A 61,916-nucleotide genomic window follows, 5' to 3' on the forward strand; every position below is an offset into this window, starting at 1 on the left:
CGATGTAAAACAGAAGACACTAAAACTGGCTGCAGGTTGACCTCTTGAATCCCTCGCCGGAAATCATGCGAGATGCCATCACCCCAGACATGTGTGTTGAAAGATACTGCTTGGATGCTGGATCATGAAATGTAGGAGACCTGGTCCTTCACTTCCTCTAACTGCTCCTGTTCACCAGGGCTGGCCAAGACCTTTTGCTGCTGGAAGAGGAGCAGTAAATGGCATGATGATGATGATGATGATGATGATGATGATGATGATACTTAGCTGCCTCTCCCTCTGGATCGAGGCGGGGTACAACACAAATACAAAACACCATAAAATACATATAACTGATTAAAAACTTATAAAACTAATAGATTATTAAAAGGCAGCACATCATTAAAAGGCATCTTAAAATTCAACAGTGTAGGCCTGCTAGAAGAGTTCAGTCTTTATTATTATGGCTTTCTTAAATGCTAAAAGACTGTTAAGTTGACAAATCTCTCCCAGCAGGCCATTCCACAGTCTGGGAGTGGCAGAAGAGAAGGTCCTCTGGGTAATGGTTGTCAGCCTAGTTTTTGCTAACTGGAATAAATTCTTCCCAGAGGACCTGAGTGTGCAGGGCGGATTGTACCAGAGAAGGTGATCCCACAGGTAACTTGGACCCAAACCATGTAGGGCTTTAAAGGTAATAACCAACACTTTATACTTCACCCAGAAACTAATTGGCAGCCAATGTAGAGATTTTAAAGCTGGTGGAATATGGTCACCCCTGGATGACCAACCTGGCTGCCATATTTTGCACTAGTTGAAGCTTCCGGACTAGGCACAAAGGTAGCCCCGATGTAGAGCATGTTGCAGAAGTTGAGCCTTGAAGTTACCAGCACGTGCACGACCATCTTTCGGTCTTCCGACTCTAGGAAGGGACGTAGCTGGCGTATCAATCGAAGCTGATAACAGGCACTCCTGGCCGTCGCATCTATCTGGGCTGTCATTTGGAGCGATGGATCCAGGAGCACCCCCAAGCTGCGAACGCAGACTTTCAGAGGGAGTGTAGCCCCATCCAGAACTGGTTGACACACCTCCAAACCCAGGTTGGGGGCTTTGACAGTAAGCACCTCCATACACACACACACACACACAGAGATTCCCCAAGTCAAGGTGCACGGTAGCCAAGGCGCAGGGCCAGCATCAAGGTTAGGCATGGTTGGGTGCTGGTCAATGGCCCACAGCTAAGCAGGGGCTCACAGATGAGAGTACTCTGGAGTTGCTCCGGCTCATTGCAACCTGCTTGTTCACCTGCCTTTCGCTCTGGCCAGGACAACAGAGTGGGTCAGGAGGAGGAGGAGCAGATGCCACAACCTACATGCTCCCTGGCTTTCTGTCGGCCAAGCCAGCAAGCAGGAGCAATGGTGAGGAAGAGGAGGGGGGCAGTAGCATCTGGAGATAATGGCAGTGAGAAGGTAGATTTGCAGAAGGTGGGGGCCCATTTAGTGGGGCCTTCCTCAAGGACCCACAAAAAAAAAAAAACCAGGAGCGGACACTGCCAGGGCTAATCACGCTATTTTGATACCCGAGGCAGAAAATCCCACAAATGCCTCTCGCCCTCCCTGACAGTAAAAAAAATACAACTGAAAAGAAATTAAGTAACTAACAACTTACTGCCCTATTATGAAACCAGTGGAGACTGGTAACTCCACTTTCAGAGGAGCAAAGATTCCATGGATTTTAGTTAGAAACAGCCAGAGGTCTTAAAGGTGCTGGCCAAGGTGCTGAACCCATTTTGGGCTCTAGGTTGCAGCACCTTAGATAGAAGTTGTAGAGAACTGGCTGGTTCTAACTAAAACCCACAATGGAATCACCACCCGTCTGAAACTGGAGCCACCGGCCTCCTCTGCATGAAACTGAAAAACAGGTGCAGGGGGCAGCTGCCCCACTCTGCCTAATGTTAGGGCTGGCACTGATGTTCACAGTTCCAACCAGCCATCATGGCTTCCTCCAGAATACTATATGCTACAGGGAGCTTGAGTGAATCATTCTACTCCCCCAACCACAGTTTTCTATTTTCCAACTGGGATTCTGTGCATACTGAGCACTTAAAGTCCTCATTGGGTTGGGTTTAGTTGCACTCGGAGGAGGAGGAGGAGGAGGAGACGAAGACGAGAATGGGGCTTTTTTTGTACTTCTGCAACCCTCATGATTAGCCGAAGCATGCTGGAACCATCCTCTTCTTTCTTGGCCAGCCATTGGGGTTCCATTTCCGTCGGCCCCCTAGGTTTGCTACTAGCAGGACTAAGAACTCAGTCCAATTGCACTTTCATTATACAAGGGGAGGATTTCCACACACCTGCATTGCAGGCTGACACCGGACTCTAAGATCTAGTTCTTTCAGAGGAGGTATTTTGCACTTTCTTTCTTTTTTAAAAGTACTTTTAATGTGTTTTTATTTTATTTTATCCACCACTCCAAAATACTGAATGGGGAGCGATATATAAATACTGTAAATAAATAAACTGCTTTAATTTTAATACTGTCTTCCTTTTGCTCTTATTTTTGCACTTGGTCTGTTGTACAGTAGTAATCAATGTTTATGTTGGCAAGGGAGGGAAGGAGGGAGAAACTTTTCAAAAGAATTTTAATTGCAGAGGTGACAACACAATTCTGGCCCCGGATGTCCCTGCTTTGGCTGGAGCAGGCTTTAGATGCAATGGAGTGAAGTTATACAGAGGTGATTTAAGTTCAGGCAGAGGTCAGAGCACAGTCAGACAAACAGATCAGGCAACAACAAGAGTGGTCACAATTACAGGCAAGAGGTCAAACATTGTAAAACAATCAGGTACGTTACACAGTCCAGAGGTAGTCATTAGGCAGTCCAGAAGACCAGGAACCAGGGCATCAGGCAGAAGCACAGTTTGGATGAGAAGATACAAGGCAGGATGCATCCAGTTGTTCCAATGCTGGCTGATTTCTAATGCAGGCTTTTGAGCCCAAAGCCTGCTTGGCCCCACCCAGAGCTCAGCTGCAGTCATCAGAGCTCTCCTTTCGCAGCCCTACTCCTAAGCAGTCTTTTCTCCTGAGTAGACCTTCTCTGCAGTTGAATACTCCATCGCACAGGAGCCCTACTCGCCTGTTGCCTACTCGCCTGTCGCTTGAGGCAACGCTGCTCCCAGGTTTCAGGAGACTGCTCAGCCTCTGCCTCAGAGCAGAGTCCGTTTCTCCTGACAACGATGCCCCTACAACCACTTCCCCCAAGGGCTCAGGCGCCTGTGGGTCAGATGTCGGAACCTGGTCTGGGGAGCCCTCAGCTTCTGGGGCCTCCAGCTCCTCCTCTGATTATTCAAGTAGGGGCCTGACACTGGACCACTTTGTACCACAGTTGGGGGCTAACATGACTAGGGTGACCATATGAAAAGGAGGACAGGGCTCCTGTATCCTTAACAGTTGCATAGAAAAGGAAATTTCAGCAGGTGTCATTGGTATATATGGATAACCTGGTGAAATTCCCTCTTCATCACAACAGTTAAAGCTGCAGGAGCTATACTGCAGCTATACTGTGACCAGATTTAAAAGAGGGCAGGGCACCTGCAGCTTTAACTGTTGTGATAAAGAGGAAATTTCACCAAGTCCCCCATATATACAATTGACATTTACTTTTCAGTACAACTGTTAAAGATACAGGAGCCCTGTCCTCCGTTCTATATGGTCACCCTAAACATGACCAAATCTTCAACTACACAGGCAGGGTTTATGCCTTTTATTAGAATTAGGGTACAGTGCCCGGCTGTTGATGCCCTTTAAAAATTATTATCAGTATCACCATTCAGCTTAATGACTCCGTTTGCTTCCATAACTGACAGATTATGTTCAGAAAATGCTAGAATCCTTTTAAATTTTGTTTTCTGCCACAAGATGGCAACCTTTCCTTTCTTGTTGCTTTTAATCCCCTCAAACTAGAAGCTTTGGAGAGAGGAGCTGTCTGTGTGAACAGAGGACCTCAGTTTTGGAGACCTTGCTTTGTCCCTAGAATAACCCCCATGGTCTGCTGAATTAAAGTAAGAGTGCATACTCAAAACCTCATAACCATTAAGGCCTAGCTTTTCTGTGTTCAGTGGTCCTGAGTCTGCACTCTTGTTTAGAAATGTCCCTGTCTGGATCAGAGGAAGGGACCACTTAGTACAGCATCAGTGGACGTTGGTCGCTCCTGTTTCGGTGGGGCTGTGACTTCGCTCTGGATTTCAATCAGAACCAGTCCGAATTCTAAAGAAGCTGAACCTGATCCCCAAAATGGGTTCAGCGCCTTGGATAGCTCCATTCGAGTTCTGACTGAAACGCAGAGTGGGTTCACAGCCCTACCGAAATAGGTGCCACAACTGTCCATTACTCAAATAACTTTTTGGCCCCACTGATAGAACTTCAACGCAATATTTTCTCTTTGGATATTATTCAGGTCCACTTGACAATTGCTTTTTTAAGCCACTTACCCAGAATTCATTGTGAGCCTGTATTTTCTCTTTAATACACTTGCACGTTGCTTCTTAATTGTTTTTTCCCTGGTTTTTTGATCCATTCAAAGGAATTTGAAAGTTCTCATTTGCTCCTAGTGATCCTTTCTTCATTGAGCTCTATTTTTATGAAAGTTATCCAGAATTCATTGTGAACTTGCTTGTGAACCTGTATTTTCTCTTTAATACAACTCCAACTTTTTACTTATTTTATTTATTTATTTATTTATTTAAAACATTTATTTGTTGTTTATTCGTTCAGTCGCTTCCGACTCTTCGTGACTTCATGGACCAGCCCACGCCAGAGCTTTCTGTTGGCTGACGCCACCCCTAGCTCCCCCAAGGTCAAGTCTGTCACCTCCAGAATATCATCCATCCATCTTGCCCTTGGTCGGCCCCTCTTCCTTTTGCCTTCCACTTTCCCTAGCATCAGTCTCTTCTCCAGGGTGTCCTGTCTTCTCATTATGTGGCCAAAGTACTTCAGTTTTGCCTTTAATACCATTCCCTCAAGTGAGCAGTCTGGCTTTATTTCCTGGAGTATGGACTGGTTTGATCTTCTTGCAGTCCAAGGCACTCTCAGAATTTTCCTCCAACACCACAGTTCAAAAGCATCTATCTTCCTTCGCTCAGCTTTCCTTATGGTCCAGCTCTCGCAACCATAGGTTACTACGGGGAATACCATTGCTTTAACTATGCGGACCTTTATTGTCAGTGTCCCGCCCTATATCAATAAGTTCTCAGGGCGGCGTACAGATAAAAGCATACAGTATAAAACAATAAATAAACACAGTTAAAAACAAGTTAAACCATAAACCAAGTTAAAACGATATATAATTTAAAAGCAGTAAAACTATTAAAACAGTTAAAACAATGTGCCTAGTGAATTCAACCATTAAAAGCTTTGTTACAAAGCCATGTTTTCACTTGGCGCCAGAATAAAATGAGCGTTGGCGCCAACCATTACACTTTCAAATTCTTAATTATTCATCATTAATATTTAGCATTTGTATTTTATTATAAGACATTTTATATTGTTTTAGGACGGGTGGAGGCATTTTTTCAAGAGTCTTCCCAGCTAGTCCAATAAAGCAAAATCTGCTATTTCCTAAGATCCAGGACACCCTGCCCTAATGGGAATGGCTTTTGGAAACTCTTATCTTTTTGTCCTGAATTAATATTTACGTTTAGTACATTTTTCCCCCCAAGAATCATCTATCACTTGTTTTGATATTATGAGGATGAGGATGTGCAATTCCAACAAAACGAAATCAGCTATTTCCTAAAATCCAGGGCACAGTCTCCTGAAGGGAATCGTTAATGGAAAGTCTTGTATTTTTATCTTGAATTAATATTTATGTTTAGTACAGTTTTTTCCCCAACAATCGTCTGTCACTTGTTGTTCTTTTTTGATGCACAAGTCCAATAAAATAAAATCAGCGATTTCCTAAAATCCAGGACAAGCTCCCATCAGCCTTTGTCAGCATAGCTAATGGTGAGGGGCGCTGGGAATTGTAGGCCAAAACATCTGGAGGGCTACGAGTCGCCCACCCCACGCTTCTCTCCACCTTTCCCCCCATCACGCCCTCGAACAGCGGCAGTCGAGTGAGTGCCGGAAGTGACTGATGTACCAAAGCGTCTTATCTTCGTAGTCTCTCTGACGTCATCCCGCAAGGCGTGAGTCCGCGGAGCGGAGCGGAGCGGAGCGGGGCGGGGCCAACCGAGCTCTGGGTTCTACCATAGAGTCTGAGAGGGGGGGGGACGAAAGAGCGGAAGCGGATCCGGTTCCTTTGCCTAGAGAAGGGGAGGTCGGTGAAACCTGGCGCCGGCTCTGTCGGAGCGACTTGTTGTCAACACCCACCCAGGTGAGTCAGGGCCCAGCTAGGTGGGTTCCCCTTCTCTGCTGCAGGACCCCTTTTAAAAGATCCCCACGCCTCATTTCAGCGCCCCCCCCCCGGATGTTCGCTGATTGGCTGGACCTCACACCCTTAGCCCCAGTCTCCTGTTTCCAACAGTGGACAGCCGGTTGCTTCTGGAAACCTCCCACCAAGTGTGGCACTTAAGCATGAATCTTGGGTCCTCTTTACTCTCCTCGGTTAATCTGATTAGGAAATCGCACTAGATTTGCTTCCCAAGGCAGTTCTGGATTAAGGTGGCTGCAGAATCTAATAGAAGACGTCTGGCCTCTCAAACGTACCTCCAGTCCAGATTATCGTGTAAAATTAGGGTGACCATATGAAAAGGAGGACAGGGCTCCTTTATCTTTAAGAGTTGTATTGAAAAAGGGAATTTCAGCAGGTGTCCTTTGTATACATGCAGCATGTGGTGAGATTCCCTCTTCATCACAACAGTTAAAGCTGCAGGAGCTATACTAGAGTGACCAAGTACAAAAGAGGGCAGGGCTCCTGCAGCTTTAACTGTTGTGATGAAGAGGGAGTTTCACCAGGTGCTGCATGCATACAAAGGACACCTGCTGAAATCCCCTTTTCAATACAACTCTTAAAGATAAAGGAGCCCTGTCCTCCTTTTCATATGGTCACCCTAGTAAAGTTAGATTCCAAACCATGGTTTCTATCAGTGGTGTGTGTTTCTCCGTGGAACCTTTGGGTTCCATGAACTGAGCATCCCTGTCCAATTTTACAACCATCACTGCATCTCCTCTTGCACGAGCTGGTCGCCTCCCCTCTGAGAGTGAGGCATGGCCTGGACTAGTTTTATGACACATTGTGCAGCGTTCAGGCTTTCAGGGCTGAGCAGTGGTGCAATGGAAGAGGCATGATAACGGTCTTACAGTTAGGTTGTGAAATGCGACGGCTAACCTTAATATTAAGCACAATGGTGGGGTGGGAAGTAAGTGAGTAAGTCTAGGAGGTTTACAGGACATCATGATATGCTTCAGGGGTTCCTCAATAATTACAGATATCAGCACTTTTTTCTAATTAGCATGATTGTTATATTGTATAGCAACTTCACCTATCCCAGAATTTTCTTTCATCAAGCCAGGTAAAGAAGGCGAGGAAATACTAGGCTTGTAGTATTTCTTCACCTTCTTTAGCTTTCCCCTTCCTTTTACCTATGGATGCTAGACACCTATAGAGTTAAAAAACAAACAAACACGTACTTCATAATATGTGTTGTGTTCCTTATTACCACTGGTTAAATTAGGGTGACCCTATGAAAAGGAGAACAGGGCTCCTGTATCTTTAACAGTTGTATTGAAAAGGGAATTTCAGCAGGTGTCATTTGTATATATGGAGAACCTGGTGAAATTCCCTCTTCATCACCACAGTTACAGCTACAGGTGCCCTGCCCTCTTTTAAATCTGGTCACTCTAGTATAGCTCCTGTAGCTTTAACTGTGGTGATGAAGAGGAAATTTCACCAGGTGTGACATGCATACAAATGACACCTGCTGAAATTCCTTTTTCAATACAACTGTTAAAGATACAGGAGCCCTGTCCTCCTCTTCATAGGGTCACCCTAGTTAAGTATTAAGCTCTTTCATTTAAGCACTTGGAAACAGCTGTCTTCCTAAGAGAGTAACAATTTCCAGAGGGATAGCTCTGTGGCCGGATCTACACTACTGCTTTAAAGTGCTTTATAACAGTTTTATAGTGCTTTAAAGCAGTTAAAGCACTTTATAACTGTTATAAAGCGCTTTAAAGCAGTAGTGTAGATCCGGCCCGTTAGTCTGTTGCAGCAAAAAACACAAAGAGTCATGTGGGACCTTACAGGCTAACACATTTATTCTTACATAAGCTTTTGTGGATATCTGATAAAGTGGACAGCATCCATGAAAGCTTATGGCAGAATAAATGTGTTCGTCGTTACGGTACCACAAGACTAGTTGTTTTCGTAAAATAGAAACAGAAGCTAAAACTGTTACCAGGTGCTATTTAGATTCCTTCCTGCTTTTGTAATAGGAACATGAGTCCTATTTCTCTTCTCGAAAAGTGCTTCAAAGCCACAAGGAGTCCAGCTACCTGTCTGCCCTCCATTGCAGTGGGTGAAGTGAAGTAATTCAAAGCCACAACACATAAACAAGATGCACACTGCAATCCTGCAAGGCTTGATGGTTGTGTGCTATCTCCAGTATTCGAGGCAGTAAGCCTGTGTGCACAACTTGCTGGGGAACATGGGTGGGATGGTGATGTTGCACCATGTCCTGCTTGTTCATCCCTGGCCGATGGCTGGTTGGCCACTGTGTGACCAGCGTGCTGGACCAGATGGACCCTTGGCCTGATCCAGCATGGCACTTACGTTGAGAACTAAAAGCAATCTGTCAGACTTTCCAGCCCACTATTCTAACTGGCAGCAGCTTTTCAGGGTTTAAAACACAGGTCTGTTGCACCACTTGATACCTGATCAGTTTTTATTGGAGCAGTGGAAGGCAGGACTGGAAATTCTAGAAATGGATCAAATGGACCTTGTGTACACAACATGCAAGGCATTGCAGCCATAGTTGGTTATAAATTCAAACTTGTTTTTCCAGGTATTTCTTGTACATTACCTTAATCAACATCTGAAGCTCTCTTCCATGTGCCTCTAGTGAGAGAGGTTCAGAGGATGACAAGGGAGGGGGCCTTCTCTGAGGTGCTCCCAATTGTGGAATGCTCTCCTCACCAGGAGGTCCACCGGGTGCCAAAATTTGTTAGCTTTTCAGCACCAGATTAAAACTTTCCTCTACTCCCAGACATTTGATGGGGCTTTATGATGTTTTTTTAGCAGATCCACATAGTTCTGTTAGTTGTTTTGACTGTTTCAAACTGTTGTACATTCCCGTACGTGAGAGGTTTTATTTTGTTTCATCATGCTGTGAACCACCCCGGAGAGCTCTGGCTATTGGGCAGTTTAGAAATATAGGAAATGAATAAAACTGAAGGAATTTAACGAACTGCAAGTGTTTAATGAACTCCACCAACCCACCCTTCCATGTCTCATTAGCAGGTCTCTTCTCAGAATCATGATTTCTGAAAGTGGCTCCTTCGTGAAGGGCATGTTGCTCGGAGGAATATTCTGCGTCTTGGTGACTCTTCTAGGACATATTAAGGTGGGTCACAGCACCAAATCTCACGAACACCGTCACCTCCAGGCTCCCAAAAAGGAGGACATCTTAAATCTCTCCAACGACGAGCGCCTGGAACTGAGTCATAGCATTCGTGTCTATTGCATCATCCTTGTCAAACCAAAAGACCTGGCGCACTGGGCAGCTGTAAAAGAGACATGGAGCAAGCACTGTGACAAGGCCGAATTCTACAGCTCCGAGAAAGTCAGAGTTTTTGACTCTCTCGTCCTCAACACCGACGACATGTGGACAATGATGAGGAAAGCGTACAAATTCGCCTATGAAAACTACAAAGACGACTACAACTGGTTCTTTCTGGCCCATCCCACCACGTTCGCCATTATCGAGAATCTGAAATATTTCTTGCTGAGACAAGACTCGTCCCAGCCGTTCTACACGGGCCGTACGGAGACATCTGGAGACCTGCAGTACGTGAACGGGGACGGAGGGATCGTCCTGAGCATTGAGTCGCTACGGCGGCTTTACAAAGTTTTTGAGGATCCAGATAAGTGTCCCGAACAGGGAGGCATGATTTGGAAACTCTCTGAAGACAAACAGCTGGCTGTCTGCTTGAAGTATAGCGGGGTGCATGCAGAAAACGCAGAGGATTCTGAAAAAAAGGACATTTTCAACACCAAGCCGGTGGGCTCCCTCATTAAAGAGGCCATGTTGAGCCATCCCCAGGAGGTGGTAGAAGGTTGTTGTTCAGATATGGCCATTACCTTCAGTGGGTTGGCTCCGAATCACATGCATGTCATGATGTATGGTGTTTACAGGCTGAGAGCGTATGGGCACAGCTTTAACGACGCCTTGGTTTTCCTACCTCCTCCTGGCTCCAATAACGACTGAAGATTGTCACACAGCAGCTTGTATGTAAAGCGTGTAGTCTTAATGTATAGAGTGCCCTTCAGCAAAACAGCATGTACACACGCTGGTACAATTATTATTTTTTGTATTTGATGGTCTTGATGTAATGACTTTTTTGCACAACCTGCTTTTGTAATCTTTACAAGTGGTGACGGGGGTCCTCTTTTTTAAAAAACAAACAATCCCTTTTTTTAATGAATTTTGAGCATCATCTGAAAAACTGTTCAAGGCTCCATTGTCAACAAAAATGTGTAGCGGGTATGTAAATATTTAAAATCAAAGATTATCCTTAATCTACTGTAAATTAAATCTATTTTTGCAGTTTTGGGGTGGTCTTGTGTGTTCCATTTATTTATTTTTTGCAATTTTGGGGTGGTTGTGTTCCATCCTTTAATTGCTATAGCTCTTCCAAGTAGTTCTGTGAAGATAGAAAATGCAAGTGTGCTATTAAACTCGCATTGTTTCCTTCTACCTAACATAAGCTCAATCTAGTTTTAAACATCCCTGTTCTTGTAACTTGTGCTCCACCATATATCTACACAATTACTAAACACAGACACAAGTACTACCCAACCATGTGTCTTCCCAGTCAAACAGCGGTTCTAGAGAAAACAGATTTCAGCTATATCATCTTGCTTCTGTTTCCCTACAACAACCTAAGGGCCAAGTTTTATGTTCAACGGAATGAAATGTTATTTCAGAAGGGCTGTAACACTTTAAAATGTAGGCATAGGAACAAATGGCTCACTGCAGTTGGAAAGCTAGCCAACAGCCACAATGGCACATGAATATTTTCTATGAACAGTGACTTACTGACATGAGGAAAGAGTATTGTGATCACAGAGCTCTAGAGTGGAGCAGGCAAGACAGCAAGTCATAGGGTTAGGTGTGATCCATGGTGGTGCAGACAAGTCTTTTTAGGCACAAGTCCCTCTTTGCTAGATTAGAGAGAGAAACTGGTACTATTGTAAAACTTTTGCTCCCTTATAACACATGATCAATAAAAGTCATCTCATCATCCTGGTTCGCATGTAGCAACAATCCTGAATATGGGTTGTCATTACATGTGAACCCTACACTATGGTTTAACTATGAGTTATTAACCACACAAAAAACCAGAAAGTGAACCCATGGTTTGTTGTTAGTTTGTGAACTCTGGGTTGTTTGTTAAACTATAGTGCAGGGTTTGCACATAACACACAATTCAATGACACCTGATACTCAACCTGAACTCAGGGTTGTTTTTAAAACATACAGTGTGGACGTCTACAACCCCAATTCTTCCGCGTTCACTTGATTTATTTAGTATAGCCACAGAACAAAATAAGTTTGTACATTCAGTCACACATTAAAACAGAAGAATTACAAAGTAGTCCACGTTGATAGGAAGTGCATTCCCTTGGGTGTTGCACACTTTGCTGCTTCACTTATACGTCTTCATGTGCCAGAGACCATCATTTAAATAGTGGATATTTTCAATGCCAATCCCTTTGTTGACTTTCTCTCTGTGGAGGGAATCAGGAAGGAGAGAAGAGAACAGCAAAAAGGTCAGTTTCCAGACCTTCAATGAAGGTGTTTAGAACGTGGCTGGGCAGGACAAGCCTCCAAATTAACCTGAAGCCAGAGATTCTTCCAATGATATTAACTACCCTCCTCAAAACTAAGATCTTATGCAGCACTACCTGATTTAATTCCAATAGGGCAGAGCAATTAACTTGGGAACACTTCTGACCTGGGCTGTCTTTCCTACAAAACTTTAATAATCAAAGCTATATATCTGACTCATAACTCCCTCCTTCCAGCATTATCAGTTCTGTCTTAAAAGAAATCTTATTCTTTTGTTTATAGTTTCAGTGTTTTTTTTTCCATTTTCAAATACACGTAACAGGTTTCAGGGATGGCTGGGGCAAAGGAAAGGAGGAAGGCAGTTTAACCCTTAGAGATTAAATTGTGTAACTTGTGTAACATTGAGGCTGCCTTATACCAAATCAGGTACATCTAGCCCACTATTTTCTACACAGAATGGCAGAGGTGCTCCACAGTGTCAAGCAGAGATTCTCTCCCAGGCCTACTTGTTGAGAACCATTTAACTAGAGAGCCCAAAGAGGCACTGAACCACTAAGCTGTGGGCCTTCCACAGAAGTCTTAGTCCTAAGTACTACCACTTTATGAAACTAATTGGAAAATATGACTTTCTGGAGTATCTATGGTGCTGGTCAGCAATTAGTTTTGCCACAGCACCACTCCTGAGGATGGATGGTGATCCAAGTCCCCCATTAATCCTCCCTCAAGTCACAATACCACACATGCTGCTCTATATATCTCTTGGTTGTTAGTGAGAGGGGAGGGGCAGTTTTGGCCCAGAGGCCACCAGTTGCAGAGATCAGACTACAACTGGGGAGCTGGACAACTTGTGACTTTCCAGATGTTTGGCAACATGTGGCTTTCCAGATGTTTGGCCTACAACTCCCATCAACACTAGCCAGTATAGCCATGATGAGGGTTGAAAGTTGTAGGCTAAAACATCTAGAGGGCCATAAATCACCCACCCCTGCCTTCTAGTTCCCTGGACTCCTAGCCAGCCTTCACAGATCTTTCAGACTTCATATTTGTAAAAGGATTTGGAAAACACTGGGAGTAGAATGCATTAGAGCATACACCTTTAAATCCTGTCTGAGAATACCTGCAGAACCATTTAATTTCTATGGGAAAGTTGGAAGCTCATAATTAATGCACCACTCCACATCAAGGTTTAAATTTTGAATAGGTGCATCTTTTAGGAAATATATATCTGAAATTAAGAACTGCATTCCATTATTCAGTTTCCACTAAAAAAAGTAAAGGGAAAGAAAGTAGAAGCAATGAAGAGTTACAACTAATGAAGAGTGAAAAGCTAATTGGTTTTCCAATATTATTCTAAGGAGAGGAACCTGAACACTCCCTTATTTAGGCAGGGGTGGGGGTACGACAAACACTTTCAAATTTAAATGGGAAATGGGTTGAAGCAGTCACGTTTCTAATACACAACGAAATTATATCCACAAGGAATCATTTCGTTTGTGTTGGGAAATGCAGCAAGCTGACAACTGGCCTTTTCCCCCACAGTTGGGGGAAAATGGGGCTATGGAATCGCACATTGGTACTGGAGAAATATTATTGGCTATGAGATTCCAATGAAAGGCAGTGGTTTTCTTCAAGCACTTGAAAACCCTTGTCAAAGCTAAACGATGTGCTAACTACAGTGGCAAAATATTGGAGATCAGACAATATTAGCTCTTATTTGATTTATGCATATGGACTAATGAATAATGGTGAATGGCATGGTACTCTACACATTCTATGGAAAGTAATACACTTAGACATGTGGCAGCTTTAAGCCTGGCTGTCACCAGGTTGCTAAAAGAAGATGCAGAGGACAGATGCAAGGTAACATAGGGAAAGCAGTGTGGGATTTCTGTATCACTAGGGCACCCCCGCCCCCATGGGTGACTATTGAATGAACTGGTGGATCCAACTTAGAATAAGTCTGAAGCAGCTAGCTTTGCAATGCTTCATGTTGGCCTGGGCAATTCCACCCTAAAATGGAGAATGAGAGTAAAGAGGCGTATTGTTTTCCTTTGAAAATCAAGACTCACATATCATCTGCCGACATCTTCATGACTCCAACACACAGTGCATGTTGCTTTCCTTCTGCCATTATTGCCTACAACAGTCAGCTAAGGAAAACATCTCTTGTGTGGGATTTAAAAGAGAAACACAGAGCAGCAGCAGACAGATGTAACAGGAAAGCACTATTGCGAAATGACCACTAGACAGAAATCATAAGCTTTATATACACATGCACCACTCTTTTTACTGAGCTTCCAGTGGTCTTTCACCCAAGGTATCATTCATGGTCCAGCCATATCTGCTTAGCTTTTGCAATGCTGCAGCTCCCTATCCATTCCCTAGACCTTCTACAAGAAGTTATCTAACGGGTCACTGTCTGTTTCCCCCCTCTCCCAGAAGAAAATGTTAACAGTTTACCCTTCCTGGAGGAAAAGACCACCACACTGAACTATAAATCCTAAACATCCATTTCAACATCTACACAGCATAATTCTAAGAAACATACAAGCCACAGCAGATTACCACGGTCATGAGTTTGTTTCCATTATGACCTACAATGATCAGTTGATGTCTAACCAAAAGTCCCGCACCAACAGTAAAAGAGGAGCCCAGAAGCCACAGAACAGGAGCTGCCAAATGTTCCCATCCCAGAAAAAGTGGGATTTATTTATTTATTAACAATATGTAAGCATCACACCTTATTTGAAAAAGAGCCCGAAATGGTTTACAAAAGAGTAAAAGCAAACAAACAAAAAATACCATACAAACACACGGTGGTACAAAGATTGCTCATGACAGAGAGAAAGCCAAATCAAACAGATGTTTTCAATGAACTCCTAAAACAGCATTGAGGCCTGACATACCCCAGAGGGAAGACCGTTCCACAGGACTGGCGCCACTGCAGAGAAGGCCCATCTCCGTGTCATTGCCAAACAGAAATCCATAGCCACGGACAACAGCCCCCCTCCCCCCGAAGATCGCAGTGGCTTAGGGAAGTTGGTAGAGGGGGAGATGTTCCTTGAGGTAACCTAGTCCCAAATTGTATAGGGCTTTGTATACTAACACCAACATCTTAAACCTAGCTCAGTAACCAAGTGTCAGCCAACGCAGATCCTTTAGCACAAGGTGAATGTGTCTGCAGTTATTAACATCACTGCTGCATTCTGCACTGGCTGCAGCTTCTAAATTAGCCTTAAGGGTACCCCACATAGAGCACATTGCAGTAATCCAATCTCAAGGTTACCTTCATGTGGATCACAGCACCCAGGCTATCCCTGAGTCAGGAATGGGTGCACTTGGCATACCATCCTAAGCTTGTAGCAGGCGCTCCTAGCCAAGATCACTTAAACCTCCAATGAGAGGAATGGATCCAGGAGCACCCTCAAGTTTCAGTGGGGAGTACAGCCCCATCCAATTCTCAGACCCACTCACCCAGTGTACGCTTATTCAACTTTGACATATTGGCCCTCATGCAGCCCACCACTGTGTTCAAGCACAGATCTAGGTTGTGAACAGCCTCTCCCGATTCAGATGTAATGGAGAAATAGAGCTGGGTGTCATCAGCACACAGATCAAGGACTGGAAATTGAAACATTCATGAAAGAGAACATACAAGCATTATCTTTTTAAAAAGCACATGCTTTAGCAACTAATTAAAGAGAAACACATCTACATTACAAGATAGTCCTTTGATTGCATATTCTCAGGCCCGTAACTCATCAGATTAATGAACCAAAAACAGAATCAAAAACTAAAGTCTGTTTAAATGCAAGTCTCGCTTCTCTTAAAAAAAAATAGTAAGCCCTATCATATGCAACAGTGAAAAAGGAAACCTCAACCAACAGACAGCAATAATCCAAGGATACCACGATCGTATCAGCAGCAGCAGGATAAAGTTTAGCTCCTGGAGACGTCAGCCCAGGACACATTATATTTGCTCCACTAAGTACAAATTTAATGGCTCCTTTATCAACTTGTTGATGTGGTAGAATGAATGGATCTAGGAAGGGAAAAAGTGTTAGCAGAGATATGACACTGATTGGGCTTAGTAGCATCTCTGGAGAATACATCGAATTCACTGGTCATTTAGCTTAACTGAGCAAGTATGTACTTCATAGGTACAAGAAGTGGAACAAGAAGAAAAATTATGTTCTTAACATGATTATCTAGACAATCCTTCAGGCCCTCAAAGTGCAATATTCCACCACTTCCCTACACGGTTCACTCTCTGACCAAAGTGTTCTTACAGGAAGTAGGTTTTAAACCTACTTAAAATCTCAATCCACGCTGAAGAAACTTAAATCCATGTACGCTGCCTTTCAGTTAAATGTTTTCAAAGAATGTTACAGAATTATCAATGAAATCATATAAGCCAATTACAAAGTGAACTACAGAACTGCAAAAAATAAAATAAACTGCCATAAATTTCATGAGCAGAAATGGAAGAGCACAATCTGAACAGCATACACAAATAACTCGAGGGAGAGTATTTCAAAGCAGGGTGCCACAGCATCATCATCATCATCATTATTATTATTATTTATATAGCACCATCAATGTACATGGTGCTGTACAGAGTAAAACAGTAAATAGCAAGACCCTGCCGCATAGGCTTACATTCTAATAAAATCATAATAAAACAATAAGGAGGGGAAGAGAATGCAAACAGGCACAGGGTAGGGTAAACAGGCACTGGGTAGGGTAAAACTAACAGTATAAAGACAGAACAAAATCAAGTTTTAAAAGCTTTAGGAAAAAGAAAAGTTTTTAGCTGAGCTTTAAAAACTGTGGTTGAACTTGTAGTTCGCAAATGTTCTGGAAGAGCGTTCCAGGCATAAGGGGCAGCAGAAGAAAATGGACGAAGCCGAGCAAGGGAAGTAGAGACCCTTGGGCAGGCGAGAAACATGGCATCAGAGGAGCGAAGAGCACGAGCGGGGCAATAGTGTGAGATGAGAGAGGAGAGATAGGAAGGAGCTAGACAGTGAAAAGCTTTGTAGGTCAACAGGAGAAGTTTATATTGGATTCTGAAGTGAATTGGAAGCCAATGAAGAGATTTCAGAAGTGGATTTACATGGTCACAGCGGCGAGCCAAGAAGATGATCTTAGCAGCAGAGTGGTGAACAGAAACCAACAGACTGATGTGAGAAGAAGGAAGGGAAGAAAAACAGCAAAGAAAAACTGATCCACAGCTGCCACCCTCATAATCTCCCCAGCCAAGTGCACCCAGAAAAGGGCCCTTGCAGATGATCTCAGTGAATAGGTTGTTATGGGTGCAAACAGTCTTCAAAACGCCCTTGTCTTAAGCAATTGTCCTATGGTTTCTTTGTCCAGCTCTGAATTCCTTTATTCTCTGTCCACTAGTTGTAGATGTCTTGCAGAATCCCTGTGCTTAGTAGATGCGTAATGTGATGATCTCATTGAGGATCTACAACGATATTTTGTGGTACTCAGAGAATACGGGCACTTTTTGAGTTCCCCATCTACTGAATACAAGCAATGAAAGGCATACAGAAAAAAGGAGGGGAAGAGAAGAAACAGGTCTAGGACGGTAACACTACACACACACAAAAACACGTTTCGCTGGCTCCAGCTTTTCCAGAACAGAATGGTTTTACAATGGGGGTGGGGGAGAACTAAAGAGACAACTTTAATAACTGGAATCAAAAAGCAAGCCTCACAACCAGCAACATACAGGTTGGAGCCAAGCAAAGGGTAAGATGTGTAAGTATGAAATGGAATAAACAGGAATAAAGTGTTGCATATCAAACAAAATAAGGACATAAGCAGAAGAGCACAACGTTTTCTAAATAATGAGACACAATTTATGTTAAAAAGAAATCAGAAAAACATCCCAGTGCAAAATGGAAATAGCAACACTACATGACACAGTAGCTGAAAATACTGGACAGAATGACCCAGTTTGCATGCAGTTCCTTGTCCTGGGATATCATGATGTCCAAGCCCAGAACTCTGGGTTGTTTAGGGGTCAAACAACCCAGACTTAACCCAACAATCACCCAAAAATTAGCAGTTACGTGTCAACCAGGTCAGTATGCAGTTTAGTGCAGATACAGAGCAGCAAGCTGGCACACCTTTTCAAAAGTTACTTGTAGATAAATTACTAAAAACAAGAAGTTCAACATTTTTGGCAAATCCCTTCAACTTCTCTCCCATTTGTCTTTTCAAACACTTACATTTATGAAGTAATCTCAGCGTGGGATAAAAAGGGCCTTCCCTTTGCCTGAAGAACAGCAATTCTCCATTTACTGTGAGGATTTCTATATGTTCATGACTGGAATATACAAAGTGAATTAATGCTTTATTGTTTGTTGTGTGTGTGCATTTTTTTAAAATGGGGAGCAGAAAGATTTGCCTACTCTTAAAGGAGTATAACATTTCTTGCATGCCTATAGTATTTTATATGTTTCACAAAACAGAGAAATTTACATCTCCCAATATTTACATCCAGCTATCTAGACAAAAATCATGAAGGACAGAGGAATATTCCAGGATAATAATTCACAGTAAACATGAAGAGCCAGATTTTAGTTCTATTTTTTCAAATATCTTTGGAAATATTTAGAAAGCTTTTTAAGTTTGACCACGAAAAATAACCTTTTTGATATCCTAGCAATACCCGAGAAGCTCAGGAAAATTAACGGTAGAGAACTATAAAAGCAACTTAAAAAACAGCATGTAAGGAAATACTTACCATCGTACTATCTTAACGGGATCTTTCTTTGGCATAATTTGGTTTAGCCATGGTTCAATACCAGGAAATTGATCTATCAGTTGATTTTTAATGCCTTTAATAACAGATGTTTTCAGCTGGATGCAGTTGGATACATTCTCCTTTTCATCAAACCTGCCAATAAAATTTCAGAAGTGACCTCCTGGTCTATGATTCCTTCATCCATTTACAGCATGACCCTGTAAATGTCTATTCAGAAGTAAGTCACATAGTTTTCAATGAGGCCTACTTCCAGGTGAGTGTGGATATGACTTTAGCCTTAGGGAACAATCTCAAACATGTTTGGAAAGATTTTTAAAAAAACTTACAACTACCAGCATTCCCCAGCGAGATGGATGGCTGAGGAATGCTGGGGGTTGTAGAATGGTTTTTCTGTCTAAACAGGCACAGGATTGCACCCTTAATTGCAATTCAGCCACTTACCTTAGGGAGGCATGCTCTGAGCTGGGGTGGGGGGAACTCAGCTACCTAATAATTTGTTGCTTGCACCTTAAAACATTTTTCAGGCATCTAGATATTTGAAATGTTCTCCAGCACAGGTTTTAACATTATTATATTTTTCTCTTTTATGAGGAATGGGCAACCTGTGTCCTTCCAGATGTTGATGGACTGCAACTAGCCAGCGTAGCCAATGGTGAGGGATAATGGGACTTGCAGGCCAGCAACATCTGGACGGCCACTAGTCGCCCACCTTGCTTTCATGAAAGCACACACTTACATTGTACATGCATATTATTTTTTGAGGCACCAGGAAGGGGAAGGTAACGGTAACCCGGCACCCTCCAACTATTTGGGGTTACAACTGCCATAGGCACTTGCCATTGGCCATGTGGGCTGGAGGTGATGGAAGTTTATTTTATTTTTTATTATTACATTTATAACCAACCAGTGAACCTGGGATGCCCAGGTGGTCTCCCATCCCAGCACTGACCAACCTAGACCTGCTTCACATCAGTAAGATGGCTTCAGATCATGCCTGAGTTGTATCTGTAGTCCAAAACATCTAGAGGGAATTAGGCTGCCTACCCCCTATTTATTTATTTATGTGAAGTATCTTTTTATGCCACTCCTCAGCCAAAAGGTCTCCCTGAACTGCTTTCTTGTAATCAATTAAAGAAGACAGTTCTTGCCTGCAGGCTTACAATCTAAAAATACACAAGACAAAGAAAATAGAATGAGGTGGGAAAGGGGGAGGGAATTTTCAGCAGGGCTGGCAGAATGTCCTCGCTTCCCCCTCTCAACAACTTGGACTACAACATCCATCATTCCCAGCTAGCCTGGCCAGTGGTAATGCTGGCAGGCACGAAAGGAGTTGTAGGACTTGGCAGCGAAAGGACCGGGGTTCATTTCCCCACTTGAACACAGAGCTCACTGTGTGCCCTTGGGACAGTAACACTCTCCCATCCTAACTTACCTCCCCCGTAGGATATGAGAACAACCTGGAACCGGGTGGGGAGACAAAAGCCAGAAGTGACCACCCTGAATCCCTTGGAGAATTAGCAGCCAGCTATAGGTGTAGTAAACAGAATTAATAATTTAAAAGTATGGCCTATATAGCTCCTGAGGAAGATTACTTCTAGTCGAAACAGTAAAACAATTTTGTTGGACTGCTATGGTTGTTATATGTTTGATATAATGTATAGGCATTGGAATTGATTTCTATGTGTGATGTGACATATACACATCGGAAATATTTACTTCCTCTTTATTTTTCTGCAGATTATCAATTGCACCTTATTTGTTTATACACATATTTTATATACTTCTATAAATCCACTTCTTTATTATAACATATTGATCCAGTGCAGTTCCGTAAGGTCCCTTGCGCCTTATATGCTTTTGCTGAGTTGGCACTGGGGAGCCTATCTTTTCCGTTCTGTAGGAAACAGACTACACACATATTTTATGCACTTTTAGGATTCATGCCACACCCTTCCACGACTTCCCAGGGTGGCTTACCAAGAACCAAGAGAGAAATAAAAAGCCATTTAAAAGGCGCATACCTTCCAGTTCTAATTAATTAAAAAGAATGATTTTGGATTTAAACGGATTAAGGTGTGCGGCTTCTCCCAGACCAGCCACCACGTAACATACGAGGAGGAGCCCTGCTGGATCAGGCCAAGGGTCCATCTAGTCCAGCATTCTGCTCACGCAATAGCCAACCTGCTGTCGACCAGGAACCCACCAGCGGGACACGAGTGAAACAACACCCTCCCACCCATGTTCCCCAGCAACTGGGGCATACCGGCTTCCTGCCTCGGATACTGGAGGTGGCACATCGCCATCAGCACCAGCAGCCATTGGCAGCCGCCTCCGGGAATTCCTCCAACCCCGCCCTTTTAAAGGCATCCAAATTGGAAGCGAATTCCACAGGCGAACTATGGGCCGCGCTGCCCATCTTCAAGGCCTGCACGGCTCCCAGCAATCCAGATGGGAGCGAAGGCCTACCTCAGTCCAGCCAGAGAAGCCCCAGGCCAAGCGGCCTTCTGAGGGTCAGGATTCGGCCCCACAGCGCCCCTCCCATCGCCCCCTCAGCCCCCACTCACTTCTTGAACATCCTGGGGGGCGCTGGGTCCCCGCGAGACCGGGCGGAGTCAGGGCCTGGGAGGGTGGGGCTGGACACCCACGGGCCCCCGAGTCGTCCCCTCCTCGCAGTTACACGGACACCACGCACGAGGCCTCGCAGGCCCTCCCTTCTCGTCTGCACCAGCCGGAAAGGAGAGCCGCGTCGCTTTACGGCCCCGGGCGTCGCGAAGCGCTGCGATTCCTGCCGCGCCTTTTCCGAGTGATCGCAGTATCCACCCAGCCCCCTTGAGGCAGTTGCGGGAAGCAAGGGGGGGGGAGTTGAGGGGAGACTACGACTCCCAGCAGCCCATGCGAAGGGAAAGTCGAGGTTTCTCTTAAGCGGAGCCAGCGTTCTCCGGTTGCCAGGCTCGGCGCAGCCGTTGCTATGGAGACCCCCATCATCCGTTTATGTTGGGCCTCAGGCTGAATCCAGGCGCGAAACGTTCAATTTAATTAATGTGTGCCCATGAAAATTGAAAAAAATACAGCTGTCCTAAACACCCCCAAATACACATTTATTTTGTACTGCACAAAACATGCAAGATTTGTTCAAGATTTTTTTTTTTTTACTAAGACTGTCATCCTATGTCCACTTAAATTGGAGAAAGTCTCACTGAACTCATGACAAAACCTAAAACATATCGGGCCTGTTCAGACAATACACTAAGCCATATTTAGACCGTTAAACCTTTATTTATTTATTACATTTTTATACCGCCCAATAGCCGAAGCAATCTGGGCGGTTCACAAAAATTAAAACCATCATAAAACAACCAACAGGTTAAAAGCACAAATACAAAATACAGTATAAAAAGCACAACCAGGATAAAACCACGCAGCAAAATTGATATAAGATTAAAATACAGAGTTAAAATAGTAAAATTTAAATTTAAGTTAAAATTAAGTGTTAAAATACTGAGTGAATAAAAAGGTCTTCAGCTGGCGACGAAAGGAGCACAGTGTAGGCGCCAGGCGGACCTCTCTGGGGAGCTCATTCCACAACCGGGGTGCCACAGCGGAGAAAGCCCTCCTCCTAGTAGCCACCTGCCTCACTTCCTTTAGCAGGGGCTCACGGTGAAGGGCTTTTGCAGCAAATGATGAGTGAGCGTATTTAAATCGTGGTTACATAGCCACCACGATTAGGGAAGGTTCACACGCCACTCTAAGCAAACATGTTTATCTAAAAATGCTTAACCACCTGGCTTAGCATGTTGTCTAAGCAGCCTGGAAGAGATACTTTTAAGGCCCATTTGAAAACTTGCGCTGAGGGAAAGGAAGTTCCAAAGGTGAGACCACCAAAAGATGGTCTTTCTCTTGTGTCCTGTAAATCTTACCAACAGGCACATGAGCAGGACCTTCTAAAGCTGATCGTAATGTATTGATGGGTCATATGGATGAAGGGTTTTCACTAGATCAGTGGTCTTCAACTGGTCCAGACCGAAGTCCCACCTCAAATTCCCAACCTACAGCATGGGACCCACTTCCACAATTGCCCAACATGGCAATAGCTTTGCCGTGACCCATCTGGACTGATATCACAACCCGCCAGCTGAAGTCCACTACACAAGATAACTTTTAAGGCCTTGAATGGCTTGATGCCAGATTAACAACATCACTGTGAATTGGGCCCAAAAATTCTTGTCAGCCAGTGCAATACCGTCATAAAATGTTCTATTTTCTAGGCCCTGCCCATATCTAAGCAGCTACAATTTGCATCAATTGATGCTTTTGAACCCGCTTCAAAGGCAGTACTGCACAAAACATGCAAGAAACAATTATAGACTAAGGCTGTAATCCTATTTAATTTTAATCCCGCCCTTCAAGACAGTCAGGACTGTATGGTTCCCCATGTCTCTTTATCCTCTCTTTATCTTAATAACAATCCTGTGGGGTAGGTTAGGCTGCAAGTGTGACTAGCCCTTGATCATCTAGTAAGCTTCATGGCTGATTTGAGAATTTGAACCTGTTACTAACTGTAGCCCTCAACTAGTATACCACATTCTGTGTTTGCTTCCAAGTAAATACACAGTTGCAAACCTATACAAAAAGAGATTCTTGAGGGCATCTTAGAGACTAGGTTTCAATTCTAAATACAATTACATGAGAATAAGCTTCATTGACACATATTTATTATTTGATTTATAACACACCTAGATACAAAGTATTCTAGGCAGAATTAAAAAGTTTAACAAATAAAAAACCTACAATAAAAACAATACAGCCCAGAAGTAGTATATAACTATCAGCAAAGAAAAATCATAATCTTTTCCCCAGAATTTGTTTCCCCCCTCCAGATTTGCTTTTCCCCTATATGTCTTTTTTCCTCCTCCAGATTGTTTCCCCTTAATCTTTCCCCCCTCGATTTCCCCCCTTAATCTGACTTTTTCTGCTCTTGATTTTTCCCTCAACCTGTCTTTCCCCCCCCCCGCTCCAGATTACTTTTTTCCTTGATCTGGTTTGTTTTTTCCAGATTTTCCCCCCCTAACCTGGTTTGTTTTCTCCAGATTTCTTTTTTCCCCTAACTTGGTTTGTTCTCAGCAATTTGTTTCCCCACCACCACCCAATCTGGTTTTTCTCCAGTTTTCCATACTTTATATAAGGAACACATAAAACGAACTTAGGCCGGGCCTGAGCCGTGCTGAAACGGCTGCTGCCGCTCCCGAAATGCAAAACGAAAGGACGGCGGCCGAGGGGAGGGCGGGGACCAAAGCCATCCCCTCCCCGTTTCCTTCAACCCATTCCTCACCAGGAAAGAAAGAAAAGGAAGGGGGAAGAGAAGAAGGGGGACACGCCTCTTCACCCTGCCGCCTGAAAGGAGAGAAAGAGGCGCTGCGCTCGGGAGATTCCGCCTCTCTCTTTCGTCCCCCCGCCGCTTCCTTCTGCTTTTCAACACGTGAGGCAGAGCCCCCGAGCTAAGGAAGCCGGCGGGGCTCAATCCGATGGGGGTCAAACCCCCAACGCGGGCCACGGCGGGGGGAAAGAGGCAGAGGAAGGGCCGCCAGCACCACCGCGGCTACGGGAACCGGCGAGGCTCACAACTCCTCCCGACCACCTTTCGCGGAGACGAAGCGCCGCCGCCGCCGCGGCCCCGCCTCTTCCCATAAAAAGCGTCCGGAGCGCGAGGCCTCCAACCAACGGACCCCGTCCTCCTCCTCCTCCTCTCTCTGTCTCTCTCTTCCCCCCCCCCCCATGGCTGGGCGCGCGAGGGATCCTCCGCCGCCTCAGCAGCCGCCCGGCAACATGATCACTTCCGGTAGGTCAGAGGGCAGAGGAAAAGTGGGTGCCAGGTAGCGCGATGAAGGGGAGGGAGAGAGAAAAGGGATGGGGCCCGCCTGTGCGGGAGGGTGACAAGGCCAGCGGGCGGGAGGCCTTCCCCCACACGCCGCTTCCCCGGCCGCCCCCGTGAGAGCGAGGCTGCGGGCAAAGCCCTGAAGCCCTCCTCCCCCCGTGTCGCCCGGCAACGCTTCCGGGCGGGGAGGCCTCCCGGCATGCCGCGCAACCGGATGTGCCGCCATCTGCTTTTTGTGCTGTAGTATTGACAATAATAAGCTCCGATCCCCGCGCGGCTGCCTTCTTCCCCCCCTCCGCCAGCTACAGAAGAGGCGGCGGGGAAGTGCGAGAGAGGGGAGAGCAAGGGAGCTCGACTCCCCTCTCCTCCTCCTTAGGGGAGAGAGAGAGGCGGCCCTCGGGCGAGGGGGCGAGAGAGGCGGATCGGAGCCTGCCCGTGGCTGGGGACCGAGAAGGGGGCAGCCTCGTTGAGGGAGGCTTGCGGGATTCGGGCTGTGGGGGTGGGGCAGGGAGAGCCGCCTGCCCGCCCACCCGTCCCTTTGGGAGCAGCCAGAAGACTTGGAGAAAGAGGGAGAGGATCCTACCGAGAGGGCGAAGCGCTTCCCTCTTGAGAGGGAAGGAAGGGGAGGGTGGAGGACCCGGCTGGCGAGGAGGCGGCGGCGGCGGCGGCTTCCCCCTGGGAAGCGAGGCAGAGACTTTCCGTGACCATCTCCGCGTCCCTCCCTTTCTGCGTGTCTGCCACACCAGAAGGATTTGATGCCCTTCAGCCTGCTCACCTCTGTGGTGTTCATGTTTCCCACAGGTTTCTCTTCCCCCAACCCCCCAGCAGCAGCGGCAGCTCAGGAGGTCAGACCTGCCACTGATGGTAGCAGCAGCAGCAGCAGCTCCTCCTCGTCCTCCAAAAAAAGAAAGCTAAATAGTAATAGCAACAGTAGTGAGCGAGAAGAGGCGGAATCCATCTCCTCCTGCTCCTCTCTCCTTTCCAGAAACAACAACTCTTCATCCTCTGTCATTACCACCACCTCCACTGCCTCCTGTTCCTCCTCAGGGGTTGCCTCTTCCAACCATCATCTGCAGAAGAAGTTGCGCTTTGAGGACTCCTTGGATTTTATTGGACTTGATGTGAAGATGGCAGAAGAGTCTTCCTCTTCGTCCTCTTCATCACCTGCTGCCTCCTCTCAGCAGCAGCACCAGCAGCTCAAAAACAAAAGCCTCTTAATTTCCTCAGTAGCTGTGGGTCACCACGCAAATGGCCTGACCAAAGCTGCCTCTTCCACTGTGTCCAGTTTTGCCAACAGTAAACCTGGGTCAGCCAAGAAGTTAGTGATCAAGAACTTTAAAGGTAACACGATACTGTCCTTTATCACTGGCATTTGAATGTATGTGGAGGGATGGCCCATATATTGCATAAACCTCAGGATGAGGCACATTCAACCCCATCCCTGGCACCCCCTTGTCAGGGGATGACCAGCTGTCCATGCTGCCTGGGCCTGGTGGGAGTTGAAATCCAAAACATCGGGAAGGTTGGGGAAGGCTGCTTTAATGTTTGGCTGAGGCCTGAGTGAGGGGCTTCGATTTGTTTTTGGCATGAGCAAAGATGATCTTATACAGCTTTGGACAGTCAGTAAAAAGGCAGAGAACAAGGTAATTGGAGTAGATACTTGAAGAAGTGATGAGGTGGTGGGTGTTCATATCTTCGATGGGGAAGTTAAGAGTCTATTAGACAGCCTGAGCCTTTGAATGGGACCCTGGCAAATAAAAGCCTTGTGAACTTCTATTCTTGGTGAATTCCTGAGAAGGGTAGAGAGGTGAGACACTAAGGATAATACATGTGCAAACCTCTGTCCTGAGTTTGCAGCTGTTATCAGAATTGAAGAGTGCTGACATCTGAGGTGGGGATATTTATTTATTTATTTATTGCATTTTTATACTGCCCAATAGCCAGAGCTCTCTGGGTGGTTCACAAAAATTAAAAACATTCAAAGTATAAAACAACAGTATAAAAACCATAATATAAAATACAATATAAAAGCTCAACCAGATAAAAACAGCAGCAATGCAAAATTACAAATTTAAAACACCAGTTAAAAATTATTTATAGACTGTTAAAATGCTGGGAGAATAAAAAGGTCTTCACCTGGCGTCTAAAGGCATATAATGTAGATGCCAAGCGAACCTCCTTAGGGAGGTTCATTCCACAGCCGGGGTGCCACAGCAGAGAAGGCCCTCCTCCTGGTAGCCACCTGCCTCACTTCCTTTGGCAGGGACTCACGGAGAAGAACCCCTGAGGATGACCTTAGGGTCCGGGCAGGTATTTCTTGGACAAAACGGGACTATATAGCTTTACATCAAAATATAATAATAAATTTATTTGTTACTCGCCTCTCCGTCTGGATCGAGGCGGGGTACAACACAAAATATCACCTGATATGACAAGTTCAGGTCACATGGGGAACATAAGTAGTATCTCCAAGAGCTGCATTTTATTTATCATTGTGCCAATGCTAGTGGAGCCAGTATATCTAAACTTTTAACCCTGCTTGTCTACAGAGGCTCAGGGTGAGCACCTACTTTGTAAAAACTATCAGTAGTCACAAATTACTACTAAAGGTGGTATTGCTTATCTCTGCCTGCTAAACGATTTGCCCTTATGTTTATGTTAGAATGATGCTTAGTCACAGTCAATGAGAATGCCTCCCTTGTATTCTTTGGTGGTTCTAGTGTTGCATAGATCATATGCTTAAGAGGGCATTTTTAAATTGACTCAAGAGACTGGTGAGACATAAGGAAGGAATTAACCTCCAAGTGGGTGAAACCCGTATTTAGGACTTTGTAGATCAAAAGCTAGCACCTTGGATCTAGCACCTTGAATCATACCCAGAAGGCTTGTAGTACTCATGTAATGTGCTCCTAATGATGCATCTTTGCCATGAGACACTCAGGCTACTGCATTGTCCATCAGCTGAGTTTTCTGAATTGTCATCAAGGGCAGCTTTAAATACAGCACATTAAAGTAGTCCTATTTTGGAGACTAATGCTTTTGAATCTGAAAGAAAAATTATCAGCCAAAGGCAGTCTGGTGTTCTACGTGCCAACCAGGTAATTAACAAAGATGTCAAATTTAATGGGAAAGTCCCTCAGGATCCTCCAATCTTGTTGGTTCAATGGTTCTTTAGTGCACCCCAATCTAACTGTTTCCACCATTCTGGTGATATCATAGTTTGGCAGAGTTCTATGTCTTTTAAGAGGTAATTTTGTTTGGCATTAGTTTATTTACCTGTAAGTCACTACTCTAGGAAAATAAACCACAACGCTGAAATAAGGGGCAAACTAGTATAATTAAGTCACTCCTACAAACTTGGCTTATTTGCATGTGGTCATAAATATAAATTCTTCCTAGGTCAGGAGTTTTGCTAAACTAAATCTTGGATCACTGTTAAAAGCTCACTAGGGTGGGATTTGGTTTGATCTAGCAATGCTGTTCTTGTGTTCTCAGATTGTGTGTGTTTACTGCAAGGTATCGTAACATTTTGAAATCTTTCAGATAAACCCAAACTGCCTGAAAACTACACAGATGAAACCTGGCAAAAACTGAAAGAAGCTGTAGAAGCTATTCAGAACAGTACTTCAATAAAGTACAACTTAGAAGAGCTCTATCAGGTAAGCATTAAAACCTGTAGTCTTCAGGATCATAGGTAAAGCCAGGTTTACTTTTTCTTCCAATAACCCAGTAAGAATTTTCTGATTCTAATTTGAGCAGTTGATGACTTTGGTTACACTCACTATGAAACATCAAGATAAATCTTGGTGCAGAACCTATAGTAGCTCATTAACTGTGTAGAAATTGTGGCCAGTCTTTGCAACACAATGAAGTGTCCTGCAGTTCAAGGGTGAGGGGGCAGACTACATTTCAAAGCACAACTCAAAGGGTACAATGCTGGCATGCCCCAAGATCCTCTGGATCAGTTTTCCCCAGCCAGGTGCCCTCTGAATGTTTTAGACTACAACTCCTAGCATTCTTTATCATTAGCTATGTTGGCTGGGACTGATACAAGTTGAAGTCCAAAACATATGAAGGGCACCAGATTAGGGAAGGGTGCTCTGGATGGATACACAGAGATACTAGTTAAGGAAGCAAGGACTCTTGTTGTTGCTGGTGTGGTCACTGCCATCTCGGATTGCCTCAAGATCTTTGTGTGCTGAGACTGACCTTTTGGGAAGGTGAATCATCCCAGTAGAGGCTTACAGGAGTTCTCTGAAGTAGTCGCTGATGGGTTGCCCTCTCTTTCTCTTCGTGTTTCTGCAGGTGCTTACTTGTTTATTTGATTTACAACATTTGTATACTGCTCCACATCCAGATAGATAAAATAACAGAGCCGGTTAAGGAAGGCTTCCTGAAATAAAGACTTTTCCAGGAGGCACTGGGAACAGCACAATGTTGGCTCCTGCCTGATCTCCAAAGGCAGGGAATTGAATAGGAAGGGGGCCACCACGCTGAAGGCTCTTTTCCGGGTGGGCTCCAGTCAGGCCATAGGTCCATGTGGAACCACCAGGAGCATGTTTTCTGATGACTTTGGTGACCAGGGCAGGTTGGTAAGGGAGAAGGCACTCTCTCGGGTATCCTTGTTTGCGGCTATGCTACTGGGTGGTGGCAGTGATAAGTCTTATTTTGATTCTTACTTTGTCTGCCTAAAAAGCGGCAGTTATCCCTTATCTTAAAGGGGCCTTATTTACATACAGGCTAAACATTTGTATCATCCTAGATCTGTTATGTGCATTTGTAATAGTGTCATTCTCTCTACCTGATTGTTTGTTCTATCAGCCCTTCTTCCCATGTGCCAGTTCTGCTGATAATGTTTGGCCTGAAGCCTTGAACCACTGCTGTGTACTAACTTGTAGTTATATAACATGGCAGTGTGGTGCTATAAAATGCAATAATTTGACTGAATGTGCATCTTTTCACTTCAGTCATGCTTGTTAAATGTTGAGTCTTAGTGCATCTGTAGATTATTGTACTGGTACAGAAATCCTTACTGAGTCATGATTCATTCAGGTTTTCCATAGGAAAAGCCTTCTGTAGAACCCCCTCTGGAGTCTTCAAGGAGAAAGCTGGACAGTCTTCTTTTGGGGATTCTCTAGCTCCGGATTTTCTTCCTCGAGCAAGGAGTTGGCATAAAAACTCTCCTCCAACTCTATGATTTAAATAGGCAGAAGTAACTAGAAACGGAAGGGAAGATACCCCACACAAAAGATCTTGTCACCATTGCCCACGACTCTCCTCATCTTAAAAACCTATTGTAGGAGGTGTCTCGGGTTACTGTGTTATGTTTGCTCACACAGTGCAATTACTGTGGATTAATTATTGAAACATTCTGTTTACCTAAAGGTTGTGTGGTAGTTATTTGGGCAAACGGCATTGGTTCAACTCTTAGGGAGTAAGCCATCGTAGTGTACTTTTATTTGACTGTTCTGTGGAAATCTGTCAGGTCCTTGAGGTCAAGGACTTAGCTGACCCACTTATCTAGTATGTGTCTAAAGCAACCTCTGTGCCAGTACCAGAGTTTGAGGAAGCAAAGCAGCTAGTATTTTCTGACGGCACTATTTGTTTGGATCTATTTTTAATCCTTAGGTTAAAAATAGTCATATAAATTGCTGGTGAAGTGAATACTAAATGAAACAGTTCTGCTCAAGAACAGCTGCTTGGTAAATAGATCCCGTTCTGAATATGCGTTTTCAGGCACCATTATCTAAACCTCAACAGTTCCTTTTCTCCCACACACCTCGAAAGCATTTTTTTCATGTCTTCTTTTGATCAGCCCAAAGCTTCTTAGCGAGCTACTTCCCCGCAGTTAAAAATCCTTGTCAGGTGGCAGCAGGTGTCTTGAACCTCCGACTTCTTTAGCCTCCCTTAACAGAGCTTTGAGATCAACTAGTTCATGCCAGTCCACTTCCCTTCTCCCCCACCCCACCCCCAGTGAGTGGAGTTTTTATGTTCTGCCAATATTGGCTCTCCCGCTTATTATTTCATGCTGTGTTTCAACTTAGTCTTAAGTATTTGTTTAAATTGCTCCATCAATGGAGCTAGTTCCTCTTTTATGGAGAATCAGTACTATTAAATAAGCACAACAGAATTCCTTGCTCCAGAGAGCTTATAGTCACTAAGCTTTAACAATGAGAGAGGGAATGGGATCAATATGACCAAATGCAGTAACGTGAATTTAGGTTTTGTTTCATTTGAGGATGGTTCTTAGTATTTATATGGTGAAATTCAAGTGTTTGAAGTAGTTCATGTCCTGAGTCGTCCGATATTATCCCAATATTGCAGATGGTGGCTGACTAGGATTCACAGTTCATGCATGTAGCCACTATGCTGTACCAGCCATCTAGTTCATACTTGTGGTGTGGAAGCCCATATGCAGTTCATGTTTACTCAGAAGTAGAATGATAGAATAGTAGAGTTGGAAGGGGCCTATAAACCCATCAAGTCCAACCCCCTGCTCAATGCAGGAATCCTCCTTAAAGCATTCCTGACAGATGGTTGTCCAGCTGCCTCTAGTGTGGGAGAGCCCACAACCTCCCTAAGTAATTGGTTCCATTGTTGTACTGCTTTAACAAAGAGGAAGGTTTTCCTAATGTCCAGCCGGAATCTGGCTTCCTGGAACTTGAGCCCATTATTCTGTGTCCTGTACTCTGGGATGGTCGAGAAGAGATCCTGGCCCTCCTCTGTGTGGTATTTGAAGAGTGCTATCATGTCTCCCCTCAAACTTAAACATCCCCAGTTCTTTCAGTCTCTCCTCATAGGGCTTTGTTTCCAAACCCCTGATCATCCTCATTGCCGTCCTCTAAACCCTCTCCAGCTTGTCTGCATCCTTCTTAAAGTGTGGTGCCCAGAACTGAACACAGTACTCAAGATGAGGCCTAACCAGTGCCAACTAGAGAGGAACCAGTACCTTGCATAATTTGGAAGCTAAACTTCTATTAATGCATCCCAAAATAGCATTTGCTTTTTTTGCAGCCACATCACACTGTTGGCTCCTATTCAGCTTGTGTTCTACAACAATTCCAAGATCCTTCTCGTTTGTACTATTGCTGAGCCAAGTATCCCCCATCTGGTAACTGCATTTAGTTTCTTTTCCTAGATGTAGAATTTGGCATTTATCGCTATTAAATTGCGTTCTGTTATTTTCAGCCCAGCACTCCAGCCTATCAAGATCACTTTGGAGTTTGTTTCTGTCTTCCAGGGTGTTAGCTATCCCACCCAATTTTGTGTTATCCCAAATCTGATAAGCATTCCCTGCACCGCCTCATCCAAATCATTAATAAAAATGTTGAAGAGCTCTAGGCCCAGGACTGAGCCCTGTGACCCCACTCGTTACCTCCCCCCAGTTTGAGAAGGTACCATTGATAAGCACAGTCTGATTCTGTAGCTAAGTGTGGATCCACCTAATAGTTGTTCCATCTAGCCCACTTTTGGCTAGTTTGTTAATCAGAATATCATGGGGCACTTTGTCAAAAGCTTTGCTGAAGTCAAGATATATTATGTCCACAACATACCCATAGTCCACAAGGGAGGTTACCCGATCAAAGTATGAGATCAGATTAGTCTGACAGGATTTGTTCTTGACAAATCCGTGTTGGCTTCTAGTATTCACTGCATTGTTTCCAAGGTGCTTACAGATGGACTTCTTTATAACCTGCTCCAAAATTTTCCCAGGGATGGATGTCAGACTGACTGGTCTGTAGTTCCCAGGTTCCTTCTTTTTGCCTGTTTTGAAGATAGGGACAACGTTAGCCCTCCTCCGGTCATCTGGCACCTCACCCATCTTCCATGATTTCGCAAAGATAATAGGCAGTGGTTCTTAGAGTTCTTCTGCTAGCTCCTTCATTACTGTAGGATTCAGTTCATTGGGCCCTGGAGATTTGAACTCGTTCAAAGAAATTAGGTGTTTCTTGACTATTTGTTTATCAATCTCAAACTGCAATCCTGCCCCTTCAGCATGTGCTTCACTTTTTCCAGGGGCAGGGTCACAGACCCACTTTTGGGAGAAGACTGAGCCAAAGTAGGAATTGAGCACCTCGGCCTTTTCTTTGTCATCTTTTATCAGCTTGCCATCCTCATTAAGCAGTTGAACCACCATTTCTTTCCTCTGTCTTTTACTATTCACGTATGTGAAGAAAGCCTTTTTATTGTTTTTAGCATCTCTCACTAATCTCAGCTCTAGCCTTCCTGATGCCATTTCGGCACTTGTGCTACCTATCTGTACTCTTCTTTTGTAGCCTGGCCTTCCTTCTACTTCATATATGTATTCTTTTTTGTTTTCAGGTCGTCTCTAAGCTTTTCGTGGAGCCACGTTGGTTTCCTCTGTTGTCTTCTATCTTTTCTCCTTGTTGGAATTGTTTGTAATTGTGCCTTTAAAATTTCATTTTTTAAATACTCCCACCCATCTTGGACTCCTTTTCTCATTAGGGCCACTTGCCATGGAACCTTACTTATCATAGTTCTGAGTTTATTAAAATCAGCTTTCCTAAAATTCAGAGTGTGTGTATGGCTACACTCAGCTTTTGCTTCCTTTAAAATCAAGAATTCAAGTATGATGTGGTCACTTTTCCCCAGTGTCCCCTTAATTGCCACTTTATCCACTAAGTCATTCCTATTGGTCAATATCAAGTCAAGGATTGCTGATCCTCTAGTTCCTTCCTCCACTTTCTCTAGGCAAAAGTTATCACCCGCACATGTCAGGAATTTCTTGGGAGACAAAAACTGCCAAATCGGCCTTTCCAAAAGATATCGGGGTAATTCAAGTCCCCCATCACTACTACATTGCACTTCCTTGAAACACTGGCAATTTGTTTCTCAAAAGTTTCATCCTCATCTTCTCCTTGATTGGGTGGTCGGTAGTAGACTTCGACCTTCATGTTCTTTTTATTCCTTGCCGCATTTATTTTAATCCAGATGCTCTCAATTATATTATTATTATTATATTTATTTGCATCCCGCCATTTGCCCAATACTGGGCCTCAAGGCTCCCAGGGTCATCCGCCTGTATTTCTGTGCAAGGATAGGTATTTTTAACATATAATGCAACTCTGCCTCCCTTTCTATTTCTTCTGTATCAAGTTATATCCCTCAGTTGCTATATTCCAGTCATGGGAGTCGTCCCACCAAGTTTCAGTTACACCTATCAAGTCGAATTTGCCTTCTTGTATTAAGAGTTCAAGTTCATTCTGTTTGTTTCCATACTCTCAGCATTAATTTGTAGACATTGAAGACCATGTGCTTTGCAGTCTGACTTCATTCCTACATTGTTATGAACACTACCTTTAGGCGCTATTGGAGTTGTTCTCTGTGTTATGGTGTATGAGACTTCATCCATTGTTGCTTGAAGTTTACATCTCCCGGCCCTTTTAGGATTCATTTTAAAGCCCTCCTGATCAAGTTCTTCACGCTGTGGCCAAACACATTCTTCCCAGCCCTTGTGAGGTGCAACCCATCCCTTGCCAGCTGTCCATCTTCCAAGTAACGCAGCCCATGGTCCCAGAATCCGAATCTCTCACATCCGTAAATGCTGTTAATGTTGATGCCGCATGCTGCCTAATAAGTGTGCTTAGTATTGCAGCCCTAGATTCAAATTTGGTTATAAATGCTTGTTTTTTAGAATTGTAATCTCAAGCGAATCAACGCTTGGCTAAATCAAGATCTGCTGGTTAAATTCTTTGCCACCAGATCTTGTTTTCGATGCAAGTCCATAGAGTGAAAGAATTCCTTTTCTGATATACTGTTCATTTGCTAATCTGGCATTCCCTTGTTTTCTTTCTAATTTCTTGTTCTTTATGTTATCATGGGGATATTAAATGAGCTCTGTCAGCTCAGAGGCACTATGCCCAGGCCAGCAGAGAAGGAATTGCAGACCATTCTAGCTCTTGGTATCTTAGTTCTCTGAACCGACAGCAAAATTCAGTGGTAGATCTTTGTGGTCCCGTTGAAATTATTAACACTGAGACAGGTGGAAGGTTTAGCAAACTGTATCCAAGGCCTGCAAATGATTTCAAGCCTGTATGCTGCTAGAGAGTAAACACAGACCCTTTCAGAACGCCCAGTTTCTTTCATGCTAAAACTAAGGGCTGGACTAGGTGTTTGTCATTTAAATCCTTTTTAGAACTGTATTGGTCTTGATAGCAAATGACTCTGACATTTGTAAAAAAAAAATACTGTTCTAAGGAAGCCAGCATTCATGGGAGTCTGCCCCACTTTCTACCGGTGTCAGGCCCACATGAGCTTTCTTTCATTTGGGTTCTGGGAAAAGTTCATCACATTTGTTTTCTATCAGTTTGTGGCTTCCCTTTGTACAGTGTAGCAGGCAGGAATTTCTGTCCCCACTCCCTCTCTCCTCCACTGCTGAACTGCTTGCCAAGGGAAGGAAGAGAGAGCCTCTCCATATCTGACCAGGCCTTTGGAGAATGTTGTGACAAGAATCCTCTCTCCCATAAGCTTTTTACACCAGGGACTGGATGAACTAATCGAAGGACATCATATGAGATGGAATACCTCTTGCTAACTGAGCCACATTAGATAAGGGAGGATTGTCCATCTGGCATCTTTCCATTCTCTATGGGTTGTTGTTTTTTCTCTTTCCACCCAGAGTTTGTAACTGGTATATTTGTGTTATTTCCAGAGGTGGGTAGTATCAGCAGAAATACGACCTGCTGTCCTAGTTAAGTCTAGGTTCTTTAGAAAGATGTCTCATCCCATAAATTATGTGCTCATCAATAACAACTGATATGCAGTTGGAAATTATATAGTTCATGATTGTGCTTCTCTGGAGATTCTGTATAGAATAATGCTTGGTAAATCCATCAACTGATAACTGTTGTGCCACGCAAAACCTCATAAATGCTCTTTGATGCCCTGTATGATTCATGTTGGTTCTATAATAATTTTAAAGGGTGATCTTGTAAAGGCTAGCTGCTGAATTAACAATAGCTTTCAACTGATCTCTAGTTGTCTGGATGATTTGTTGCTCCTACAGTTGAGGAGCAGGGAGATTGCTTTTATTCTTAATTAAGAAGTTTTGTACTGCAGATAGAGTCCAGAAAATGTTTGATGTTTTTCCTGCATTTTTTTTCTTTTAGGCTGTTGAAAATCTCTGCTCCTACAAGATTTCTGCAAATTTGTACAAGCAATTAAGACAGATTTGTGAAGACCATATCAAAGCACAGATTCATCAGTTTAGAGAATATCCTTTTGAATAATAACTCATTAATGTAATTGAAAGGACTTTTGCCAGCCAGTCTCTAGCTTTGGGGTTCTGTAAATTGCATTAGGCTGTTCCAATAATCTCATGGATTAAGAACCTTTTAGTCATTCGGTTTTGTTGTAATGCTGTTTGTGCCATAACTATGTGGTGCATTTCTTGGCCTTTGAGAATGTGTAGCATATGGCTTAAGGGCTGTGTGCCTGTTTGGAAGGTATATTCACTTACATAGAATAAAGCAGAAAAAGGAAAGTTGGTTAACCTAATTAGTTAAGATGCTGGCAATACTATGCAGTAATTCACTTCAGATGCCTAAAATGGATTTGTGCAAAAAGAGGGGGGAGAGTGAAGAAATTAATATTCAATTTACCTATTTAAATGTTTTAATGAGAGTGATGTATAGCGCATACTTAAATTATGGAATTCCCTACCACTAGATGTAGTGATGGCCACCCATTTGGATGGCTTTAAAAGGGGGTTGGATAAATATCTGGAGGCAAAGGCTCTATCCGTGACTACTAACCCTGATGGTCATGTGCTGCCTTCAGTATCCGAGGCAGTAAGGCTGTGTGCACCATGTTTCTTTTCATACGTTTTAAAACGTATGTTTTAAATTTTGTAAGGCCGCCTTGAGGCCCAGTGTTGGGCAAAAGGGGGGTACAAATAAATATAATAATTATAATAATGATGGACCCTCAGTCTGAGCCAACGTGGCACTGCTTATGTTCTTACTTTTGGTAATTAGCAAGTGTTCGGCCTTATAATTAAACTGGACAGCTGACTCTTACCACCTCCTACCTGCTTTTTATATACACATATCCCAATCCAGAGAAATATGAATGTTATTCTTTTTTTGCTTTTACTATGTGGACGCCTACATTTTAAAAAGCGTGGGGCTTTGCAGTGAGAGGATGGCATTCAGCTAAAGTCAAGGCTTCCACGGGGAACTTGCAGTACTTAACGGACCTCTTTGAGTGCAGGCCTTTGTTCCTGTAATGGCTGCAATCCAGAGGTGCACACATCTGTTTTCTTCTGTCATTCCCTCTGAGCAGCCATTCCATCAAACCCCAAGACAGATCTTTAATTCCCCTCAATCTTTGAAAGGAACAGTTTTAGGCCTAGAGCAAGCGTATTTGAAAGAGTAAACAGTAGAAAAATCTGGGTGCTCATGTTTTGGGGCTGTGTGCATGCTTCTGATATGCTTGGATCACAGACATATTCCCAATAGACAGTAGGCATCAACATCAAGTATGGGCACCCAGCTTAGAAAGTGACTCACTGGCTTCTTTCATGGCTGTCCTGCTGCTGGTTTCAATGGAACAGTGCCACAGCAAGCATTTAATCAACACAGTAGCCCCTTAGTTACCAATCATATCTGAAATTTCAGCTGATTTGAGCAGAACTTTTCTAAAGTAAGCCAGGCTTTAAAATGGAAACACTTTAAAATATGGGTTGCGGGATGTGTGTTTTATTTCAAAATGAATCTTCCAGTCATGATGCAGAAGAGCAGTACCAGGGACTGCTGTTATATCAACTGTTGCTGTTTTTCAAATATCCTTAACGGCTTCTTCACGGATTCATTGGACAGTGTTCTTTTTCTCAAGAAAATAGACAAATGTTGGCAAGACCATTGCAGACAAATGGTAAGGGTTATTTTTCTTTTCAAATGATGTTCATGCAGTCTTGGATTAAAAGATGGCTCACTGTTTGCAACCGCCTGAAAGCTGGGGGTGGGGGAATCAGGGACTATCTGGAGCAGCTTTCTGAGGGTCCCATGGGGCTGCAGAGGAGTAAGGGTATTCTCTCCTTCCATGTGGTTCCTCACACGTTCTCTTCACTCACCTGATATTTATACAAGCATTCCTTTTTGTTTTGTAACAAGGTCAGAAAATGATTCTAGTCATTTGTATTTACAACTTACTTGTTAGTCACATCATTGTACTGAAAGTTTGCATTCATTTCCAATTCTTGGAAGCCATCAGATTTTAATGAGTTTCTAGAATGGATGAAAGTTTCACCAGATAGAAAGAGGAAACAGCCTTTCATCCTGCCCTGTTGTCAAAAGTTGCACATTGAAGGGGCAGTTAAGAGGATATGATCCATTAATCTTAAAGATCATGAGGTGGTCTCTAAGGTCTGCTTAAATGTTTGACTTTCCAAAGATTCAGTCAATAAGCATGCATATTTTGGAATAACTCCCACTAAATTTAGTGCCCTTTCCTTCCAAGTAAGCATGTTTAGGATTGGGGCATAATTAAGAATGATCTTGAGTTGGGTACATACAGTAGACATCGCACTTAAGATCTGTCAAAATGTTGATGGCTTGTTTTTCCTATTACAGATAATGATTAGAAGTATCTTTTTGTTCCTGGATCGAACCTACGTACTTCAAAATTCAATGCTGCCATCAATTTGGTGAGGATGAAAAGAGTAGTATTGATCACAGACTTCAGAAGGCTCTGTCAACATATAGATTAATAGTTTTTCTTCCCTTCCATCCTGATTGAGTGATGGCAATTTCACAGTGAAGCTTTGTAACATAGCTGGGAAATACATTCTCTTCCCTGTGTTCAAACCCCCCCTTCCCTAATTTTCATAAAATGTTGGCTTTTGGGGGGTGGCAGTTTAAAACTGAAGTTGAGCTAAACCAGCAAGCTCAAGGGTGGAAAATATTAAGAGTCTATAACCCATAACAGTTAAGGGGTCTGTCTATGCATTTATTGGAGATTACTCATGGCAGCAATACTGCATATAAGAAATGAACAGAACATCACAAGCCAGCTTGGCAAAATGAACCCTATTTTTTAGAGGCACAAGCCAGATGTTTTAAAGCAGAAGGCTGCAAATCTGAATTAATAGACTGTTTTATGACTCTGTAGAGTTACGCATCTTAACGAAAAGCAGACCTCCAGGTAAGGTACCCCAAAGCTCCCCACATTGCTGATGTACTTATTTATTTAAACTCTTCTCAATAACACATACAGGAACAGAGTGTGGTGAAATTACATTTAGGTTTCTTTCTTCCTTATTAGTGGAGTATCTAGGGGAGGGGGTGTGCACATTGGGCTGGATTCAAATTCATGGAGGGATTCCTTCCATGAATGCAATAAGTTGGGTTCCAGCCAATTGCTTGAGTTCATTAGAAATGTGAAGTCCTGGAAACTCTAAATTTCCCCCTGCCCCAAGCCAACTGTCTGCTTTTTGTTTTCGTTTTTAATCATTCAAAGCCCATTCTCATCTTAGCTTTGGAAGAACTGCCGATATTTAGTTACTTCTCCAGATTTCAGTTCAGATGCGTAGGTACGCATATTGCATATGAATTCGTGCACACATGCACCTTTCTATATGTAGAGAATATTAAGGTTCACTGCAAATTCAAAACTAAAATGGTGCCCTCCAGTCCTAATGGAAGAGTTTGCAATGAACATCGATTTAGTCCATTTGGTCGAGGTGTGGACGCACAAGAGCTTGGCACTTGCTTTCTCTCACGTGGTATTCAGAATGCTATACCTGAACCAGCCTAAGCATTACTCTTTGTCTACGTTTAATTACGTGGACAAAAATAATGTGTGAGAACATGATTAAAGTATAAGAACAGCACACTTGAGTCTGTGCTGATGGACTCTGTTTCATTGTAGTGATTTTCTTTCTTTTCAGGGATATGGGGCTCGAATTGTTTAGGACTCATATAATCAGTGATCAAAAAGTCCAGAACAAGACCATTGATGGCATTCTTTTGTTGATCGAGAGAGAGAGAAATGGAGAGGCTATTGACAGGAGCTTACTCCGCAGCCTGCTAAGCATGCTTTCAGATTTGCAGGTGCGTCAAGCGTTTGTTCGCCATGTTAAACCTGCATAAATATGCCCAAGAGTTAAACGATAAGAGCATCCTAAGGAAAACTACCCATTTCTGTTTTCCCAGATTTACCAGGATTCTTTTGAGCATAGGTTCTTGGAAGAAACGAATCGCCTATATGCAGCAGAAGGACAAAGGCTTATGCAAGAGCGAGAGGTATTTCATTATTTTAAACTCCTAGACTATGAGGGCAGAACAGTATCTCCTCTGACCTGTTCTGCCCTGGCGAGGGAAGCGACCCAGAAGTACTGCAGGAGCTATACTATGACTTGCACACCCATCCCTCCAATCTGGTTCTTGGACATTATTTCAAAATTAGGTTTTATTTGCAGCTTTTACGCCCACTGTTATCTCCTTCAACCTTTTCTCCATAACTTATCCAATCTGCCAGGTTCCAGAATATCTCCATCATGTCAACAAACGCTTGGAAGAAGAGGCAGACAGGATTATCACTTACTTGGATCAAAGCACTCAGTAAGTCTGTAATGATTTCCAGAAAGAGGTAGTCATGATTATTAGCTCTCTGGGTGGTTTACATAGGATAAAAACACTTAAAAACAATATACAAAAATTTTAAATCATAAAAACATACAATTTAAAATCACAGAAATTTACAAAAACAAACCCAGGCTAATTACATACTGCTAAATGCCTGGGTGAAGGGAAAAGTCTTGACCTGGTGCCAAAAAGATAACGATGTCAGCGCCAGGCAGGCCTCGTCAGGGAGATTGTTCCACAATTGGGGGGCCACCACAGAAAAGGCCCTCTCTTTTTGCCGTCCTCTGAGCTTCCCTCAGAGTAGGCACCCAGAGGAGGACCTTGGATATTGAGCGCAGTGTACGGGTAGGTTCATGTTGGGAGAGGCGTTCCATCAGGTATTGTGATCCCAAGCTGTCGTGTTAGTCTATTATAGCAAAAACAAAGTCGTGTGGCACCTAAAAAGCTAACAAAAGCTTTTGTGGACTATAGTTCACTTCATCAGTGACATGAAATGTTAAGGGTTTCAGATTTATATACCTCACACACAGTTGTGGAGAGGGGCAGCAATTGTAAACAGTGAGGTGAGAGGGAAATTAAGTGGAGAATTACTTTCAGTAACAATCACATTATTAACAGTGGCTGTTACCATCTAGTTCCACTGCTGCCTTTTTCTAGATTACGGGATCATTTCCTAGACAAAAAAGGTATAAATCATATTGTTTTCCCAAAAATTTTGAGTGTATACCATCACTTCAAATCATGGAAAACATATAACAGCACCAGATTATGCCACATGTTCTTTCTTCATCCATATCTGTATCTAAAACACTATTTTGTTATTTATTATTATTATTTATTTATATAGCACCATCAATGTACATGGTGCTGTGAGCATGGTTTTGCAAAACAATAGAGTTGCCACACTCTAGTGAATTTTATTCGGCTTTGCCCTTGTCACTCCCTTTGCTATCTTTCCCACGGAAACTGTAAGTTCCTCGGGGCAGGAACCTGCCCGTTTCATCTCTCTTCTGCTCTAAAGCGCCATGTACATCAATGTTACTAACAACCAAGGGACCATTTTTGTATCTTCTAAAAGTGGCTTATCTCTCTTCTCTAATGAGAAGTCAAACTGAAGAAAGTGTTGTATCTATTGAGCTGCTACTTAGTCTAGATTATTTTTCCTGTTTAAAGTAGGCTCCAGAGATCAAACGAACACAAACCGAGCTTTAAAAAAAAAGTGTGTGCAAACCAAAAGGACATTGTTGTAGTAATTGGCGATGTTAGCGTATGATTGGGTAGCTCTATTCCCGGTGTTCCAGTTGGATTGAAAATGGTGAAAGGGTGAGCAAAAAGAATGTAATTCTAAACGCTTTTTCCTTTAGGAAACCACTAATTGCTACTGTAGAAAAACAGCTGCTAGGTGAACATTTAACAGCCATTCTGCAGAAAGGTAATCTGTCTTTATAGAAATCTTTGTTTACAGCTTCTTCAGGGCTTTCGGTTCCCTGTGCTGAATGGAAATGACCCAGTCAGGTGCTGCTTCTTTAACCCCCTTTGCCTACCCAGTTCATGAATTATCATTGAGCAGGATTCAGGAAGGGGCCTGGCAAGCCCTATACTCCTAACGGGAGGTAAGGAGCCACAGTAATGCCGTTGGATGAATTTCAAAATAAAAATGAGTGATGATAAGACTAAAGAAGGTCAGGGTGGGTGGAGGTTGTCTGCTATAACCCTTGTCAGGCCTGTATGGTACACTGCTTTGAAGCAAAATGGACGCCAAGCCTTGGTGGGCAAGGCAGATGAACTGCTCTATCCTGCAGACAGCACATTGGTGGCTCCCTTGCCTTTTAAACGGTGCTAATAAACCTCTCTGATTTGTAGAACAATATGCTTTTCAATGGGATATGGTAAAAGCTGTACGTCCTGAAGAACTCTTAATGTGGTGTTATACCAGTCAGCCTCTACCTACCTCTTGGTGGAGTTGGGTTCATGATATTAGGGGTGGAAGCATTATCAACACACTCTTGAGCAAAATCCAGGAATGCTGCTGACATTGTATGAAAGCTGCTGGAGAGAAAAATATTTTTCGTTGCGTAAGAACGTTAACAATAGCTCTGCTGGCTTAGTCAAAAGGCCGATCAAGTCCAGCAGTATGTTCCCACAGTGACCAACCTGCTGCATATGGGAGGCCCACAGGCAGGACATGGATGCAATTGTAGCCTCCTGCTCGTGTTTCCTAGCAACTAGTATTCAGAACCGTATCGCCTCTGATACTGGAGATAGACATCATGAGTAGTAGCCTTGTCCTCCACGAATTTGCCAATCCCCTTTTAAAGCCATCCAGGTTGGTGCAATCGCTACATGTTGTCATTTTTTAAACCATTCTTCCTATAATACTGTAGAATGCAGCAACATTATTTGCTCCACTTCATTGTGCAGGATGGGAATTGACTCACCTTTTCATCCCACTTGTATTCCAAGAAGCGCAGGGAAACAGACGTGGTTATTTCTCTCATGCACACTGCTTCATCCATTTTATCTCATTTTAATGGGTGACAGAACTTTAATATTAAGTATAAATTATGTGGTTGAAGAGACCCAGGAATAGGCCTAACAACGAATATGTTCCAAATTGATGGGAGATGGTCACCAACATGGAAATTTGAGCTTATTTTTTTTAAGAAGTCTGACACTCCGTCTAGAGCCAAAGGGCATCTTTAGTTGTGCATAAGAATCTGTATTGATTTGGCATAGTTTATAACACCTCTTAATCTTGCAGGTTTAAACCATCTCCTGGATGAAAATCGAATTCAGGACTTGTCTCTACTATATCAGTTGTTCAGTAGGGTTAAAAATGGAGTGCAAGCGCTCTTGCAGCAATGGATCGAGTATATAAAGGTACGGATGCAAAGCTTACTCCTACTTGATAACTTACTTCAGGGGTGTTGAAGCTCTTTCAGACCTAAGTTAGTGCTCCAGAAACCAACTTCCAACATCAGAGAACTAATTACTTCTTTGTTCTCCTTGCTACTGTCAAAATTTTGGTCCCAGTTACTGGGTGTTTGATTGAGCTGTGCGTGTCAGAAATAACATTGTGTTAGAAATAACATTTCTGTCTTTCAGGCATTTGGTAGCACCATCGTAATTAATCCAGAAAAGGACAAAACCATGGTCCAAGAGCTGCTAGACTTTAAGGATAAAGTTGACCATATAATTGACATTTGCTTTTTGAAGAACGAGAAGTTTGTCAATGCCATGAAAGAAGCCTTTGAAACTTTCATCAACAAAAGACCAAATAAACCTGCTGAACTCATAGGTATGTGTTCCATTAGGCCAGGAATTCCCAAGTGGGATATCAAGAGAGGCCAGAGGGCTGTGATGTGAAGCACATGTTTGGCATACAGAACGTGTCAGGAACTGGCATCACTGCTAAAATAAAAACCAGGTAGCAGGTGCTGGAAAAGACCTCTGGCTAAGAACAGGGAGAGCCACTCCTAGTTAAAGTACACAAGACTGGGCTGGATGGACAAATAGCCAGTGGAAGGAGATCAAAGCCGAGATTTGAAGGGGGAATGAACTTAAAGTAATTGTATTTCAGGTTTCCCCTACGAGTGATGTTATTACATTTAGAATGTGTGGTCAGATATTATTGTCATAACAATTAATAGACCTCTTCGTACAAGATTGCATTTTTTTAACTTGGCCTCTATTTAATCCATCTTGCATGTACTATTTACTGCAGTTACTATCAAGAGGTCAGGAAACACCTAATGTGTCCTATTATACAGTGTTTCCCCGGTCGCTCTCCTGAGTCTCTTTAAGATTGTTTTACTTCAGGGCACCAATAAGCCTATTACTGAGCAAGTGGCCAAATTTTGAATCTGGCTATTCTCATTAGACCACTCATGGATGTCTGATCATTATTTTAAACTGACTGATTAGCATTTTTACAGATTTCATATCCTTTTTTTTTTTACCATCATGTATTTTTATTAACGCCTGTGTACTTATATAGTATAACAATGGTCTGTTGACTGTAAATAAAGATTGATTGATTGAATGCAATTCCTCTGAAGGAGCTTTGCAGCCCCTGTCTGAATGTAAGATGGAATTGGGGCCAGCCATTAATCAGACCTGATACAACGGATTTAGCAAACGAGGTAGAGTGGAAAGAAGAGTTCCCCTGTGCATTTGTAAGCACAGCATTGTTCCACTTTGTTTGCCTCTGTGACAAGACAGTTGATAGACGCAGTCTAATATGGTCTGCACGTTTTGTCTATTAGAACTGAAAATGGGCCAGTGGAGTTTGCAGAGCCAGAGAAGATCATTGCGGACTTTTCAGTGTCAGGCTTTTTTTATGTTACTTTTTAGCCTTTCATTTTATCTTTGCGCTGCTGCTAGATTTTATCTTGATTACTACTTTGATTTTATTCTGTTTTAAACGTACGGTTTTATATTATTTTTTACTTTATTACTGTATTGTATTGCTCTTAGCTTTGTCTTATAAGCCACCCAGAGAGCCTCAGGAAATGGTGGTATATGAACACAATAAATAAATTTAAAAGTAAGATGTAAGACTTTTTTTTTTTCAAAAGTGCATGTTCAAATCCCAACATGTCCTTTTTGTTTTTTTGTGTTTTTCCCTTAGCTAAGTATGTAGATTCAAAGCTTCGTGCAGGCAACAAAGAAGCCACTGATGAAGAGCTCGAAAAGATGCTGGATAAAATTATGATTATATTTAGATTCATCTATGGTAAGAGTTGTTCTTTATCTTCACATTAAAGAGCTGCGCATGTAAGCAAGAGTAGCTTCCATAAGGCTTATTGAACCCAAAGTTTAATTGCTTTTTCCTAGTTGCTTTGCTGAGATGGCTGTAGTTTGGGTTGGGTCTGGGGGATCAGAGTTCAAGTCCTAATTGAGGTTAAATACCCCAGATCGCATAATTTATTTGTTATTATTTTATTACATTTATATACCGCCCCACAGCCGAAGCTCTCTGGGCGGTTTACAACAATTAAAAATAGTAAACATTAAAAGTATACAATTTTTTTTAAAAAAAACATAAAAACAGTATCCATTTAAAAACAACAATTCTGGGATCCATTAAAAACAAACTTAACGTTGTTAAATGCTGTTAAAATGCCTGGGAGAAGAGAAAAGTCTTGACCTGGCGCCGAAAAGATAACAACGTTGGCGCCAGGCGAGCCTCATTGGGGAGATCATTCCACAGTTGGGGGGCCACCACTGAAAAGGCCCTCTCCCTTGTTGCCATCCTCCGAGCTTCCCTCGGAGTAGGCACTCGGAGGAGAACCTTAGATGTTGAGCGCAGTGTACGGGTAGGTTCATGTCGGGAGAGGCGTTCCATCAGGTATTGTGGTCCCAAGCCATGTAGGGCTTTATAGGTTAAGACCAGCACCTTGAATTGGGCTCGGAAACATATAGGCAGCCAATGCAAGCGGGCCAGAATTGGTGTTACATGCTCAAATCTCCCTGTTCCAGCTATCAATCTGGCCGCCGCATTTTGCACAAGCTGCAGCTTCCGGACCGTCTTCAAAGGCTGCCCCATGTAGAGGGCATTGCAGTAATCTAATTTGGAAGTTACCAGAGTATGGACAACTGAAGCTAGGTTATCCCTGTCCAGATAGGGGCGTAGCTGGGCCACCAACCGGAGTTGGTAGAAAGCACTCCGTGCCACCGAGGCCTCTTGAGCCTCAAGTGACAAAGATGGTTCTTTGGACAAAGATAACACAAGCTTAATGCTCTCAAACCTCTGGAACCACTTTATACATGTAACCAGTTCTTTAAGAATGGGGAGGGGAGGGGAACGAATGGTGCATGCCCCTGACGTACAACTAATTCTATTAGAGAGCCACTTTGAGATGAGAATAAAGGGTGGTGGGTCAAGCCTCCCTCTCCACTTTGCCATCTCTCAAAATAAACTGCTGGCCTTCACCTCCATCTCGGTCAGTTTGGAGGTGCTAAATGGTTCCCCGTAGGATGCGAAGATAGAATCCAGAAGCCACAAGTTGCTGATTGTTAATGTTAAGAGTTGGTTGCATTTTGAGTAAGACTCTTATATTTCTTCTCCAGGAAAAGATGTTTTCGAGGCCTTTTACAAAAAAGATCTAGCAAAGCGGCTATTAGTAGGCAAAAGTGCATCAGTAGATGCTGAAAAATCCATGCTTTCCAAACTCAAACATGGTAAGGCTTTTTGTTTAGCCTCTATAAATTTTATCTGTGTGGGTGTGTGCATGCAATTTCGTAGCAGCTCCTGAACGCTATTTATATGACTGCTATTTATAAGTACTTATTTGCAGAGGGAAGCACGTGGCAAAATTTAGTAATCCAAACTTCAACAAAAGTTTGTTTTTAAGAGTGGTGGCTTTACCTGTGTTGAGGGCATTGTGTTTGGGGGGAAAACAGAAAATGCAGAAGCAGGGTTTCCCCAATCAAAATGCCATGTTAGGTACAGCTTCATCAGGACACAACTTTGCTCTGAATGGAGATCTTTCACTTGCTAGATATCAGGAGGTGTCTGCTGAGTTCTGGATCAATCTGTTCTGGATCAGTTCATGCTCTCTGCATTAATTTATACACACTGTGTCAACTTTTGAAGCAAATGCCAGTAGCAAAATTGGAAAGAGGTTCTGTTGATTTTCTGTTGGATTTACTTCTGAGGAAGAGCTCTGGCTATTGGGTGGTATAGAAATGTAATAAATAAATAAGTGTGCTGAAAAACCCAGGCTCAGATTGGTAATATTTCCAATATTCTGGGCTTTGTCTCCTCATACTGGGCCTTTCTGGAAAAAACGGTCTTTTCCTTGGTCCATCGGGATTTTTCTAGACTGAGTTGAAGCAACCAAGACAAGATGAATCCTACTTTACCAAATTTATTTTTACACGAGCTTTCATAAACTACAACAGGAGTAGGCAACCTGGCTCTGTCCAGATGTTTTGGACTACAGTCTGACTGCTGGACATGTTGACTGGTATCAGTTGGAGTTATAGTCCAAAACATCTGGAGGGCACCTTGCAGTACAGCCTGCTTTGTTGGATGTATTAAGTGGCCTATAAATGTATCTGTGTTTACTTCATGCATCTATAGTAGACTATAGCCTATCAAAACTCCAAGCACAATGACACAGTTCTCACGTAACCGTGGGAAATTATGGGTTAATTAACCCACGACTTGCAATGTTTGTCGGGTGCATGCCATGGTCATTTTGAATATTCAAACCCTACTTGGGGATGGCTACATGACATCCAAACTTGGACATTATAGGTTAATCATGGGTTAAACAACCCACAGTTAACCTACAACCTATAGCGTCCAGGTTCGGACATCACATAGCAACCCCCAATCAGGGATTGAATATTCAATAAGGCTGCAGAATGTGCCACAACAAATTGTGGATTAATTAACCCACGATTTGCCATTGTTACGTGCAAACAGCCCAACTAAATATGTGGTTATTTTAGGGTGCTACATTCCACTTTTTCTCATCTATGATGCAATGCTTTTAATGCAGCTACTCTTTTGGAGTTGACCCTAGTAGGTACAAATTTCAAAAATTTGGCCCAGTGTATTTTAACTTCAGTCAGGATTACAATGCAGTCATAGTTTTCACCTTATTCTGGAGGAGAAGGGGTCTCTGACGATGACACACTTTAAAGTTGACAATGACAAAACAAATCTAACTGCAATTTCAATACAACTATCCTTCTGTAGAATGTGGAGCTGCTTTTACCAGCAAACTTGAAGGGATGTTTAAAGACATGGAGCTTTCTAAAGACATCATGATACAATTTAAGCAGGTATGGATACAAATGCCAACGTTGTTCTTTCTGCGGGTACTACGGCTTTAGAGTGATCCCATAATTAGCTGCAATATTAGTTTTTCAAACGATTTTTATTTCTGTGTTTTGGCAAAAATGAGTGCTAATAATATCTGGGGGGAAAGTTACAAATACAAATCTTCATTCTGTGCACCAAATTGTATACCCTTTTATGTATTTGTGGAGCTAGAGTACGGTTGATAAAGGAATTGGGCTAGTGAGCTCTATTATTTGCAATATTTCTAGTTATTTACAATATTTCTATGTCGCTCCATATCGAAAATAGATGCCAGAGCGGTGAACTTAGGAAATAAAACAGTATAAATAAATTTAAAAACAGCGGATTAAAATGGTTCCATTTGAAACAGAGCGCCCATAAAAAAACCATGGCTGGAAAAGAGCGGTTTTCAGGCGGCACCGGAAGGAGCACAGTGTTAGTGCCCGCCTGACTTCCAGGGGCAGGAAGTTCCAAAGGAAAGGGGCCACCACACTGAAGGCTCTTCTCCATGTGGACTGCAGTTGGGGGACCCCTTCTGCAAAATTCACAAGCAGCCCCTGCAGCTGCCACATTTTGAAACAATTCACTCCCCACCCCCAAATTCCATGAAGTCCACAGATAAAATGACCTGACTGATTTGAGTGTCTGCTCTGTCGTCATGAAACTCACTGGGCGATCTTGCCATCACCTAAGGACTCAATTTCTGCTGCGGGTACAACTTGGGAGTCATGCTTCGTAACGACAGGAGGGAACGTCAAATCCCCCGCTCTTTCTGATGTATCTGAGATAGATGCACAGGAGATTTATAGGAGCCAATATTTTTGGTCCTATTGGAAGTTCTGTACTTGGGGCAATAACTTTTTATAAAAATTGCTTTATCTTTTCCCACTGTTGAACACCGTGTGGGTCGATATGCGTTTGGGGTAATTTTAATTTTATGTTGAAATTTTAAAGCATATACTATTTGTATATTTTCTATGAATATATGATTCCATTTGTTTTATACTGTCTTATATTAGTTTCCTTAAACAATTTTGTTTTTCTTATTGATTTTGGTTTAAGATAACACTTTTTCACTATAATGGCGATCTTGGCTAGTTACCATCGCTCAGCTAGCCTCAAAGTGGTTTTGACGATAAAATGGGGAAATCCAGTTTTCCCAAACCTGAGCTCCTGGCAGGAAAGGCATGATGCACTAGCTAATAAAATGGAGAGGAAGAGGATTATGTACGCCGCCTTGGGTTCCTTGGAAGGAAAAAGGCGGGATACATACACAATAATAAAAATATATTAAAAATACCTGTGCCTTGATAGTAGTTCCGTATGGTCATTTGCTCTGTTTTTCATTCTGCCTATAGTATATGCAAAATCAGAATGTACCTGGTAACATTGAATTGACAGTGAATATCTTGACGATGGGCTATTGGCCAACCTATGTGCCTATGGAGGTCCACCTGCCATCAGAGGTAAGACAGCTATACAGGACATCCAAAATGAAAGAACTTCGTAGTCGTCAGATTCCAAAAAGAGTAAAAAGTAAAAATAAATAAAAATAAATGTAAGACTTAGGTTAAACGGGTTAGGTGAGTAATTTGAATGTGCACTTGCCTCTCCCTCTACTCATACAATAAAATCTCTGGAAATGTAGAAGACTGAAACACAAAGTGATATAAGAAGAATTCAAGTTTCCTTTACGTCTCATTTTTTAAAGCATATAAAGGAATAATTTGGGATAGAGGCAAATTTAATAATCTTGGTTCGATAGCATGATTCAGACAGATGAAACTATAAGTCTTGAATTAAAATAAATCTAATGTTCTTAAACCTTTTATAAAAAGTGTTAAAATGCCTTGGATAAACAAGCTTCAAGATATGAATACAGTATTGATACACCTTTTGCCAAAGAAAATGTACTTGAGAAGGAAGGAACATATATAAAGGAGTGGTTGTTTTTGTTTGTTTCTTACTTTAAAGTGAAGGTCATATTTCTGTTCTTTTTAGATGGTAAAACTGCAGGAAATATTTAAGACATTTTATCTAGGAAAACACAGTGGCAGGAAACTTCAGTGGCAATCAACATTAGGGCACTGTGTACTCAAAGCAGAATTTAAAGAGGTAATGTTTGCTTTCTGGGGGGTTTGAATTAACAGTTTATCACATGTACAAGCCATTTTGCAGCCTTGAAATATAGCAGGGCTTTTTAAGTAGTAATTCATTTGAAAACATTTTGTGGGCTCCAGCATCTGTTCAATTTCCTTGCCTTTTATTTCGTTTACTTCAATTTCGCTTGTTGGCCAATTCTGCCACTGACCCATACTGTGATTTGCATGATTAATCCTTTTACTAATACCCACAATAATGACTTTCCATTCTCCACTAAAGTCAGCAAACTTTAAATATAAATTAGAACCATTAGAACCAAGATACAATGCCTATACATTCACCACAGTAATGGGAATATATTTGCAAAAATTGGATTCCCTTTTTTTTTTTCCCCTCTGAGCATGGATTTGCAAAGGAAGGTTTACACTAATTGGTGCTGTTTCCCAGGAACTCCCAGCCTCAGTTAAAATCACATGGCCCCAGAAGCATGTTGTGCATATGCCCCACAAAGCATATTTTATATTTAAGCCTTGGTGCAGACCTACTGTTTAACCATGGCTAATTCTAATCATGGTTGGCTTAATCTTAGTTAATATCCCTGTTCTGCTAAATTAAGCCTGCCCTCATGGGAACTGTAGGGAGATAATAAGACCTGCTTATTATCTTGCAAACAGATAAGCTGGAGAGGTAGGGAAACTGCCTTAACCAGGGTTTGCACAGCAGAGATGTAATTCTTAACCATGATTAACAGAAATCCGCTGCATGTTTGCAACCAAGTTCATAGCCAGACCTAAACCCATGGTTTTAAGTGTTACAGATATAACTCTTAACTTGTTAAGGAACACAAAACATGTTTAAGTACTTAGGCCTGAGTACTTTTCTATAAAGATAACATAGCTATCATATGAATACTATTTACATATATTACTTCTGCAAACTGTTTGTTTGAAGTCTTTTTATGCTGCTTCTCAACCAAAAGGGGTCCCAGAGCAGTTTACATGTAATCAATTAAACAATTTGTTTCCCTATGTCCCATATGACATAAAAATGAATTTAAAAATAGTGATTTCAAGGGCAACACAGTAATGTTTTATTTTTATTTTCTTCCTGATAGGGCAAAAAAGAGCTGCAAGTCTCTTTGTTTCAGACTCTAGTGCTTCTTATGTTTAATGAAGGTGAAGAATTCAGTTTAGAAGAGATAAAGCAAGCTACTGGAATAGGTCAGTATTGAATCCTGCTTTTGACTTGCGAGTATTAGCAACTGAAATACTAAACTATCTCCCCTCTCTTGCAGAGGATGGAGAGTTACGGCGAACTCTCCAATCGCTAGCCTGTGGCAAGGCACGAGTGCTAACGAAAAGCCCCAAAGGCAAAGATGTGGAAGACGGGGACAAATTTACTTGCAACGATGACTTCAGACATAAGCTGTTCAGGATAAAAATTAATCAAATCCAAATGAAAGAAACGGTACCTATTTTTGTTTCATAATATGGCCATGTGTTTTCTGGGCCCTGCTGGTACCTGGGCAGTGCCTAAATCAGCCAGAGGAAATACAGGCACGACCATATTGGCTTCAGCTTTCCATTATGCAGTTTGAGTTATCTGGAGCCATTTCATATGCCAGGAGTAAGGGACAGGGCTTATGCAAAGCCTTCTGAGTTTGGGACATCAAGAAATTGGGATTTTGGCTCATTATTAGAAATGCTACAAAAGCACTCCATTGTACATTTAATTCCATGCTTATTTCCCCAGCTTGTAGGTTAGTATCCACATTGGATGCTACGCGGTTGAGATATTCATGCCTAGGAGCCACTTAGTGGTTGGCTTTATTAGCCATAGCTTATTGTTTTAATATCCTGTTTAGCTTTCGTTTTCTTCCTGTTGCAAAGCAACCTTTAAGAATAAGATCTGGAAATAAAAAACATGTTTTGTCTCAAATGCTTATGTCAGGGTGTTACAAAATTTATATTCTTTCCACTGACCCTAAACAAGATTGATGGTACTGTTCGCACATAATGGCAGCAACTTGTGGGTTAATTAATCCATGATTTGCCAAGGCACAGGCTGCCACCAATCTGAATCTGCAGCCTCTGATTTGAGGTTATTCCATGATGCGCAGATAACGCTATGAGTTCATTGTGGGTTAAGCAACCCGCAGTTAACCTAAGAACTAATTGTAGGTTAACAGTGGGTTGTTCAACCCACAGTGTCCAGTTTTCATATCATGGAATAATGCTCATTCAAAATGGTGGTGACACATGACCACAGCAAGATTTGTCACTGTTACATTTGAGCCAGGTCAGGTGTCATTATTTTATGTAAATTAACTTGTGAGATATTTTTGTTAGTTCAATAATATATATTTACCAAATATGTACTTTTACCACAGTCATTATGTTATATTAATTCATACAAAATGCACATACTGTGATATCTACAATACAATTGATACTAACAAGACTGGCCAGCGAGATCACATTACGCCAGTCCTTTTACAACTTTATTGGCTGCCAGTCCAGGTCCGGGCCCGATTCAAAGTGCTGGTATTGACATTTAAAGCCCTAAATGGTTTGGGGCCAGGTTATTTGAAGGAATGCCTCCTCCCATATGTACCTGCCCGGACCTTAAGGTCATCCACAGGGGCCCTTCTCCGTGAGCCCCTGCCAAAGGAAGTAAGGCAGGTGGCTACTAGGAGGAAGACTTTCTCCACTGTGGCACCCCGGTTGTGGAACGAGCTCCCCAGAGAGGTCCGCCTGGCGCCTACACTGTACTCCTTTCGTCGCCAGCTGAAGACCTTTTTATTCTCTCAGTATCTTAACACTTAATTTTAACTTAAATTTAAATTTTACTGTTCTACCTCTGTATTTTAATCTTATATCAATTTTACTGCGTGGTTTTATCCTGGTTGTGCTTTTTATACTGTATTTTGTATTTGTGCTTTTAACCTGTTGGTTGTTTTATGATGGTTTTAATTTTTGTGAACCGCCCAGAGCGCTTTGGCTATTGGGCGGTATAAAAATGTAATAAATAAATAAAATCTAAATCCTGACATCGGAATTAATCCAAATACAATGTCATTAATTCATACAAAATACCATGTGCATTTTGTATGTATTAATGTAACATAATGACTGTGGTAAAAGTACATATTTGGTAAATGCACATTATTGAACTAACAAAAACATCTCACAAGTTAATTTGCGTTCTAAATATTTTAGGAATTTGAACTCCTTACCTATACTTGACGATTGCGAAGGCCACTCCCTTCTTTTTTCCTTGTAATTTTATGTAATGCATTAGTTAAAAAGCAATAGAAAACATAAGCTGAATTCTTAGAAGCAACCAGGGAAGCAGCAATAGACTAATAAACCACTAAAAAGAACGTAACATCCTATTAAAAGACCTGCATAAATTTAAAACTATTTTCACCTGGTGCTTAGTGCTGAGGTGGTCATTCCAAAGCGGAACGCCACTACTGAGTGAGCTCGATCCTCAGTCATTGCCTGCTTAAGCTTAGGCTGGGAGACCCAAAGTCAGCCCTCTCCAGTTGACCTTGATGAACAGGCAAGGCTTGTATGGGAGCAGGCATCTTAAGAGACAAGGCAAAAAGTAGAAGCAACATAATTATCTCTGAACAAGTATGGGATATTTTCCCAATCATTACAGGGTTTAGGGGACATGGACTTACGCTTCAGAGAAAACAGTACCAAGTCAATCTTGTACACCAATACTGTTTCTCTCTCACGCACCAAATGAACTACTGGTTGAAATTAACCCATTCACTTTTAGATTTTTATTTATTTATTTATTTATTACATTTCTATACCGCCCAATAGCCGGAGCTCTCTGGGCGGATGACAAAGTTTGGTCTCTTTTGATTTCTAATGTGCATATTTCCCCAAACTTACTGTTCCTGCAGGTAGAGGAACAAGCAAGCACTACAGAGAGAGTCTTTCAGGATCGGCAATACCAAATCGATGCTGCCATTGTGAGGATCATGAAAATGCGCAAAACGCTTAGCCACAATTTGCTTGTGTCTGAAGTGTACAACCAGCTGAAATTCCCAGTAAAGGTAGAGTATGGATGTTCTTATTTTATCAATAAGCAATATATTATTTATTTATTTTTATTTATTTATTTAAGCATTTTTATGCCACCATTCAGCCAAAAAAGGCTCTCCCGGCGGCTTACAAAAGTATTTCTTGACAGTCCTTGCCCACAGGCTTACAATCTAAAAGACATGACACAAAAGGAAAGGGGATTGGGGGGGAGGAGGGGGGAAAGGAAAGCAAATTCAGGCACTACATTCTTAGTTGCAAAATTCAGCAGTGACAGTTGGCAGCAGGAGGGAGGGGGGCTCTCAGCTGGAGCTGGACCCAGGCACGATGGAGAGGTGCCTGGCTGCTACTTCCTCCCCCACTGATGGCCTCTGCAGTGACAGTTGGTAGTATGAGGGAGGGGGCTCTCAGCTGAAGCTGGACCCAGGTATGATGGAGAGGTGCCTGGCTGCTGCTTCCTCCCTCACTGGTGGCCTCTGCAGAGACTGTTGGTAGCAGGAGGAAGGGGGGCTCTCAGCGAGAGCTGGACCCAGGCACGATGTAGAGGTGCCTGGCTGCTGCTTCCTCCCTCACTGGTGGCCTCTGCAGAGACAGTTGGCAGCATGAGGGAGGGGGCTCTCAGCTGGAGAGGTTATTATTCATACAGATACTCTGCTTGTTACAACACTTTCTCAAAAACAAAACCATTTTTCACTTAAATAACAAGCCTAGCAAAGCCTGGAAAGATTTAACGAACCAGTGACAAAAAAAGAATGTCTAGGCAAGGGTAAATCAGCATGATAGTGTCTTTTCAGTACTACTGGGGACACGTTTTCCCATAAAAACAGTGGACTTGGGCCATGGATCTCTGTGCTTCACGGGGACGTTGCCCTTCTACATAGGATGCTTTTGTAGACATAAGTGCATGTCCCAAACCACCTGTGCTGTGAATAGAAAGGGGTCATGAATCTGACCCCCTTTCCCTTTGCAAATCTTTGCATGCACGTAAAGGAATCCAGTCAAAGCAATACATTGATGATGTATTCTGTATAAACTGAGTAATTATTATTATTTAAATGGGGGGGGGGAACCATAAAAATCGTTGCTGACTTTCTGAATTGCTTTACAGCCCGCTGACCTTAAGAAGAGAATAGAATCATTAATTGACAGAGACTACATGGAAAGAGACAAGGAGAACCCCAACCAATATAACTACATTGCATAAACACACGATGGGCCTTTTTTTCTTTTCTTTTCTGCACACTTGATGTTCTACTTGGTTGCTGGTGGATAAACGAGCCTGTTGATCCCATTAAATTAACCTTTTTCTACTACAAATGACTGAAATGAAAGCAACATATGGGTGGGTGGGGGGGAATATAGTAGAGTGGACTTTTTCAGTGGCTTTAACATGCCCGTTTAAAGAGTAGTATTTACATTTTTAAGAAGAATGCTGTTGAACTCTTTGCATGATATTCAGTATGATGTGCAGAAAACTGTAAGGAAGTATCTGGTTTTTGTGATTCCATTGGTCCCCTGGGTCTAAAGGGAAGCTTCTGTTTTGCAAACGGAGATTGTCTCTTTTTCCATCTCAAAACAACGAAAGGGTAAAATGTAACCTTTTTTTATTTTAAAAAATAGCCTTTTAAAAATGCTTAAACTGCATGCAAATCTCATTACTATACCGAATTATTGGATTTGTTTATCAAACAGCAATGCCTGTATGGTTTTGGCTATCCCTCCAAATAACAGAAGTCAACCTCATATTTCCCAAGTATCCTAAAACTGTTCTGCAGCTGTCGGAAAGGAAATATGCACCCCTGAGAATGGGCTTCTAAGGTTGAGATATATATACCGTTCATTATCAGCCACCTAAATTGATTGGATTTGTGCTACCATGAAAGCTTAGGGGTTTAGATTCCTGATACTCCCTTCATCCTCAAATGTAAGTACTTTTAAAAATAAAAACCATTGTTGATGTAAAAGCTGTCATTGATGGGGATGAGGACTCCCTCCCTGCTTCTTTCTTTACCATTATTTGTAGGGAAGGATATTCTACCTCTGCTTGAATGCAGAAGTGAATAATACCACAGTTGTTGGTTTGAGGTTCTTTCCCCCCCCTTTCCCCACAAAAACACTACATGAACTTGAAGTAGCTGTTTTATACTTCCTTTCTTTTGCAGACTCCACATGACTCTTCAATTAGAAAACACTCTTGCTTGGCAATAGCTTTGCTTTAAGGGGAGGACGGGGCAACCTGTGCCCTCCCCCCAGATGTGGTTGGATGCCAGTTCCCATCAACCCCAGCCAGCATGCCCAGTAGTCCAACAACATCTGGAGGGCCCACAAGTCGCCTGCCCTCCTTCAAGGGGCTGTTCCTCGAACCTCTCACATAATCTAACCAGGTGTTGCTACAAAGAATCTTGAAACCTCCAAACATGCACAATCCTAGGAAGATGTGAAAGGCAACTTCTTTCACACCTCCCTAGTGTGAAATCCAACTTTTAAAACACTGCAGCCTCTCACCGATCTGGGAGCAACGATTTCCCCCTTTTTTACACCCTGAATCTATAGTCTAAGCCAAACTTAGCTTAGTTTTTGTTTTACTGTCTTCTAGTTCTCCTATTGTGCTGCCTGCATTATGTCAGAGGACCTCCTTTTCTGAATGTTGCTTTCAAAATGGTATGCGTTCTCGACTTTTGTCTTCAGACTTCCATCAGGGCTCGTATTCAACAAAAGCTGAAGGGTTTTATCAGTGCCTGAAGCAACACTGATAACTATTGCCCGTCAGAGCTGACCTTCCATGGTTCTCCATGACTAGTCCCAGCAAGAAAATCTAGCATTGGTTTATCTTCAGACTTTTACTCCCTTCCCCCATACAGATGCACCTCATGGAAACTTTTAGTCTTTCCTGGCTTGCTTATCTAGAACAGGGGAGCGATATTTCCAGCACATGAACCTGCCACTCACATGCAGGACACTGGGTAAACATGTTTGCGCAACTGAGTGTGTGGGAACGTTTGGGGAGACCGTAACTAAGAATTCATCACAGGAAGTGTTTTAAAGAACCTACCTTTACCAGCAGCAACTCTCTTCCCGTGTATGTGATAGGTTTAAGAATTTTTTTCCCCCTGAGTGAACTTTAAGAGAACAAAAGAGAATTGTATATAGAGAAGCAGCTTGGGGGGGGGGGGGGACGTTGAAAATGGGCCATTTGGTGTGTTTGGAGCTGTGAAATGAGGTTTATGCCGTAAAAGCTTTTAAGGGGCCTGAAGAGTCTGATCTTCAAACATGGATTCAGCTAGAACAGAATCACAATACATGGAGTGAGACATCTTTTGAAATTTTGAGATGTGCTGGCAATTTGGATCATTATATACAATGATCTCATTTTTGCACAATCTTTTCCAGACGCAGTGATTAACGACATGGCTAACAAGAACATTAATGGAGCCTGCTTGTGTTAGATCTGGAGAAAACAAACAGCTATGCCTTTATTCTCTGATATTTCCTCAGAGAGTATCACTAAATCATTTTCCCTCTCTGCCCCTGATTGTTGAGCTATGGCAAAAACTATTTCCAGCCATATTGTCCAGCAATTTGTTTTTTGCTGGGATCATGTGCCTGCTTTATTGAGCCATAAAGATATTTATAACAGATATTTATAGATATAAATACATTTTTTTTTTTGCAGTGGGCTTAGACTGTGACCCACACAGCTTATCTTGGCCATATGTTTTTAAATCTTTCCTCTTGTTGCATGCAGTTTATAGCGGCCTCGTTTATAAGGTATTGCCATTTATTCTGATAAATATTTTAGTTTGGGGTGGTTTTTTTAAACAAAAGGGGAAAAAACTTTATACCCAACAAAATGAATTTTCTTTTTTTGGCTGGTTTAAATACATTTAAGGAAGTGACCGTTTTGTTTCAAAACTAATGACAAATGTGTTGTAAAGGTTGTTTTGTTCTATAGCTTACACAAAGGTGCCAAAGTACATATAGTTGATTAAAAAGAAAAGTAGAAACTTGTTAAGTTTACTTTAGCTGTGGTTTTACCTTTTGGGTCTTTCAGATGCTCATTTTATGTGTTTGCGTGTGCCCGCGTTTCTGTGTGTATGTGTGTGTCCTGGTCTCTTAACTTCTCCAAAGCATACCATCTGTCCTAACGCTTTCTCTTTAAAACCAATGTTTTTGTGCATTTGAAAAATACCACTTTTATTTTTTAGTGATTTCAGATAAGAGGAAGAGTATCTCCTTTCTTTTCTTTTTTTCCCCAAAAATGTTTAAAGTTCTAAGAGTACAGCAGCATTCAAAAATGTAATATACTTTTTGTATAAAGTCATTCTTCAGAAGAGTATCATTGGAGTTTTGGGGAGGGGAGGGGAGGCGGCAGAGAACCGTGGGGAGGGTGAAATAACTCTGTTCCTTTTAAAAAGCCTCTTCAGTAGGCTGATTAGAATATGAGGTTGTGCTTGTTCACTGCATAGAAATGTTCTACTTACACAGGTCTGCAAATGGGGCATGTCAGCATTGCGTCCTTCAGTACAAAAAAAACAAATGAAATATTTCAAATGTTTCATAAGAAGTCAGTGGATGGGTACTGAGTCTCTTCTTTGGTAAATAATGTAAATATATGTCCTTTAAAAAGAGTGAGTCTGTTATCTAGGTATTTTGTGTCATTTAATAAATAATAAACAGTTTTGTGTTGCTAAACTCTTCATTTTATCATGTGTGGCGTGGAATGTGTTCCGTGTACGTTTGAATGTGTTAAATGTGTTGCTCTTCTTAACCTGAAACAGGTGGCGTTCCATAGTTCCAAAACAATTACCTTTGGGCTGATTCAGGTGTAACACCAAAAAGGAGTTCAGTGTTGTGCATGCAAGCTTTGGGTTCTGTCCTCGTTCCTTCTCACCTTTCCCCATTCTATCCAAGCTACCAAATTGTGATTTGCGCTTGACCACCAAACCTGAATTGCAAGCTACAATTTGAGCTTGGTTTGCAATTCTGATTTCAAGTGCAAGCGTAAAGAAGAGCAAGAAGAAGGCTGGAAATGACATCAGTACCTGCTCCTACTGAACACTCTCCTCCAAGGTGGGAAAGCTCAATGTAGTATAGCCTCATAAATTTAAGAGTTGCCCTCTTTTCCTGGCTACTAGATATAAGGAGGCCTGTGCCAAAAAGGCCAAGATTGGACGACACACTCATCATGGACTATTCAACCCACTATGAGTTGAATATGCACCCCCTGCTCGGAAGTTGTCTTGCCATGGTGAGCATGGCTTTACACAACTGCCATATAACCCTAAGAGAGACCACGGGCTATGCAAGGATTGTTGAACCCACGGCTGGCTGTGTTTGGGTGACACGACAACCCCCAAGCAGGGGTTGCATATTCAAAATCGTGGCCACATGTGCCACACAGCGGGTTAAATAACCCACAACAGGCTGTCGTGTCATGGGAACAGCCCTAAAATGCTATAATGGAAGGGTGGTACTATGGCTAGGAGAAGCACTGCACCCTGATGTTCTGTTCAGGCCTGACTGCCACTCAAGTCTCTCTTCGCAACTTGCTCTGAGAACAAAGGAAGCTTTTGAACAACCCAGGCTGTAAATGTGAACAAATGTGGGCAAACATCTGGCAACTCTGACTTTTCTCAAGGCTGAATAAAATAGAGCCTTTAAGATCAGTTTGTTGCCATTATACTCTGCAGTTGCAAAATGGCAGGAGTGAAAAACCTTGGGGTTTACTCCCTAATCTATCAGACTGCCACTAGAATTGTTTTTGTGGATTTTTCTCCGGGAACACCTGCAGGATGAAAATGTGGGCAAAGCAAATGATGTAGCAGCTCATCCCAGCATCATTGGCCATGCTTGCTGGATTTAAGCCTAGAACAGAGTTTAGACCTTCAGAATTAAGGTGGGGTTATGTCTTCAACTTCCAAAGGTCCTACAGTTGCCTGGGAGAAACAGGTGTGGCTTGTCTCCTACCCACCCAAATCAGCCTACTACTATGGGAGGGACAGTTGATGGTGCTATTAGCTATGGAAAGAACTGGGTTCTTCCTCTGATTGAGTTGTTTTTCATGCATGGAGATACACCACAAGGATGACTACACTCAGACTGTCTTTCTCTGGTTTATGTGGGGGCAAAATGAGCAGAAACCAACAACAGCAAGCCTTTTGTGACTCATCTGGCTTGTGAGTATTGAGGTCACAGCAAAGCCCACCAGCTGGTTTAAACCAGAAGTGAATGGTCATGCTGGCTCTTGACTCTTAAGAGGATCAAGCCAATTTGAAAGCTCCGGTTTGGAGCTTGACTCATTAATATCGGGTGGGTTTTGGCGTAGCAGTTAATCACACATTCTAAAAAGGAATCAAAGTTACTGTAGTTGGCAAGAGGTTACTAGTAGTCCAAGTCCTGTTAACAATGCAACACCTGTGATCTACTCTCACATGAGATGGTTTCGCTGAACAGGAAAAATTGCATCTTGTCCTTCTCCAGTTTGGGAGAGAAAAGTTGTGTTATTGCTAGAGTTTGCTCATGATAAAACCTTTCTGCAGCAAGTATACTCAAAAGTGGTCTCACAATTGATAAAATAAAGCCACAGTATCACAACTATGACAACACTAAGCAACAAATTGCAACTGTAGAAACACCATCAAAAAGGCAATATTGCATTAAAATACTGACATAAGACACTTTTTTCCTGGGTTGTTGTGATGGCACCAGGCACACCTCCCTGGAATGTTCCACAAGGCCCTTTCTCTCATGCCCATTACAAAGTGTCATAAAAGGGACACCATGGAGTAGGGCCTCTGTAACATAATGGCAAGTTTGCATGGGGCAAGAGATTTGCACAGATTTTCTGCTCCTAGATTATAGGGTTTTAAAGCCCAGAACCCAAATTGGTAGCTGATGCAGTTAGTCAAAAAACAAGAATATTATGGTCTGACCTCCCAGCCCCAGCCACTGTCAATATAAAATGTTTAGAAATTAAAATTTTAAGTGACAAAGTAACTTTCATGACGAAATAACAACTTGTGTTTGTCAAAGAGGTAACTGAAAAGTAAATCAACTTTTCTAAGAGGCTTTAGTGGGGCGTGCAGCAGGCAAGCCAGTGTCCCCATTATTCATTGGCTCTGTGCCTGTCCTCTTACAGACATATTCAGGCAATGAATACTGCCTACGAAGAGAAAATCAGAGGCATGTGACTGGCCAGCTATTGCCAACTGGGCTTGACCAGTCAGTTACTTTTTTTGCACTGCTCCTCTTGAGATTCATTGTGATGGTGCCTAACTGGGCAGCAAGAATTTCAGCAGCACAGTTAAATGAGTTATGTATACATTTCATACACACATAATGTGTGTGTGTTGCATATGTAAAATAATAGTGTGTGTAGTGCATGTAAAATAAATGGCTCTTGTTTGCAAATTAATCCTGTATCCACTAATTTGTGTGTGTGTGTGTGTTATGTTACATACAAATACTAGGGTGACCATATGAAAAGGAGGACAGGGCTCCCGTATCTTTAACAGTTGTATTGAAAAGGGAATTTCAGCAGGTGTCATTTGTATATATGGAGAACCTGCTGAAATTACCTCTACATCACAACAGTTAAAGCTGCAGGTGCCCTGCCCTCTTTTAAATCTGGGCAGGATCTACACTACTGCTTATACTTGTTTATAATGGTTATGACAACTGTTCAGGCCCAGGACACATTACATATACAG

The 61,916-nt window shown here is 42.5% G+C and overlaps 3 protein-coding genes across 4 annotated transcripts; 2 read left to right on the forward strand and 1 right to left on the reverse strand.

The window, feature by feature from the left end:
• Window positions 1-6,257: 6,257 nt before the first annotated feature.
• Window positions 6,258-10,737, forward strand: C1GALT1C1 (C1GALT1 specific chaperone 1). Of its 2 annotated transcripts, none has more exons than XM_063141629.1 (2): window positions 6,258-6,346; window positions 9,425-10,737. In XM_063141629.1, exon 2 carries the CDS (start codon window positions 9,444-9,446, stop codon window positions 10,392-10,394), a length of 951 nt encoding a protein of 316 aa, XP_062997699.1. In that variant the 5' UTR covers window positions 6,258-6,346; window positions 9,425-9,443; the 3' UTR covers window positions 10,395-10,737. The 2 variants fall into 2 exon arrangements, with proteins under 2 accessions (XP_062997699.1, XP_062997700.1); XM_063141630.1 differs by having other exon boundaries at window positions 9,428-10,737.
• Window positions 10,738-11,690: 953 nt separating this feature from the next.
• MCTS1 (MCTS1 re-initiation and release factor) lies at window positions 11,691-21,467 on the reverse strand. The gene is made up of 6 exons (XM_063141721.1): window positions 21,318-21,467; window positions 18,733-18,885; window positions 18,215-18,312; window positions 15,887-16,020; window positions 14,048-14,115; window positions 11,691-11,917 (listed from the first exon to the last, which is right to left on the reverse strand). Exons 1-6 carry the CDS (start codon window positions 21,326-21,328, stop codon window positions 11,836-11,838), a joined length of 546 nt encoding a protein of 181 aa, XP_062997791.1. The 5' UTR covers window positions 21,329-21,467; the 3' UTR covers window positions 11,691-11,835.
• A 3,052-nt stretch (window positions 21,468-24,519) lies between these two features.
• CUL4B (cullin 4B) lies at window positions 24,520-58,911 on the forward strand. The gene is made up of 21 exons (XM_063141930.1): window positions 24,520-24,589; window positions 25,427-25,966; window positions 28,169-28,284; window positions 35,755-35,858; window positions 37,450-37,519; window positions 38,218-38,291; window positions 39,534-39,696; window positions 39,799-39,888; window positions 40,124-40,206; window positions 41,595-41,662; window positions 42,992-43,110; window positions 43,336-43,528; window positions 44,861-44,965; window positions 46,303-46,413; window positions 47,942-48,027; window positions 49,405-49,512; window positions 50,048-50,161; window positions 51,264-51,369; window positions 51,444-51,616; window positions 54,069-54,221; window positions 55,316-58,911. Exons 1-21 carry the CDS (start codon window positions 24,526-24,528, stop codon window positions 55,409-55,411), a joined length of 2,736 nt encoding a protein of 911 aa, XP_062998000.1. The 5' UTR covers window positions 24,520-24,525; the 3' UTR covers window positions 55,412-58,911.
• Window positions 58,912-61,916: the final 3,005 nt, after the last annotated feature.

This window comes from Elgaria multicarinata, chromosome 15 (assembly GCF_023053635.1).
Source record: "Elgaria multicarinata webbii isolate HBS135686 ecotype San Diego chromosome 15, rElgMul1.1.pri, whole genome shotgun sequence".
Taxonomy (NCBI): domain Eukaryota; kingdom Metazoa; phylum Chordata; class Lepidosauria; order Squamata; family Anguidae; genus Elgaria; species Elgaria multicarinata.

Excerpts from the sequence above, each read along its gene's own strand:
- C1GALT1C1 (XM_063141629.1), top strand. The coding sequence starts at position 9,444 with ATGATTTCTGAAAGTGGCTCCTTCGTGAAGGGCATGTTGCTCGGAGGA.
- MCTS1 (XM_063141721.1), bottom strand. Across the intron at positions 18,313-18,732 it reads CCCGTTAAGATAGTACGATG|TCATGAACATATAGAAATCC; the intron begins GTAAGTATTTCC and ends TGTATATTCCAG. Across the intron at positions 11,918-14,047 it reads AAGATGTCGGCAGATGATAT|AGAGAAAGTCAACAAAGGGA; the intron begins GTGAGTCTTGAT and ends TTCCCTCCACAG.
- CUL4B (XM_063141930.1), top strand. The coding sequence starts at position 24,526 with ATGGCTGGGCGCGCGAGGGATCCTCCGCCGCCTCAGCAGCCGCCCGGC. Across the intron at positions 35,859-37,449 it reads CAGATTCATCAGTTTAGAGA|GGATTCATTGGACAGTGTTC; the intron begins ATATCCTTTTGA and ends CGGCTTCTTCAC. Across the intron at positions 39,889-40,123 it reads GGCTTATGCAAGAGCGAGAG|GTTCCAGAATATCTCCATCA; the intron begins GTATTTCATTAT and ends CCAATCTGCCAG.